Below are 72,089 nucleotides of genomic sequence, written 5' to 3' on the forward strand. Positions count from 1 at the left end.
TCTTAAACTCAATAAAACCTAAATCTAATCTAATCTTAAATCTAACCTAAACCTGAATGTAATTTAACTTAAATGTAAATCTAATCTAATCTAAAATCTTGTCTTGCTCTTAAATCTATATCTAATCCAATCTTAAACTCGATCAACATAAACCTAAATATAATCCAATCTTAAATCCTAAACCTAAATGTAATCTAACTTAAATCTAACCTAGCTAATCTTAAATCTTGCCCTAATTTTAAATCTAATGTAAATCTAATCTAACCTAATTTTAAACTCAACATAAGCGTAAATCTAACCTAAACCTAAATGTAATCTAACCTAATCTTAAATCTAATTTATATCTTAACCTAATCTTAAGTTTAACCTAATTTTAAATTTAGCATAAATTTTAAATATAAGTTAAATGTAATCTAACTTAATTTTAGGTCTTAATCTAACTTAGTTTTAAATGTAATTTTAAATCTAACCTAATCCTAAATCTTAATATTACATTTCATTTCATATTTTCTCTACTTTGTTAAAATCTATTTCTCTCTCTCTCTCTCTCTCTCTCTCTCTCTCTCTCTCTCTCTCTCTCTCTCTCTCTCTCTCTCTCTCTGTTTTCTCCCCTTACCTCTCTCTTTTCGTCTTCTCTCTCTCTCTCTCTCTCTCTCTCTCTCTCTCTCTCTCTCTCTCTCTCTCTCTCTCTCTCTCTCTCTCTCTCTCTCTCTCTCTCTCTCTCTGAGTCCATGACCAATTGTGAATCTTATCCTAGTAATCAAAAAAGAAATAAGATTGCCCTCAAAGTTAGATAACTGATTGATTGAGTTTAATTCCCTCCTAAAGAGGGTTAAGGCTTTTTTATCCAAAACTAGAGTAGGGGGCTTTTTAGAAACAAAACTCCAAACAAAAGATTCAATCCCCAAATGAGTTTCCAGTGTATGTGGATCTTCCCTCCTAGATTTACAAAGAGAATACAGTTTTCCTTAATTGCACAAGCACATTAGCAAAGTTACCACACAATTTTATAGGTGTAGCTGAGAACAACTCATCCCAGGCTGGCATGTTCCCAACATCATAAAAATACACTACTGATTTTTTAATGAGAATCCACATGATTTTGTCCTAGCAAGCTTCAACAATAAACATATATTTAAACAGAGTTGTCCTTCTTGCAAGCATATGCATGTTTGGAGTGATGATCCCCAACCCTCCACATTTAAGAGGCATAGCTACATTGTCCCATGCAATCCAAGTAGCCGCAAACGACCCCAAGAAGAATTTCATCAATCTAGATTTAAATTTATTCAAAGCACTATCAAGCCAGTCCAGTACAATAGAAAATACATTAAATATGGTATCATAATAGCCTGCACTACTCTCAGTCTAACATGTATAGCCCACTCTGTGCAATGCCATGATGCCATTTTTCATTGGATTATCTCTTCCACCCATTCGGTGTGTTGTTTAGTAGTTGCATCAACTTGTATTGGGTATCCTAAGTGCCTAAATACATTACCCCTTGGGACCCTTTTGCCTTGCTATATAAGCTATGAAACTATTCAGCAGAGACATCATTGTCACATCAATTAATTGTTATTTAACCAGATTCAAATGTACTCCCAAGATATGACATGCATTTTCCTATATTGTCATTTTGTGCCTACAAAAATGTTATTGTGTCATCAGCAAAGCCCAAATCCAATACATGTTCAGACCCCATCTTCAATCCTTTAAGGTTTCCATTTTCAGCTTGAGCATACAGAAAGAAAAATAGAGGATGAGTAGCAACAGCAAGCAGAAGAGGGCTGAGAGGGAAGCCTTTCCTCATAAATCTTCCCACTTTAATGTAAGGTGAGAGCCTCCCATTTACTATGACCCTAGAAGTAGCCCCTAGTCCCAACAACTGAATACAATTAGAGACTCTATGGCCAAATCTCATTTTCCTCATAACTGTGATAGTGAAGTCCCAAATTACTGAGCCATAATCCTTGGCAACGTCTAATTGGAGCAACACTTCCTTTTGATTGCATTTAGAAGTAGTTGCTGTCCCCAACATAATTGTAAGAATGTTATCCAATATATATCTTTCCCCTATGAATCCTGACTGAGCCTTATGGAGGTGTTTGTGTAAGAAAGAGGCAATTCTGATTGTAATGGCTTTAGCTAGCAGTTTGTAGAGAATTCCCATCATGGTTATAGGTCTCCATTCAAAGAGAGAAGATGAAAAATTATTTTTAGGTAGCGGTTTGATGATAGCTTCTTTTAGTAGTGGGTACATGTGTTGAGTTAGCCAGATATGATTTATTATTGCTGTATTCAAATCCTTTAGAATATCCCAATATTCCACCAAGGATTCCTTAGTTAAACCACATTTTCTAGGAGTTTTATCATTAGAAAATTTCTTTAGACGAAAATGAAGATCTTCCTAATCATATTTCTGTTCCATTGTTTTGGCATTGCTATTGTCAACACATGGGTCAACTATTGACAATAGGATATCAATAGCCTGCTGCCTTTCCTCTGATTGATCCACTTTCCTATTCAAAATTCCCTCAAATTATTCCTTACATTCATATAAGATTTGAACAAGCTCTATGATTACAGTATCATCATCCTTCACTACCTTAGCAATACACTCTCTTGAGTGTTTTGCTCTAAGTCTGCTAAAGAAAAATTTGGATGAATAGTGTACATCTTTCAACTTAGATTGTCTACATAGAAACCTTGCCCTGATGGCCATGTCTGGCTCAAATTCACTTAGGGTTTTCCTTGCATCAGCTACATTTCCCATTTTTTCTTCTCTGATGATAGTTCAACCTTTGAGACAATATGTTTCATGAACTCTGAAGCATCTATAATTTTCTGTGTTTCCACATGTTTTCCCAAATTTCTAATGCATTGTTGCATTTGGTGAGTCAAAATAATCCATGCATGAATAGGGTTAGTATTATCCCATCTGTATTTAATTTTCTGCATAAATTTACTCATAAATAGCTTGAAGATAAGATGATTCAACAAGGAATTATTGACCATAAGAGGATGTTACAAACCAACATTCTTAAAATTATATTGAAGCACATCAAATAATGACAATAAAAGAGGAAAGTGGCCTGACATTGAACATTGATAATCTACAAGCAAGTCAGCATCAACATGCAACAAGTGAGTAGAGTAGAAGTATATTATATCTAGCTTGGACCAATATGAAACATGAGAAAGTGAATGAAAATTAGATCCTTGGTTTTGGTGTGTGGCTGTTTGACAAGCATCGTGTAAGTTTCCTGAAGTCACCATTCTCTCCCAAGAGTTACTCTCTAACAAAGCTAGTTGAAGTAATGTATTTCCCTACAGAAACCATGTTGAAGTCCCCAACTAGGATTCCATGGGACAATTGAAAACCAACTATCCATACCATCCTCAACCTTTAATCTAGGGTTGTTCTGAGAATAGACATTCACTACCATCAATTTGTCCCATTGAGTGGATATTTGGAAAACTGAACATCAGCCATTTGGGTGATTCGAAAACCAAATGGGATCAAGAGTTTCCTTAATGCAAGTAAGCACTCTTGAATATCCCCCTTTCTTCCCTCCATAAAAGCATTGCATGCCTCTATAATACATAAGTTGCCCACCCTATAATGCTTTTTATGCTCTTGCACTAAACACACATCTAGTTGACTAGAGAGCATCCACTTGTTAAAAGTGTACAACCATGATGGATTATTCAGCACTTTAACATTAAAGGTTGCAATCTTCATGCTGGATTACTTTGAACCACTTGAGTTTCCTCTTCACTATCGGTTCTTACATGTGTACTTCAAAATGAATGCCTGGTGGATGGGTTTCATCATTGGATATATTGGCCTTCTTGGTTGATTCATGGGTTTCCATGATGTTATATATGGTTGCCAAGGTTTCAGAAGATGGCATGTCCTCCATTAGGGCTTCATAATAGTTGTGTGAACTATACTAAAGCGGTGCACTTGACCTTTGGCACTACTAGCCTCTACTTAGGACTACTAGTATGTATATGTATCTATGTGTTTTTGTGCTAATATACTTGTGTACGTATTTATAGATGAGTGAGTAGAATGGAAAGCTTAATCTTATATTTCTCTTTGTAATGTAGATGTCAGACAAGAGACCAATTGGTGGGGAGTAGCTAGCTGGCTCTTCTTTTGGTTGGTTCACATCCGAAGTGGGCTCCTACCCGGGTGGACATCGCCTCTAGTGGACCCAAGTCTTGAGTCGGTGAGAACAAGCAAAGAAATAAAGAATGTTTTTGGCTAGTTAACCCTAAACCATGAGTGTCATAGGTTTATTTTTGTTATTTGCAGACATGGCCATCCTACACATACCCTTCTCAAGTTCCTCCACCGGGCGTAGATCCAGACCTGCAGCGGGCTCTCTCTTTACGAGATCAGTACCTCCGAGAGACAAAGAATTTGTTTGGTCGCTACACTCCACAACAGATTGCGAGCTACGGTATTTCTCCGCAGACTACACCATGGGGGAGTCAGGGAGGGACTCCTTACCTACAGAGCCTCACACCGATGGCACCTCACTCTACAGCCCCTTCCTATTGTCCTACTCCCATTCCATTGCAGGGTCCTACTCCCCTTGCATCGCAAAGTCCCACTCCCATGTCATCACAGGGTCCTATGCCACTCCATTCCACTCCTGCTTCACCAGAACACCGTCGACGGACTTTCTCTGGTAGCATGCGTTGACACTCGTCTCAGGGCAGCGAGCGCCGTGAGAGATGAAGCGGTGGTGGATCTTGTGGTTTTGCATGTTTTGGTAGTGGCGGCGGAACAGAGTCCCCACTTTCATAGCATGCCACCCCTGATGCAGAGGACAAGGATAATGAAGCACCTGTGCCAAACACTCATGGGTGCTACTATAGGGTTAAATATGGCAGAGAGGTGGACTTTGGCACAGCACAAGGCAGGGTTTTTGACGTCATCTACAAATTCTTACACGTTCAACGTATAAGAACTGTTGTATAAAGTTTAGAGACCAACTGTCTGATCATGCACGTTACATTGAGGACGCTCTGTTAGCTAGATTTCCAAACATCCCCGATCAACGTTTTTCACAACAATGGTTGGAGGGCTACATAAAGACATTTCTAAAAAACAAGCAGTCTAGTGTACGGCGTGTAGCAGCCAACCAGGTAAGAGATCCAGACAGGAGTTACCGTGGTGGCAACATGGCAGACGCGGAGTGGGAGTGGGCAATTCAAGAAAAGAGCGATCAAGCTGCGATGGGCTCATCATACAGACAACATTGCGAGGCTTGCACAAGATAAACTCCCACGCACTATGGCTCAGGAGGCAAGGGTGCTTGGATGGATAAATATGTAAGATTAATTGAATTATAATGTCGATAGGTGATTATAAAGATTGTAGTTGATGATTTGGTATCAAGTTATTGCTAACTTAGAAAAATATCACTCTCTCTCGACCAACCAAAGAGATGGTCAAGTATCGAGAGCGACATACAGAATTTGATACTTGGTGATGGTTGTTCAAGAACAACCACATCTCTTCCGAGTAATTCAACGCGGCGGTTGGATCACTACAAGGCGTAAGTTTAAACAAGTAATTTTGTATCAATTGTTTTCAGCTGTTGATGATTGTCTAATGTGGTTTGGCTTTATGTAGAGTCAAAGTGATCAAATATAGTGCCTCTGGACGACGGGGAGATAGAGGAGGATTAGATAGAAAAATATTTTGTCCAAACTTTCGTAAAGTCCCAATGTGGCACAATGTATATATAGCTATTTACTTTTTGTTGTAACTTTTGCATATTAAATTGTCAAGGTAAAGTAAATTCAATTTCAATTCTCTGGTATTTTTTATAATCTTCCAAAAAAAAATTGATGTTTCATTTTTTTCTGCAGATAAAAAATAAAGGTGCTCATTTGGGTCACCCAAAATTGGGTGGCCCAAATGAGCACCTTTATTTTTGCATTGGCGTGTAGCGGCAATGAGCGTGGTAATAAATGCGGCAACTGGCGTGGTAATAGCAATGGGTATATTGCCGCGACTACTATAGTGTTTATTGCTTAAAAACCACTACTGCATCCATAGCCGCGGTTATTGCCGCTCCCGCAAATTTTTCTCTCTCCTTTTTCCTTTGTTTTTCTGCGGCAATGTTAGCGGTTATAGACAACTCCTCTTATAGTATTAGCTATACTCAAGTGTAATCCCAGATAGATAACTCTTGTTCCATGTTTTTATATATATTTTTTATTGTTTGAAAATTTCATATAATTTTCTTTAATTTTTATTAGGGGGGTTGAAAACATCAAAATTTGAGAAGGAGGGAATGTTTAAGCCAAAATTTGAAAGTTAAGGCACTAAATTGGGATTCAAGAATAAACACACTAATTTTTGCGGCAATAATAGAGGTAACTATGGCAATAATAAGCACGGAGAAAATGCCATAACATTTGAGATGAAAAGAGCCCCCTTTGCCCTCCTCTCTCTTCCCTCTCCAGCTGATTTTGGACCTTCTCTCTACAAAACGCGGTAAAAGGCCACGATAAACGATTAGAGATTCTCATAGTGATGTATGCTTTAAATTCTATGAATCAGATATTGATGATACCTTGGATATAAGAAGGACATAGTATTATGTAAGCATGAGTAGTTCCTTAAGCCAATGTCATTTGGGATAAATCAATCTGCGATAGTGTAATAAACTGGTAGGTTCTGATCTCTCATGACTTTCATACAATTTTAGATAGTGGTGATGGGGTTTTATTGCTCCTATCCTTGGTGACTTAATACCAAAATCATGATTTGGAGGACATTGAAGATGCTGCCATCCAATGATGAAGTTCTTGAGAGATTTTCATTATGGGTACTTGTGATGCAAGCTTTCGAGTTATGGAAGAATTGTTTTTTCTTCCTCACGTTTGATATCAATATGGAATTGAAGCCACTACAATATTGGACAGAAGCATACAATGATAGCTCAAGTAGTTGTATCCTTGGACATGGCTATCCTATGTCAAACACAACTCATGGGTAAGGACTCTTATATGGTTGTAGGCATTGTAGAGAGAGTTATCTTAGCACTATAGTACAATTATACCCCATGTACGAGATCTATTAGAAGGGCCTTCTGAGGTGTGTTATGCAACATAAGAGATTAAGTATCACTCCATCAACTTATGGCACCAAATATGAACATTTAATGAAGTATATGCCTCTACCCTTATCAATGATGAGAGAAAATGTAAAACCTATTCAAGAAAAAGAAACCAGAATCAAGCTTGAATAAGGTAGTGGGTGCACCATGCATTGTGATCTATTTCTTTTTGGGATAAGTGTGCCTCGTTTAGATTTTTGGTCTTACATGCAACTATGAAAAGCTTTTGGTATCTATAGTACCCCCCCGGTAAACAATAAAAGAAGAGAAAATAAGTACTTGCAACAAGAAACATTCGCTACATCCTACATACATATTCCGATGAGAGGCGCTGCAAAACCCTAATTACCTATTTGCTTGCAAGAAGCTATATACTTGTGGATATCATAGATGAAGTAAACATGTCTGATGAAGTTCTCTTCGATGCGTCTCCGTGCAAGTTTCGGAGCTACATATCTACTGCATAAAGAATGTTGTATAGTTGGAGGTAGAGCATGTACGTTCCAGGCTGGCCACAAAACACAGAATATATTATACGGTATACCTAAGTCACGGATGTCAAGAAGACCCTCGAAAATGGTATAATTGGGAAAACAAGGAGGAGCAAGAGGAAAAGGCTGAGCATGAGCAGGGGTTGAAGGTTGGAGAGTTGGTGGAAGGTTAGTGGGGGATGAAGATGTGGGAGGGACAATCCCATGCCTAGCAGCAGAAAAGCCAACAGCTACGTTGAGTGTCCTTTTAATTTGAGGAGAGCGCCTACAACCTTTAGGACGGAGTTGCCATGCGAGACGGAGCTTGGTATCCTCCACTCTGGGAACGCTTGGCATTGCTTGCTGAGAAAAGGAGCCAAGGGGGGGGGGGGGGGGAGAAAGCCATTGTAAGGGGAATTGTTATGTGGAAAAGACTATGCACGACTATCTTGGACTCGGAGAGATTTTTGGTATCTCCCTTTCCCTTCTCTCTCTATTTCTCTCCCTTTAGTTTAAAGCTTCTCTCTAATGATATGATATGTATGCAGGGTTGTTCACATTGGGCCACAATCCATGTGCTACTTGCGGGCCATTATTGGTGATAGAGAGGCCAGATGCCTTGTGCAAGGTAATCTATCCAAACAACCATCATTTCTTATTGCAAGGTCATAAAGCACAAGAATGCTCCAGCAAATGGGAAGATGCCTCTAAAGCTCGTGATGAAAAATTGGGCAACTATTTGGGAAGAGCACTACAAAAACAATCCGAGTCCGAGTAATCCACCAAAAGGTATGTCAAGGTATTCCATATTTTTAAGGTTTTCATATTGGAAGGACATAAAAATACAACACCTCTTAGATCCCATGCACATATTCAATAATGTAGCCCACACCCTGTGGGACCACATTATTGGCAAGAAGGACTCATGAGGGGCAAGGGAGGATTTGAGGGTCTTGAAATGTCTCCTTGCCTTTGCTACTCCACGCTGTGTCCCCAACGTGAATATTGTGCTTCCTAAAGTGCCACGGATGCTAGCCAAAGAAGAGTTGGACCAAATGAAGGGTATCATTGTGTCAATTCCCACACCAACAGGATACATGAGGTCTTTAAAGGGAGATTTCACAAAAGCGAAGAAAGGTGGAAGCGTGAATTGTATGGGTTGAAGTACCATGAGTGGCACAAGATAGTTCAACTAATGTCCATATCTGTATTCTCTCTATTGTTGGTTTTTTAGAAAACATATAATTTTCCCTTCCTCTAATTTACATTGTAGTTCATTCTATCGATGAGTATGTGTGTATGCCGAGACAAGAAAGTCATGGATGCTATTTTTAAACTTGAAGAGCTAGTAAGGTGCACCACAAGACTCCACTCAACTACATTTTTTTATATACACAATAACCTCAACTAGCACTTAGTGTATTCTTGTGTGTTTTCTTGCAGATTTGTGAGCTCCAAGGAAATTGAAATAGATGCTATCCCAGCTGCTCAAACACTTGCAGCAGAAAACTGTGTATGCCATTGAGGATGCATTTCCTTGATCGATTCTTCTTAGGCAAATCCACCTCTTGGTTCACTGGTTGAGGAGATCTCTATATGTGGAGTAGTTCACGCATGATGTATGTTTTTTTTAGAGAGGTTTTTAAAGACCCTCAAAGATTTTGGTGTGGCTATGATCTCAACGAGAGGCATGCATAGCCAAAGGGTGGATCGTGCAAGAGGCATTTGCAGTTTACATCTTAGCACAAGATGATCCTTCAATGCCTTGCATGTGGTCAAATGAGGAGGATACAAGGATGACTTCACACTTTCCAAATGGAAAGGGATTTTTTTTTGATATGGATATGATCATGAATCTATCACGAGTGGTCAATAATTTTTTATTCTTAATGCAAAAGCTATGACCTAGTAGGTGGACTTGTGAACAATGGCAAAGGCAAGGTGTTTGCAAGAGAGAGAAACATGGAAACAAGTTCATGGAGGAAGGAGGGTACCCCTAGTGCCTAGACACCTTGCATGTTTCCCAATTCTTATTAGTGCGCACTGGATTCATGAGAGAATGACCGAAGCAAAAGCGTGTGGAGAAGACATCACTGACAAAGAATGGAAGTATGCAGGTGGCTACGTACCAAAGGTAGAGTACTCATATACCTAAACCTTATTGTATCGTTTTTTCTTGATTTTATTTTTGTAATTGATAAAAAGATACTTTCCTATTTTCTAGTGCCTTTCCTTTAACTCGATGTGGTCAAAGAGTCTTCACTTTCACACATGCCACATTGACGAGCATAGAACCACCATGGACTGTGGAATCATGGGCAACTTGACACAGATGGTGGTGAAGTCAGGTATTGTGGAACTATTGAAAGGATACTTAATTTTATAACCTTTTATAACCTCATCCTAGAGTGCATGTGGTTTGCAAATGTGTCTAGATGGCATGAGAATGGCCTCTACATGGTGGACTTTAGTGTGCATCACACAGGGAGGTATGACAATTTAGTTTTGCCATGCAACTGTGAGCAAGTGAGTAACTACCTTTTTTATTCTTATTTGCTTGTAACATTAACTATACCAATGTTACTCACTTTGAGCTTCTCTTCAATAGATCATCTATATCCCAACAATCCACCAACCAACACTTTGGTTTGTAATTCCCATAACACCTCGAGGGAGAACCATTTTTTCCACTAATGAATTGGAGACCATCTTCGACCCTCTTTTACCTCCTACTTTGGATAAGGGGGAGACAGAGGAGAGGGAGATCGATGATTCAAGTCCGGCAGTCACAAGTCTTAGAGAGTATGATTATGATGATGATGATATGGATGAGATAGAGGATGAAAAATTCACAGATGATGAAGCAAATGCATCCACAAAGGACAATTCTATTTCTCTCTTATTGATTAAAGAGCCATGGGCTTAGAATTGGATGACGCTTCTTCTAGGGATCTTTTGGAAAATGAATCATAAACATTTTGTATACTTTTAAGTTATGAAATTTTTTGGGTGTGTCATCCGTTCATCTCTCTCCTTCCCCTCCTCCTCTCTCTAATTTTGTGAAGCATGCTAAATTATGTTAATCAAGTGATACTGATTAGTTTAGTTGTAATAAAGTGTAATCCCACATAGCTAACTATTGTTCCATTTTTTCAAATCTTTTTTCCCTAATTTGAATGTTTAGGTGCTAAATTGAGCTTCGAAAAGAAACACGATAATTTTGTGCCAATAACGTACGGGTAATTGTAGCAATAATTATTGCGGAAATAAACACGATAATATTTGAAATGAAAAAAAGCCCACTCCGCCCTCCTCTCTCTTCCCTCTCCAGTTGATTTTGGAGCTTCTCTCTACAAAAAGCGGCAATAGGCCGCAATAAACAATTAGAGATTTTCATAGTGATGTATGCTTTAGATTCAATGAATCACATATTGATGATACCTTGGATATGAGAACGATATAGTATACACTATGAAAGCATGAGTAGTTCCTCAAGCCAATGTCGTTTGGCATAAATCAATCTGCGATAGTGTAATAAACATAAACATTCAATCAAGTATGCGCCTCTATCATTATCAATGATGAGAGAAAATGTAAATCCTATTCAAGAAAAGAAACTAAAATCAAGCTTGAATAAGGTAGTGGTCACACCATGTACAATTACACCCCATGTACGAGATGCATTAGAAGGCCTTCTGAGGTGTGTTATGCAACATAAGAGATCAAGTATCACTCCATCAAATTATGGTGCCAAACATAAACATTCAATCAAGTATGCTCCTCTACCATTATCAATGATGAGAAAAAATATAAAAAGTCTATTAAAGAAAAGAAACCAGAATGAAGTTTGAATAAGGTAGTGGTCATAGCCTGCATTGTGATTAATGACTTTTTGGGATAATTGTGTCTCGTCCATATATTTGTATTACATGCAACTATGGTTCCCCTGGGGTAAACAATAAGAGAACACGAAATAAGTACTCGCAACAAGCAACATTCGCTACAGCCTACATATTCTGACAATAGGCGTGGAAAAACCCTAACTATTCGCCTTCAAGAAGTTATATACATGTGGATACATGGACGTAGTATATATGTATGATGAAGATCTCTTCAATGTGTCCCCCGTTGAAATAATATTTGAAATCATAAAAAGCGCCCTCCGCCCTCCTCTCTCTTCCCCCTCTACCTGATTCTGGACCTCTTTTCTACAAAACGCTATAAAAGGCGGCGATAACCAATTAGAGATTTTCATAGTGATGTATGCTTTAGATTCTATGAATCACATATTGATGATATCTTGGATATGAGAAGGAAATAGTACTATGTAAACATGAGTAGTTCCTCAAGCCAATGTCGTTTCACATAAATTAATCTGCGATAGGTTCTGATCTCTCATGACTTTCAGCTTTTGATGCAATTTTAGATAGCTCAAGTAGTTGTGTCCTTGGACATGGCTATCCTATGTCAAACACAACTCATGGGTAAGGACTCTTAAATGGTTGTAGGCATTGTAGAGAGAGTTCTCTTAGCAATATAGTACAATTAGACCCCGTGTACAAGATGCATTAGAAGGCCCGAGGTGTGTTATGCAATATAAGAGATCAAGTATCACTCCATCAACTTATGGCGCCAAACATAAACATTTAATCAAGTATACACCTCTATCCTTATCAATGATGAGAGAAAATGTAAATCCTATTCAAGAAAAGAAACCATTATCAAGCGTGAATAAGGTAGTGGTCACACCATGCATTGTGATCAATTTCTTTTTGGGATAACTGTGCCTCGTCCAAATATTTGTCTTACATGAAACTATGGAAAGATTTTGGTATCTATGGTTCCCCCCTTGGCTGAACAATAAGAGAAAAGGAAATAAGTAGTGTTGCAACAAGCAACATTCTCTACTGCCTGCCTACATATTCCAACAAGAGGCGCGATAAAACCCTAATTAACTATTCTCCTGGAAGAGGTTATACACATGTGGATATCATGGACAAAGTATATATGTCTGATGAAGCTCTCTTCGATGCGTCCCCATGCCCATTTTGGAGCTACATATCTGCTGCATAAAGAATGTCGTATAGTTAGAGGTAGGGCATGTACATTCCAGGCTGGCCGCAAAACACATAATATATTATACCTAAGTCAAGGACATCGGGAAGACCCTCGAAAATGGTATAGGCGGGAACATGAGGAGGAGCAAGAGGAAAAGGTTGGGCAGGAGCAGGGGGTGAATGTTGGAGAGTTGGCAGAAGATTAGTGGGGATGAAGACTTGGGAGGGACAACCCGCACCTAGCAGTAGAAAAGCTAGCGGTTACATTGAGCGTCGTTTCAATTTGAGGACAGCGAGTGCAAGAAAATTAGTTGAGCATCATCCAAAATTTTGAAGAAAACCAAAGTAGTAGAAAACTTAGGAAACTTAACAGCCCATCAAGCACACTATGAATGTCTAGACCAACTCCACCAATTCCACCACTCCACGAGTGTCTCCAATCGGTTACAGAGAAAAAATTTGCCATTGTCAAACCATTTTTGAGCTTCTAATACATCAATGGGGAGTGCCCCAACAAAGATTCTCCACAAAAAGACTTTCATTTTAAAAGGTACATGCATTATCAAATTGTTTTGCAATACAATGAGTCATCTCTCTCTCTCTCTCTCTCTCTCTCTCTCTCTCTCTCTCTCTCTCCAATGTGGTTCATTCTTTTAGGGGATCAATGTTGGGGTATAAAGCCCAATGTGGTCGCCCAGGTAAGTGGGCAAGCCGCCAGGTATGTACACATATTCTTTTGTTAAAACCTAATAAGAACTCACTATGCTGTACACATTACAAGAGAGCGAGTTCACCATATCGTCGTGCTCTTCTTCTCGCACTCTCTCTTGCATCGCACTTCTGCTCGTACTCCTTCAACTGGTATCAGAGCTCAGATCGAGGCTCGGGGCAGCACTGCAGGTGGCTAGGGTCACCAACTCAGATTGGAGTGAAATTCGACAGGCGAAGACACGGCCCCAAATCTCGTGGGCGAACCCAAAGGGATCGGTGTTGTCAGAATTTCATTCTGAGGTCATCTTGGCCACCGTTCCACTTCGACAAAGGTCTGCGTAGGCCATTTTCGACTACGTGGTCTCGACGGGTACAGATCCGACTCTGCAAATTTGGGGTTTTCGGCCTACCACTGCAGGTGCTGAGGATATCGACACTCCGAGAGTGTTGATTTGTGGCTGTCTACACATCGAAGGACGGCTCACAGTTCTTGGAGGCGTGTCACATACGACACGAGCGCATCTACACACAGACTGTAGGCGACATCCCCTAGTTCATCAGGTAGCTTGTGTTTGCTGCTTGATATTCCAGATTTCATCCTGACATTGCAGGTACTTCCACATGGGATGTATTGTCAGAGATGATGTATGTCTGTTGAGGGTTTGCTGGCTATGGGTCACGCAGCAAAAAACCGCCGCAGCGGTTACAACATACAGTGGGAAATTTGTGGATGTATGACTTTGTGGGAAGTCTATGTACTGTCAGATTTACTGCAGCCTTTGTTGAGGGTTGAGTGAGGTTTTATTGAGCTGGGGGATTCTCGAATGTTGAGATCCTTTGGGTGATACAGGTCTTGGAGCGATCCCTCGAGCACCCTTAGATAGGCAGCTAGGATGTATTGACTGTGAGTTAGACAGTTGGGATTGCATCTTTGCTTTACTGCCGTTGAGGCATTGTCGCAGTCTATGCTTATAGGACAGTGACAGGACAGTGAGAGACAATACAGGTGCAGGACAGGTTTACCCACAGCTTACAGTGTCAGAGAGACGGTGTTTTTTGAGTTGTTTTTTGGTCTGTTTTTTAGTACACCAGAGCCATTTTACAAAGGAGACTCTGCCAAAATTATGCAGAATCTGAAGCTTTCTTGGTTCATTTGACAGGTTGATATTGGTTCAGAGGTCAGTTTACAGGGGAAACTCTGCCGAATTTTTCCCAGGAAAGTAAACCACTGTGAAGCGTAGCTATGGCTGGATCACAGGACACTGCTCTTTACAATATCAAGAAGCTGGATGGAACCAATTTCCCATTGTGGAAGAAGCAGATTTGGCACGTGTTGGTACAAAAGAAGCAGATAAAACCTATAAAGCTCAAGGGGATAAAACCAGAAGATATGGACGAAGATGAATGGAGCGAAATGGATGAATTGGCACTTTCTACCATTATGCTGACTTTGGCAGAAAGCATTTAATTCAATGTAGCAGATGAGATGTCGGCTTATCAAGCATGGTTAAAGCTGAGTGATCTTTATGAGAAGCAGAGTGCAGCTTCATAGGTATACTGGCTTAAGAAGCTTGTTGACTTGAAGATGAAAGAAGGGACACCTATGTCCAATCATCTGAATGAATTCAACACAATCTATAGTCAGTTGTCAGCTCAAGGTGTCAAGTTTGATGAACCTGTTAGAGCTATGTTCCTGTTGATCACATTGCCGGAAAGTTGGGACACTTTTCGCATAGCTTTGAGTAATTCTGCACCTCCAGATGGTTTGAACATAGCAGGTGTAGAAGGAAGTCTGCTTACTGAAGAAACCAATAGAAAGACAATGGACAAAGGCAAAGGAACAACCTTAGTTGTCAGGGGAAGGACCAAAGAAAAGTACAAAGGTGGAAAGAGGAATCAGTCTCGTAGCAAGTCCCTCAGTGCTAAAGGCAAGAGTGACATAGAATGCTACCATTGTGGAAAGAAGGGTCACATGAAAAGAGACTGCAGAGAATGGAAAGCAGAAAAAGGCAAAGAGAAAGCTGAAGACCATGGTGAGAAGAACAAGTCCTCAGTGAAGATTCAAGAAATAAACGTGACAAACACTGTTGCAGAGGATGACAGTCTAGTGTCAGGAGACATCTACTTCTTGAAGAATACAATGGACTAGCTCAGCTCTTCTTACAGCATATGATGGAAATGCACTGAGTGACTGGATTATAGACTCAGGGCATCATCACTTCATGTGTCTCCAAACAAGGAGTGGTTTACCTCTTATGTGCCCACTGAAGATCATGTTCGGCTAGGCAATGGGCAGACATGTGAGATCTTAGGTGTTGGAGATGTACAATTGAAGTTTGAGAATGGCTCTTCTTTCACGCTGAAGAATGTGAGACATGTTCCCGCAATTACAAAGAGCTTGATCAGCACAGGTTTACTTGATGATGCTGGCTACGTCACCACTTTTGGACAGAACATGTGGAAGATATCCAAGGGTTCTATGACAACAGCACATGGAGTAAAGTCTGGAGGACTTACATGATTTATGTATCAAATGTCTCTAAAAATGTTATCAATGTAACCGAGCAACCGAACGTTTCTTTGTGTGCATTGCCGGTTAGGACATATGTCCAAGAAGGGAATGGAAATCTTGTCTCGTTCTGGTTATTTTCCTGGCTTTTCATTTAATGATTTTGAATTCTGTGAACATTGTCTGTATGGTAAGCAAACACAGAATCCACATAAGCATAGAAGCAGTAGAAGAGATACACAATTGGCACTTGTTCATAGTGATTTGTGTGGACCTATGCCTAACCTATCTCTAGGGGGAGCTTCTTACTTTATGACATTTATAGATGATTACTCGAGGAAAGTATGGGTTTACTTTCTCAAGCACAAGGATGAAGCGTTTAGTGTTTTCAAAATGTTTGTGACACTTGTGGAGAATCAGAGTGGCAAGAAGCTTAAATGCTTACGCACTGACAATGGTGGAGAGTATGTTTCAAAGGCCTTTCAGGACTTTTGTGAGTCAAAAGGTATAAAACGTGAACTTGCTGCTCCTTACAATCCTCCTCAAAATGGTGTTGCTGAGAGGATGAATAGGACCATACAAGAGAAGGTTAGAAGTATGTTGTCTAATGCACAGCTGCCAAATGGGTTTTGGGCTGAAGCTGTATCAACAGCTGTTCATCTTGTAAATAGATCTCCTAGCAAGGTTTTGCAGAAGGATTCAGTGCCAGAGATGGTATGGTCAGGCAAAATGCCCTCATACAAGCATCTCAGAGTCTTTGGCTGTGAGGCATATACTCACGTTCCAAAGGAATTTAGGAACAAACTTGAGCCAAAGAGTAGAAAGTGCATCTTTCTAGGCTATGGTAATTCTGGTGAGATGGGTACAGACTTTGGGATCCCGAATCCAAAAGGTTGTCCGCAGCAATGATGTTCACTTTAATGAATCCAAATATCATTCTAAAACAGAGAGGGTTGAGGAGATTAGAAGAGTTGTCTTCCAAGAAGATGGACCTCCACGTGCAAGACAAAATGTCAGAGCTCAAAGAGCAAGGACAGGATAGAGTGGAACCACAGGTGTGGCTGAGCCTGATCCTGAGCCACCTATTGTCACTACAAGAGGTTTTGTGCTCTTGTGACGCTGTTAGCGACGGAAATACACTGGGTTTTTATAACCCCCGGCGTTGCTAAAACCGTCGCTACGAGCGTCGCTACGAGAGCATCGCTATGAGCGTCGCTATAAGTCGCTATATGCGTCACTATGAGCGTCTCTATATAGAGACGCTCATAGCAACGCTCATAGCGACGGTTATAGCGACGTTTACACTGAAGACTATAGCGACGCTCATAGCGACGCTACAGAGCCATAAATAGCGACGCTTATAGCGACGCCCGAGAGAATTTTTTTTTGGTGGCAGGGCATTGAATGCCTTGCCACCCATCAACCATATTGTACTTGATTCACTTTTTAAAAAAAGTGCAAGGGTAGATAATAGACCCAAAATAGTCACCCACAAGACGCATTGTTTGCAAAATTGACAATTGTACACATCATAGGCAAAATGAATTGATTGGCAAATGTAATAATGACAATTGTACAACATCATAGGCATAAAGAATTGATTGGCAAAAGGAACTGCGGTGACAAATGTAATAATATACATGGTTCAAAAAGACGTATAAAATCCGTCTCATGATACATAAGCTATGAGAAACCCTAAACTAATGCTATCTAGCTACGGCTAAACTGACGTCGTCTAGTCAGACGTCTCATCGCGTCCAAGCGGCGTATCTGTCGGATTCTGCAAAAAAAGACAATAAGACAGCTTTCAGTAAGTATAAACATATAACGACATTTATAAAACAATACAAAAAATAAAAAAGAGTAAACCCTAATACTAACCATGCCGCCGCGAGAACTGAGAATGTCCATCAGGGCGTTTAAGCCCTTCCTGCCTGCGTACTCGCGCTCGTACGGTGTGGGATCACGTCCTGTCATCGACCACTGTCAAAACATACAAAGATTTCATTATGTTAGAATTAAAAAACTCATAAACCCTAAACTATCGAACATAAAGAGCAATGCGAAAACACTTACAAAATCGGCCTCAAATGATGCCCATCCACCGCTCCCCAAGTGGTGCGAGCTCCCTGCCTCTACTCGCGCTCTGGCTTGCATCCTTTTGTTGCTTCCACTTGTCGGGATTCTCGCGCGCTGCTTTCTTCGCATTCTTCCAATCTTCTTTGGCCAGCCAATCTGGCCTGTTCCACCCATTCTTGATTGCTTTTTGCACTTCGAAACGCTTGTGTTTGCAGTATTCGCGCATTCGAATCTTCATCAGGTCTTCATTGAAGCGCTGATCCCGTGTTGGAACGGAAACTCATCATGAAGTATGCTGATGACTCTGTTTTTTAAATCACTTGGTACTTCACTCCATTTGTTTAGTATGTAGTGTCTAAACAGCTGAGAGCAAAGACCACGCATGCGCGAGATCACCTTCTTCCCGTCATCATCCATGATGATGCCGCCGCTGAAGTCGATGGAGTAAGACAAGCCCTCTGGCCGGTGACGCGTGAACCTGGGTGTCCCGGCAGGGGTCTCTAGCGGCGTGTCGATGGGGGTACGGACGTCAGGTGTCTCCACCGGCGTCTGGGCCCCGAAGCGAGGAGTGTCGAGTGGGGTGGCTCCTGGCGGAGTAGGTAGAGGTGTGTAGCTTCTAGGAACAGTCAGCCGTGCAAAACCTGGCGTAGATGGCGATGTTGTGGCTGGTGTGTGGGGCGGGCAAAGAAGGGGAGGGTAAAGAGCCTCGTCGAACACGAGGCGGTGTGGAGGCATCGGTGGCGGAATCCCCACACAACAACCGCCACCGCCACCACTAGAGCGCCGGTGTCTAGACGAGTGTGAAGCTCGTCTCGTCGACGCCGAAGCTTCGGAGCGCGCCGAATGCTCCGAAAGAGAGGGAGATGCGGATGGAGTAGGAACGCGCGATGATGCGCCAGAGCGATGACGCTCCACGTACCACTGTCTCTGCTGCGGTGACAAAGAAGAAAGAAACTCCTCATCATCCATACCTGCATTAAACACACGAATATTTAAACTTAATATTGAATGAATAGAGTAGACAATGACGCAAAGACCATTAAATACAATGACGTAATGACGCATATAAATACAATGACGCAATGAATTGAGTGATAGAAGAGGCAAGTCGAAAACTCAGAATTTTCAATCAAAAGATGTGAGCGCGAGTAGAAAAGAGCGTTATACACCATGGAAGGTACTTAGAGAGCCAGAGCTTTTACAACACGGAGCAAAATTTTTCAAATACAATATTTGTGGCTTTAAGAGATCTCTCTCTCATCCTCGCATAACTCAGCATAACTTCCTATATCTATATAGAGCTCTCCGTTTAAACACATATCCTCTGTTTCATTTTGTAGCTCCTCTGCATGCACCCCATATAGAGTAGTAGCATCTTGATGCTCGTCTGGCACCACCGCAGCGGCTTCTGATTGAGCATCTTCTCTGATCTCCTCCATTGATGCCGTTGTGATTGGCACATGGTAGCCTTCATACGTCCTTGCACTACGAGGGGCTACCTCTATGACGTACCACCAGTTTGATGTAGACTTTGTAGGATGAAATATTACCTGCCAGAGCCACATAACTTACATGAGAGCTTTCAAGCACATAACTTGTAAAAGGGGATGTTAACTATTTACATACTTACTTGTTCACAATGCTCGGGTAGTACGAAAGTGTCTCTTAGGTCAGTCCATTTCTTAGTAGAATCCACCTCAAGAAAACCAGACTCTCCTCTACGCACAGTAGCGTTGCGACCCTCCATGATTATCTTGAACCATTGCACGTCGAACAAGTCGACAAAAAATCCTCTGTAATCGATCCTCAAAATCTCTTGCAGCGTGCCGAAGTAAGTGAGTTCCGCCACCACAGGATCTGCATCAGAGGAACGTCGTCGACTAGACTGTTCAAATTTTGCCATGATTCCACAATCTTGAGTAAAACGCTTTTTGTTGATTCGTTCCACCCTAAAATGTCGACCTTTACACCATGCTGCTGTGTATGACTTATACTACAACGAACAAAGATTATGAGTGGCCGTTCAAACGTTTATAAATAAAGTCACTTGCTAGTCGTACATTGCAAACTTACCTTGGTCGCGCAACCCCGAGAGTACTCCCACTCTTCCTCAGTCACTTCGTCACCGCATTGTTGTGCGCTTTTCAATTGGTTGTGCAACCATCTTAAGCTCATGAAGGTTGGTAGGCTCTCCAGAACCGCTGGATAGTGCATCGGTGGTCGTCTTCCCCGTCTCCACTCGATTCGTGCCCTTTGTCGCTCTTGCTTTGCATCCTCATATTGTGAAATCCACTTTTGCATCACTGGATTGTGAAGCATGCAAAATCGGTTGATTTTAGCCTCTAGATCTTCCGTCATCTTCTTCTCAACACCGAGATTGCACATGACAATCCCAGATATGCGCTCATCATCTATGGTTCGCCATAGCGTGTCCCGGGCTTTATCAAATCCGTCTAGCCACTCTCCAATGTACACTAGGGACTCTGATACCAACCAACCTTCTGCCATGCTACCCTCCGGACGTGCCTTTTGACGCACATATCCCTTAAGCGTTTTCATGAAACGTTCTAAGAAGAACATCCATCTGGAATGAACTGTGCCAGCTATTTCCACCTCATCAACTATGTGAACAAGAAGATGCACCTGAATGGTTAGCATTGTAGTAGGAAAATGTTTCTCAAACATGCACACAAGCTCCGCAGCATTTAGTTTGGCGAATGGTATGGAGTCTACGTTGATCTCCTTTTGTGAGATCCATTGCACCAGCTTTGCAAGTTTGTAGATTGTGTTACGGATGTCGAGAGACAAACATCCCTCAATGGCAACCGGTAAAATAAACTGTAAAGTATGTGCAGCAATGATATTAAAGTCCACATTTTATGCAATGATATTAAAGTCCACTATGAACGTACCTGACACATTTTATGCCAATCGTGTGACTTCAAACCGGTAAGCTTTCCTTCTTTAGTAAAACACGTTCGGAGCGAGTGCATTACGCCAGTGGGGGTCCGCAAAGATCGAATGGTCTCTTTTACTTTGCGTTCTTGGGCTCCTGTGAAAATCCATGGTGCTTTAGGGAGTTTTATCGATCCATCAGACGCTGTTTGCGGCCAATATTGCTCCATACGATCCACATTTCTAAGGTCAACTCTGGCTCCCAAAGTATCTTTCTTGCCGGTCAGATGGTCCCATAGTAGATTACCCACATTCTTGAATATGTGCATTGGATCGAGCAAGTGATTGATCATGAGTCGGGGCCAGTATGGTAACTCGTACCATAGAGATAGTCTCTTCATCCCTGGAGGCAATCCGTCATCGCACATCTCCTTCTGCTCTAACCATGCTTGTGCAGACATCCTTGGTGGCTCTCTTCCCAAAAAGCCGTCGCGTAACACATGATTCTCTGGAAGATACGCTTGATGACCTTCGTAGATTTGCTTCTTCAGTGAGGGTGCCCTACGTGCATTCAGTCTAGGTCCACATGTGACACATGCTCTGTATCCGCTTGTTTGAAGCCCTGCATGTATACACATGATAATAGATCAACTATGGGAAAAAACAAGATTTACAGTGTCTGAGTGAGGAGTGTCAATAGATCACCTGAGCATTCTGTTAGCCCGGGATAGTCATGCATGGTCCACATTAGAATGCCTCTGATCAAAGCATTCCGTCGTCCTGTGTGTCGGCTCATATCCACCACCTCTATGCCAATCCACAATTGTTGTAGCTCTTCCAATAGTGGACGAAGATACACATCCATATTCCCCACTTTATATCGCCCTGGCACAATCAAGCTTAGCCATAGGTGCCCCTTCTTCGTAGTCAACCACGGGGAATGTTGTAGTTGACGATGACAACGGGCCATACACTGTAAGATGTTGATCTTTGACCAAATGGATTTACGCCATCCATAGCCAGGCCTAAGCGCAAATTTCGAGCTTCCCTGGCAAAATCCGACCATGTTCCATCTATATGTTTCCAGGCTACGCAATCTGCAGGAATTCGTAGCACACCATCCGAAGATTTATTCTCCTCATGCCATGATGCTAGGGCGGCCATGGACTTACATTCGAAGAAATGCTTGATGCGAGGAAGCAGAGGAAATGTCGCAAAACCTTTTGTGGAATTTTTGTCCCGTGGAGATCTACTCGATATCTTTCGGAATCACATTTCGGACACTTCTCCATGTCTATGTATTCCCCTCTGAAAAGAATGCAGTCATTAGGACAAGCGTGGATAGAATTGTAATCCATCCCCAAGTTTCGCAAAATCTTTCTTGCTTCATCTCGGGAATCTGGCATCACATTGTCAGCTGGTAGTATGTGCTCTTTCAGCAATCTACACAACATAAAAATATGATACAGTCGTGTAAAAATCTATCAGATCATTATACATTTAGAGTTTTATTAAAGTAAACTAATTGTAATAGATCACCTGAAAAGCGCTGTGACGCTAGTGTCACTCCATCCAAACTTTGCCTGCATGTTGAGAAGAACCAGGAGTGCTTTCAATCTAGACATACGTGCTCCATTATACAATGGCGTATCGGCTTCACTTTTCATATCATCATAGATAAGCCTTTCTGAATCCATGATCGTCTCGATCATTTCATCAATCTCGGGCTCAAACATTGCCTCGTTGGGAATGTGCTCTGCATGATCATCCCCCGAGCTGTCAGAGGCTACATCTTGTGGCCTCACATATGCTGCTTGACCAAAGCGCCTGCGAACACGTCTATTGGGTTGCAAGATTGCTGCTTGTTGGCCAGCGTCAGAGTCCGACGAGTTATAATTGGCAACAACTCGATCTATAATAGATGGATCGAACTCGCCAAATTCACGAACGTGCTGCAAAGAAACACGTCTTGTCCGTCGCACAGCATGCTTGCATTGATTACAAGGACATAAGACCCTCGTTGAGAGATAGGTGTTTCGGTTGGACGGTCCCACATCCTCGTCACTACTCATAATGAGGATAAAAAACTTATAACCTGGACAACAAATTTAATATTCTATTGCATTCTTCGTCTTATCTCTCTCTCTCTCTCTCTCTCTCTCTCTCTCTCTCTCTCTCTCTCTCTCTCTCTCTCTCTCTCTCTCTCTCTCTCTCTCTCTCTCTCTCTCTCTCTCTCTACCTCACATTCTCTAGTCATGTCCAATCCCCGCACACCTCGGTCTAGAGGTGCACGGAGATCAAAACCACCGGTTATAATCTCGTCTTTATTGGTCAATACCTATATTTGTGGGTACAAGAAATCTACACACCCACGTCTACATGATACTGCATGTAGTGGACAAAACCCCTTTGCCTCTTCTCTAGCTGTAGCACTTCACAGCATCTTAACATCTTTTCACAGTAGATCTTTTCACTGTTCGTCTAACTCTAAACCCTAAACCGTAAGTAATTCTTGCGTGGACTCGATCTAACGTAAATAAGCGTAAATCTAAATAAACGTAAATCTAACTAAAAATAAACCTAAATCTAATTTAACGTAAGTCTACATCTAACCTAATCTTTAACGTCTTTGGGATAGTTTCCTACGACGTTAAAACTCTCTTCTTCTTGTGTGTGTGTGTGTGTGTGTGTGTGTGGATAAACCTAAATAAACCTAAGTCTAATCTAATATAACATAAATCTAAATCTAATGTAAATTATGTTATATTAAAAACAAAGAACTAAACTAACAGGGATTATAAGAACCTTAAAACTGATTTAACACATAATTTTTCACATAACTCGGCAAGAGTTGGCATTCTCATCACTAAAGATGTGAGAGTTAACTTCCGGCGGTGACGCTGCCTCATCTCTATCTACATCTGACGACAGCAATTGGCCCTTTAGACCGTTCTTGCTCTTGTTACTAACTTTGAAGTTGCTGTTGAATGACTAGAGGTTGTCTAGATGGTCATTGTGTCGGGGATGTAGTGACTCTTGCCGCCGCTGAAGATCCACCTTCTTCCCTATCTTCTGAAGACATTTCACCAGTACTTTTGGATCGACGGAGCCCACCATGAGTGAAGGCAGCAATACCCTATATTCCATTGAGGGCTTTCTTCACCCGCTTCATGCAGGCATCGCAGTCTAAGGAGACCTAAACCTAATCTAATATAACGTAAATCTAAATCTAGCGTAAATAAACGTAAATCTAGTTAAAAATAAACCTAAATCTAATTTAATGTAAGTCTACATATAACCTAATCTTTAACGTCTTTTAAGATAGTTTCCTACGACATTATAACTCTCTTCTTCTTGTGTGTGTGCGCGTGTGTGGATGTGTGTGCCAATAAAAAGAGATAAATGGTATAACCTTTCTATCACCCATGCCAAGTATGATAGATTGATTATGCCATTTCCCTATTGAATAATAGGTCTTGAGTTCAACTCCTCGTCGGCTAGATCTTTAGGTCTTTTAATTTTAATTAGTTTCCTACGACGTTAAATTAGTTTCTCTCTCTTTCTCTCTCAATGTGTGTGCGTTTTTTTGGATCGTATGCATGTTTTCTCTCTCTTTTCCTCTCTCAATGTGTGCGTTTTTTGTTTATGCATATTCTCTCTCTCTTTTTCCTCTCTCAATGCGTGCGTTTTTTGTTTATGCATGCTCTCTCTCTCTTTTCCTCTCTCAATGTGTGTGTGCATTCTTTGTTTATGTATGTGTGTGTGCGTTTTTGTTTTGTTTGTACTCTCTCTCTCTCTCTCTCTCTCTCTCAAAAAACACTATGTGTGTGTGTGTATGTGTGTGTCTGTGAGAGAGAGAGAGGGAGAGAGAAAGAGGGGAAGGGAACATGAGAATGAGGAGAGGGAAGGAGCATACCTGGCTCTCCTTCCTCTCCTCGTGTGTGTGTGTGTGTGTGTGTGTGAGAAGAAAGAGAGAGAGAGAGAGAGAGAGAGAGAGAGAGAGAGAGAGAGAGAGAGGGAGAGCGTTACCTGCTCCTTGCTTGAGGGCGCCGAAAAACTCAAATCTGAGATCTGAGTTTTTGGGCACGCTCGGTTATTTTTTTGCCCAGCCTGCGTCGCTATGAGCGTCGCAAATTTCTTTGTAAATTTGCGACGGTCATAGCGACGCCGGGATTTTTTTTTTTGAGCGTCGTTGTGTGAGCGTCGCTAATATGAATAGCCTCTTGTAGTGTGTGCGTAGATCTGGACTGTCACGCGACCTCTTGATAGGTTTGTTCCATCTATGAATTATGTCATGTTGACTGATTGCAATGACCTTCATGTTACAAGAAGCAGTGCAAATGAAGGAATCCGGGAATTGGCAATTGTCCATGCAGTCAGAGATGACAGCTCTGCATAAAAACAAGACATGGAATCTAGTTAAATTACCACAGGGCAAAAAGGCTCTACCTTGTAAATGGGTTTACAGGTATAAGATCACCGCTCATGATAGTCAGCCAAAGTACAAAGCAAGGCTTGTTGCCAAGGGCTTTAAGCAAGAACAAGGCATTGACTTTGATGAAGTCTTCTCCCCGTGTCAAGATGACTACATTGAGATGCTTCTCTTGCATTGGTTGCCATATTAGATTTGGTGTTGCACCAAATGGATGTCAAGACAGCGTTCTTGCATGGTGATTTAGATGTGGAAATTTACATGCAGCAGCCAGAAGGGTTTGTTGAGAAAGGCAAGGAAGATTGGGTATGCCAGTTGTTAAAGAGTCTTTATGGCTTAAAACAATCACCGAGGGCATGGTACCATAAATTCCACAAGTTTATGCTTTCTCAAGGCTACAAACGTAGTGAGTTCGATCACTGTCTATATACAAAGAAGGCTAAGGATGGTAGTTGGCTGATCCTTATTTTGTATGTGGATGACATGTTGATTGCTGGCAAGTACTTGGAAGAAATTTCAGCTTTGAAGTCAAAGATGGCAAAATCGTTTGACATGGGTGAGGCAAGTCATATACTTGGTATGCTCATTGAGAGAGACAGATCAAAGAAGTTGATTTGGTTATCTCAAACAGAGTATATTGACAAGGTTTTGCAACGTTCAATTTGGAGAAGGGAAAGGCACTGAGTGTTCCATTGCCACCATATGTGAAACTTAGCAAACAAGATTGTCCTGTGTCTGAGGAAGAACAGACTGAAATGGATAAGATTCCATATGCGTTTGCAGTGGGTAGTTTGATGTATGCAATGATTGCTACTCGCCCCAGACATTGCATTTGCAGTGGGAGTAGTAAGTCGATACATGTCAAACCCAGGCAAGAAACATTGGGAGGCAGTGAAAGGAATATTGAGATACCTGAAAGCTACAAAGAGTATGCGTATATGCTATGGAGTCAGGAGCTAAGTGTAAAGGGTTTTACAGACTCAGATTATGCAGGTGACTTAGAGAACCGAAGGTCTACGTCAGGGTATGTCTTTACATTGGCTGGTGGAGCAGTATCATGGCATTCTAGATTACAAGATTGTGTTACTCAGTCTACTACAGAGGCTGAATATGTTGCAGCATCAGAGGCATGCAAAGAATCAATTTGGCTTAATCGACTAGTAATAGATTTGGGAATCAAAGAAGAGATGCCTGTGTTATATTGTGATAGTCAAAGTGCTATACAATTGGCTCGCAATCCATTTTTTCACTCAAAGACAAAGCATGTGGATGTGAAGTATCATTTCATCAGGGAAATGCTCGAGGATAAGCAACTTCATCTTGTCAAAGTTTACACCACAAAAAATCCTGCTGATCTACTTACAAAAGGACTTCCCTCAAAGAGCTTTGCGCATTTTCGCAAGCAGTTAGGTGTAGGGTAGTACATCACTTCTCTACATCTCTTGTATATTAGCTTGTATAGTAGCTTCTCTCACACTTAAAGTACCACATTGGACTTTAAGTGGGAGGTTGTTGGGGTATAAATCCCAATGTGGTCGCCCAGGTAAGTGGGCGGGCCGCCAGGTATGTACACATATTCTTTTGTTAAAACCTAATAAGAACTCACTATGCTCTACACATTACAAGAGAGCGAGTTCACCATATCGTCGTGCTCTTCTTCTCACACTCTCTCTCGCGTCGCACTTCCGCTCGTACTCCTTTAATCAAGACGGGATGTATAGTGCCAAAGAAAACAAATACTTTTTTTTGAACAAATTAATTGGAGACAGAAAGTCATATTGAATCACCAAGGCTCTTTTGAAGTTAATGCTTGCAACAAGTGATAATGGTTGTACCCTACATATTGATCTGATAAGGGGCGCGATAAAACCTTAACAATTCTCCTGCAAGTTATATACATGTAGTCATCATGGAAGAAGCATGTCTGACCAAGCTCCCTTGGATGCGTGCCAAGTTTCAGACCTCGTATGGTTGATGGAAGAGCGGACCTCCTCCAACCAAAGACACCTGCTCTTTTGTACTCACATCTTTTGAGAGTCATCAAAATTCTTATGGAAGAAGTGGTGCGTTCCAATAATCAATATAGAATGTCAGGAGAAGTTTATGAGCCGTATATTGTAGCATGGTGATGGAACTCGAGCTATAGGTAATATATACACTACAAGAGGTCGCTTCAGGATCGATGCTTCGATTATCAAAGTCAAGAAATTATCAATGTCAAGTCACACTGTGAGCATGTTTTGGTGACTAAATGCCAAAATCATGATTTGGAGGACATTGAAGATGCTTTGATCCAATGATCGAGAACGTGTGATGCAAGCTTTTGCGTTATGCCCTTATATGTTTGTAGGAATTGTAGAGAGAGTTCTCTTAGCACTATAGTACAATTAGACCCCATGTACGAGATACATTAGAAGGGTCTTTCGAGGTGTGTTTTATATGCAACATAACAGATCAAGTATCATCACTCCATGAACTTATGGCGCCCAACATAAACATTCAATCAAGTATGCGCTTCTATCCTTATCAATGATGAGAAAAAATGTAAATTCTATTCAAGAAAAGAAACCAAAATCAACCTTGAAGAAGGTAGTGGTCACACCATGCATTGTGATCAATTTCCTTTTGGGATAAGTGTGCCTTGTCCAGATATTTTCTTACATGCAACTATGAAAAGCCTTTGGTATCTATGGTAGCAACAAGCAACATTCGCTACAGCTTACATACATATTCCGACGAGAGGCGTTGCAAAACCCTAATAACTATTCGCCTGCAAGAAGTTATACACATGTGGATATCATGGACGAAGTATATACATATATATATATATGTCTGATGAAGCTCTCTTCGATGTCCCCATGCCAGTTTCGGAGCTACATATCTGCTGCATAAAGAATGTCGTATAGTTAGAGGTAGGGCATGTACATTCCAGGCTGGCCACAAAACACAGAATATATTATACGGCATACCTAAGTCAAGGATGTCGGGCAGACCCTCGAAAATGGTATAATCGGGAACACGAGGAGGAGCAGGAGGAAAAGGTTGGCAGGAGCAGGGGGTGAAGGTTGGAGAGTTGGCGGAAGATCAGTGGGGGATGAAGACGTGGGAGGGACAATCCCACACCTAGCAGCCAAAAAACCAGCGTCTACGTTGAGCGTCCTTTTGACTCGACGAGAGCGCCTGCACCCTTTGGGACCGAGTTGCCATGCGAGGCGGAGCTTGGCATCCTCCACTCTGGGCCACGCTTGGCATTGCTTGCTGAGAAAAGGAGCCAAGCCCCCCCTGCGCAGTGTGAACTCTGCAAACATCCTTTTGTTTCTCATCCACACAGTGCAGGTCGTGGGAGAGCTGCATCTGTAGCGAGGCTGCAAGCCCCGCCCCTTTGCACGGTTGTTGAAATACCTGAACCTCACGTACTTGCTGTCCCCGCAGCGTGCACACGCGGGCCCGTTACCGGCTTCGGCCTCCTGTCTTGCGACATTGATGAAGTCGGTTCTGAGAACCTCTGGCATGTCGTTGAACGACTCAAAACCTCTTGCGAGCTCTCTGGCTCTCAAGAGCTTCTTTACACCGAGGGTTCTATCTATTAGATGCGCCATTGGAGCCGACTCTACAAAGCCGTGCTGATTTCGCTGCGTGCTACTGCATTCATTCACAAAAGTCCCTCATTCTCTCTCTCTCTCTCTCTCTCTCTCTCTCTCTCTACTAAAGACTGCGCAGGATTTCTGCTAGTTATTATATAAGGCGTGAAATCTCTCTCTCTCTCTCTCTCTCTCTCTCTCTCTCTCTCTCTCTATTTGTCTCAGACGGTCTCAACATGAGACTGCGTGCACGCGCTAGGGCTAAATTTTTCACCTATCTTGAGGATCCGCATTTTAATGCGCCGCCACTGAACTGCATAGCTTTCTGGCCCCCGGATCCACTAGACTCACGTACTGTATTCCCGCACCAATTCCTGAAATTTTGATCTTATTCTTCATAATTGACCTAATTTTCCTCAAAAACCAGGCCGGTTCGTTCTTCCTTTTTTAAAAGAAAACACAAGTGTTGAGAATACAGGAGAAAAATACAACTCAGGCTCAAGGGTAGGGAAAGAGGCAGTCCCCGAGGAGAGGTCGCAATCTCCGACTTTCAGCTTGCATAAAAGCATAGATTTAGCTCGTTGAGTGTGAGAGAAAAAGGGTGAGTAGATCTCCAGCATGCAGCCTGTAGGCTTTGTAGGAAAACGTCTGTTTGAGGGACACCCATAAAACATGTGTTGTATGTCTTCTAACTGGTGACAACTATGCCAAAGCTCTATACTGATTTTAGCCTTCTTAGCTCTATTGCCACTCCACACTCCTTTGTGTAAAATGAGCCAGTTAAGAAAGTTGTGCTTGAGTGGGATGGGGAAAGCCCAAACCCACTTGAGTCTATAAACCCATTGCTTGGCACTCCATTGAAGAGACTTTATCACAGAACTCCACCGAACGTAGGTGTAAGATTGAAATTCTGGTAAGCTTACACATCAAATCCTTGAGTAGAGCTAAGCTTTCGAATTGTGTAAAATTGAGTTCCTCTCAACTTCTTCATGATCTCCGATCTTCACACAATTTTATCAAGACCAATAAAGGATGCATATGTTATGTATGTTACAACTTGATCTAAGGACATACATTGGCCCTCCTTAAAAAAAATTATTATGGTAAAGTTAAAAGGGATGTTTAGGGTGGGTGACAACAATCAAACTCTGCCTGAGAGCCTTATGAGATGTATTGACATTATAGTTGTACTTGTTGGAGATCCCAATGATAGCACCACCCTTACCTAAAAAGTAGCAGTGGTGTTGGCTCTTTTCAAATTGTACTTGTTGGATATCCCAGTGATAGCACCACCCTTAGCTACAAAGTAATATGTATAGAACTATTGGTGATTTGTGGTGCTCTCTCTTTTCAAGCTATATTCTAGTGGGTCCCGACAGATTATGACTTGTAATGAATAGATAAAACTAGGTTGAAGACTGCAATGAAGCCATTAATGATTAATGATACTTTTCCTAGCTTGATCTATCAAACCATTACAATTCCCTACAAATTAGGACACTTCAATTTTTTTACTACTTTTTTGTGGTTTAGCTATAGACATGGAAGCCCTACTAGGATCATTTGACTTTCCTTTCCTCCATTTCACCTAGGTAAAAGAAGGTTGAGCAAGGATTTCATCTTTAGCCTACATCACTAGAATGTCCAATAAGGCTTTAGGAGAGGTAGCAATATGAGTTCTGGCTACTACATCACTAGATTTCACTTCTCTTATGAAATATACATTATGGTACAGAGGGTCTCTTAGGAATGGAGTACTTTTTTATTGTTTCCTCATCGCCATCTAAGGAATCAAAATTTGACATTAGACCCCTAAATGTATGATTGGTACTTGAAGGAGGTTGAGAGCGAGTAGGAGGGGGAGATCTATCTTCCAATTGTTGGTTATTGTAAATGAAAAACTAGCTCTTTGGACACCCACAATAGAGTTGGAAGGAGGCTTTTTCTTTGTATCTCTCTCCCTCTCTACACACACACTCCCCGAATCTCTCTCTCTCTCTCTCTGTCTCTCTCTCTCTCTCTCTCTCTCTCTCTCTCTCTCTCTCTCTCTCTCTCTCTCGCGTGCGCGCGCGCGGGGGCAAAAAGTAATGTACATTATCTACATGGTAAAGGTTCTCACAAGAGTTCTATGAACTCCTGTATCCACTTCTGCTGATCTTTGGTCATGGTTAAGAAGTCCTCTAATAGCCTAGTCTTAATGAGTTGCCAAGGCAATGTGTTGGACACGAAGGAGCTTTGATCAAACATCATAGAGTTCATTGCACTCCATACCAATGTCAACATCTATGTCCTTGCCCCATCTAAACATTGCTGGAGACCAGCATTCTCCACTTTCTCCACTTTGACAAGACAAAAGAGAAGTTTAAATTTTGTGATTTTAACTTGCCAATGTAACATGCATATATCTTGCAGACAACTCCATTAGGATGACACCATCGGACAGTTCAAAAAGATATGCTTCATAGTCTCAATGCATTGCCATCTATGGAATAACCCATCACATACCTTTTCCTTCCAAATCAACTCCCCGATGGGCAAGGTAAGAGAAGGTTGAGCAAGGGTTTCTTCTTTAACCTACATCACAAGAATGTCCAATAAGGCTTTAGGAGAGGTAGCAATGTGAGGTTTGGCTATTACATCACTAGATTGCACTTTATTTTATAAAATATACATAATGGTACAGAGGGTGTCTCAGGAATGGAGTACTTTTTTACTGTTTCAAAACATGACTCAATGTCGAATGAGTTACCTATAGATATGGCCCTACCTTCTCATATCAATAAAGGAGAAACATTTTTCCAAGACTGGACAAGCATGTTAGCATAGAACAATAGAAACCACACATTTTAACAAGAGAATCTTTAATCCAATGCAAACATATTCCAAATCCCATGAAAGTACAACGAAACCTTATCCATCAGTGACCACAACATTCTGGCCTAGCATGTATAAAAGGGAAGGATATGTTTTAGGAGAGTAGCTCTCTTGGCTAACATATGCATTTTGAAACTACATTTAGATTATCATAATGCTCAAACAAAAGGAGCCCATACCAAGCCTAGGGACATTATCAACTCGCTCCAAGAGCACGAGAATAAGATTTAAGACACAAAGACTTCATGAGGATATGTTTTTGCTACACCATCATGGAACCCAACAAAGAAGATGTGCAAACACTACAACCAAACATTCAAAAAATGTTACAAAGTCAACCCTTGTGTGCACTGTGGTAAAAAAAACTATGAGTCTAATTGGTTTCTATACAAAGATAAAGGCAAATTCAACATCGACAAAACTTTCCATGGAAGATTGTTCTTAAAGTGCATATCGTTTTCAAAGACTGTAATATTTCTCATAGATCATGTGAAGAAGAGAAAGCATACTTTGATTGAGACAAAAAAAATAACACATGCATATAGAGAAGGGGGGGGCGCGCGGGGGGAAGGGGGGGGGGGGGGGGGGAGAATGTTATCTAATCGGGTGTGGCTATGCCAACATTTATTTTTATCACATGGATATGTTGTTGGTGCAAGTATGCCAAAGCCTACAAAGGGGACCCTCACACAGAGGGAGGGGGATAGCAATTTTGAGTCACCCCCTCCCCTCTTCCTTTTTATGTGTATCTATAGGGGTATCTTCCCAAAACATCTAATCTCTTTTTCTTTTACCATTACACCCTTTGGTGTGGGGGACACCATGATAGATGCCAAGAGATTTTTTTAGTTTCATAAAAGACAAATATTGGGTGCATGTGTGACAAATAGCTTAGAAATAAATTGATAACGATGAATGATGTGACCACTATCTTGTCCAAGCTTGATTTTGGTTTCTTTTTTAAACATGAACTACATTTTTGCATCATTGATAAGGATAAAGATGCATACTTGATAAAATCTTTATGTTTGGCATTATAAGTAGATGGAGTGATAATTGATCCCTTATCTTGAATTTTATACAAGAATGGGCACCTCAAAAAACCATTTTGATGAATCTCATATACACGGTCTAATTTTGTAGAGCTAAGAGAGACCTCTCTACAATGTCTACACACATATAGCGTGCTATGAGAGTCCTTACACATGAGTTGTGTTTGAGATAGCATAGGCATGTCCATGGGTACAACCAATTTAGCTATCATTGAATGCTTTTTCTTAATAGTTGTAGTAGCTTCAATGGAATGATATCTTACATGAGGAAGAGAAAAGAATTCTTTCATAACATTCTCAACAAAAGATTGCATCACACATAGCCATAATGAAAATATCTCAAGAATTCTATAGTTGGATCGAAGCATCTTTGATGTCCTCCAATTCATAGTTCTGGCATTATTTTAGCAAGGATTTGGGCATTACAATTCCATCATTGCTATCTATCATTTCTTAGATTCTATTCTTCTAGAATAGCATCAAAAAAATTAAGACAAATCCTAAACCTACCTAACACAATGATGCAGCCGTTGTGTGTGTTGTGTGTGTGATTGTAATAGAGAGAGAGAGAGAGAGAGAGAGGAGAGAGAGAGGAGAGAGTGAGAGAGAGAGAGAGAGAGAGAGAGAGAGAGAGAGAGAGGAGAGAGAGAGAGAGAGAGGAGGAGGAGGAGATATGACATGCCCTGCTCGAGAGGTGTCCTCCCTGGGCTACGGAGAAATGGCTTCTCCTTCTCCCTGCGTCCAAGCTCCTGCTGCTCGTGATACACCCCGCGCCTACACGCAGCCTGCTGTTAAGATTGGGCTCACATCGTCTACATCTCAAGTCCCTTCTTGAACAATAGAGCATGTGTCCGCCAAAGTAATTTAAGCTTAACCCTAATGCTGAAGCCACATCGTCTGTTTTGGGGGGTGAAGATGTATTATTTGATTCTGCGTCTATGTCTGATGATTTAAGGGACTCCATGATAGTGGACCCTACTGTCCAAGGGCAACATAAGGTTGTCTTGAAATCTGCTACTGTATGGAATCATGTTAATGTGTTTCAGAGGAGAGTTCTCGTGATGTACCTTACAGGGAAATTGCCCAGCATTAGAGATGTTGTTGGGTTCATTGACCATGGGTTTCGTCATATTGTGGTGGACAAACTATTTTTTTTCTGGTTCTCGTTTATTTGAGGTATTGTTCTTCAAGGAAGATGATCAAAAATCTTTTTTGACATCGTCTAATGTTATTCTGTGTGGACAATTAGTCGTTCATGTCCTTCAATGGTGACCAGTGAGAAAAATCAAAGAAGAGGTCATGAGAAAATGCCCGGTTTGGGTAGAGTTAGTGGACCTTCCTTCTTATTGGCCTCTGGGAAATAGTCACCTCCCCAGGTAAAGTTCTCTTTAGCCCCACCATTGATTGTTCTAATAGAAAAATGCCTCTATGCTTTGGGAAACTGATAAAGTGTTCCCTTAAACATTGGAAATTGAAATGGAGGATGTAGGCAAAGTGGTTTTGTATATGAAATGGGGAAAACTTGGTTGGCTCCTACTTTCGCTGTGGGAATCTAGGTCACTTCTCTAAGAATTGTTCTACACTAAAGGATGGCTCAGCTGAACTCATACCATCTTACACACGTAGCTCATATGGCTAAAGTCTCTACACTGTGTCAAAGGAAACTTGTATAATTGCAAGAAGCAAGGAAATCATTTAGACAAATTGACCTGCAAACAGTTAAAAGATGTAGATTTTTATGTAGAATCCATGCATTGAAGGACTCCAATGATGTGTCAAAGGGGTTCTTCAATAAATTGAAATCCAAGAGGAAAAGAGAAGTCATGCACTGTCTGCAAAAGGAAGATGGTAATGTGTTGGATAATCAGATAGAGATGATGCACTTTTGCGAGAAATTTTACACTCAACTGCTAAATGGAAAGGCTAATGACACTTTTGGAAGGTAATCTACTGTTGAGGACATGCTTCAAACTGTGGATGCATGTACTGAGTAGTCTGATGGAAGGAGGTTGGGATTACCTTTTGAGATCTCTGAGATCGGATATGCATTGTCAAAGTTGGGTAATGAAAAAAAACACCTGGACTTTGTGGTATTTCCAAGGAAATTGTGGTTGCCTTCTGCGATGAGGTCAAGGACATCATCATGTGTCTTAGAAACTTCTCTTGGTCTGCTCGGACATGGATCCCTGTTTGAAACAGGGCCTTATTAAGCTGATTCCCCGAAAAACTTTCCCAAATCAATTGGGGCACTGGAGACCCATAACAATGATGGGCATTGTCTATAAATTGCTAGCTAAGGCATTAGCTATCAGATTGAACCCTCTCCTTAGAAAATTCATCCATAGGGCTCAAACTAGCTGCATTAGTGGCAGGTCTATTTTTCATAATATTCTCTTAGTTCAGATAGGCATTGAGCATGCTCAAAGATCAAAGTAAGACATGGTACTATTGCAAGTGGACTATGAGAAATTCTTTCACACAGTGCAATGGGACTTCATTGCCAAAATTCTTGAGAAGATGGGGTTTGGCCCAAGAATCATAAACTGTATCTTCATGCTGGGTAGAGATGCATGGTCTGGGCTGTTGATAAATGGGAGAATGTCTAGGAAAGTCCCAATCAGTCATTTTTCTAGAAAAGGTTGTCCACTTAGTCCCTTGTTCTTTGCAGTGGCCACTCATCCCTTTTTCTGCTACCTTGACTCCTTGGCTCAGCAGTAGGTACTGTAGGGTCTATCTACAGGTTATGGTCAAATGTTGGGGCAAGGGTTTGCTGATGACACCTTTGTTTTTTTAAAGGCCACTAATGTGAATGTATCAAGATGTATGGATGCCTTGAATAAAGTCTCTATTGCTTCTGGTCTAAAAATCAATATGCACAAATCAACTTTGATAGATGTTACTGTGGAGAATTTTCATGCACTAATATGGGGGGGGGGGGGGGGGGGGGGAAGGTTACCAAAAGGGCATATCTTTAGACATCTGGGATATCCCATTGGTGTGAATGTATCTCAGGCTGACCTACAGCAGTGGGTCCTTACAAAGGTATACTATTAAATTGTTTCATGGCACTATGAGGAATGGCCTCTCCATGTGAGATTGAGAATTATTCAGTCTATATTGTTGCCTTATCTACTATTTTTTCTGCCTTGTATTCCATGGTCTAAGAGAAATTTAAATCATTTAACTCTGCTATGAATAAATTCCTGTGGAATTGCAAGAAATCATCCTCTATTTGGGTGGCTTGGGATGTGCTAGCTTTGCCTAAGAACATGGGAGGTTGTGGCATTCTTAATCTGGGCTTGCAAGCTATTGTTAGGAGGGCTACCTTCATAAAGTATATGATGCAGTCTGATCAAGATTGGGCAAAATGTATGTGGGCCATGGTGAGAGCTTCTCATGTTTGCTATTTTCATGGATGTTGGAATTTGTCTAATTGGGATAAACTTTTTACTCCTGCACCTATTAAAATAGGGCATGACATTTCAAATGTGCTAGTTGTGTCTTGGAAGCAAGTGTTTGCTGTGATGATCTGGCATGGTAGAATGAGATATACGGGTTGTTCTTTATTTATTGAAAATGTCTTTTGGAGCTATGTATTCAGAAAGTTACCTGCTAAAGCCATAGGGAAAAAGTCCCTTTCTCTTTTCAAGAAGGGCATTTGCTCTATTGGTAAAGTTGTGGACTCTAAGGCTTGTTTTAAAACTTTTTTGACAGCTAGAAGACAATTCGGACTGCAATATGGCTTCAGAATACCTTGGCATATACTATGTGCCTCTGTCAATCATCTGCAAGTTCCCATCAACAGTGAAGATCAAGACAAATTCAGAGATTGGGCCTTTCCTGCTTCTCAAAAGAACTGGTGGACTACCCAAACTAAGGACTTCTACAGAGCTTTGCTTCCTCCAGGGACAGTACATGACAGATGTAATAAAGTATGGCATGTGAACAATGACAAGGATTGGTGGTCTCAATTGTTTATCAGAATTTGGAATTGTAAAATGATTTTCAAACTTAAAGTATTTTGGTGGAGATGTATATTGGGGGGTCTCCCCACTGCTGATGTAATGCTTTAAAAAAAAATTGGAGATGGTAAATGTCCAAGATGTAAGAAAATTGAAACTATTACACATGTGTTTTGGTCCTGTGCTGTCACGTAGCTGAATGGTGGCAGTGGGTAGAATTTGGGTGGCAATCAACTTGGGGAGTCAGAACCTCTAAGTTTATGTGTACCTTTGCTTTGCTGTCCTCTGATGATGATGCCATGTCTTTCTGTTTATGGTCTTTTAATGTATGATTTCTGTGGATTATCTGGGATTTGAGGAACAAGGCCATGTATGAAAAAAATTTCCAGTTTGCTAGATCCTTTCCTCTAGAACTCATCAAAATGAGGATGATGGAAGATTCATTGTCCAATCAACCAAGATGATATGAGGAGGAGATGTACTTGGCTTATATAGAAGATGTAAATATGTAACAAAAAATATTCATTAAAAGAGAGAGAGAGAGAGAGAGAGAGAGAGAGAGAGAGAGAGAGAGAGAGAGAGAGAGAGAGAGAGAGAGAGAGAGAGAGAGAGAGAGAGAGAGAGAGAGAGAGAGAGAGAGAGAGAGAGAGATTTGGGTGTGTTTGTAGCGAGAGATATACAGAGAAAAAGTCTCCTTCCAACTATGTTATGGGTGTCCAAAGAGCTAGTTTTTCCCTTACAATATCCAGCAAGTGGAAGATACCTCCCCCCCTTCTACTCGCACTCAAGCTCCTTCAAATACAATGATACATCTAGGGGTTTAATGTCTCATCTTGATTCCTTAGATGGTGATGAGGAAACAATAAAAAAATACTCCATTCTTGAGAGACCCTTTGTAGCGTAATGTATATATCATCAGAAAAGTGGAGTTTAGTGATGTAATAACCATACATCATATTGCTACCTCTCCTCACGTTGTAGCTAAAGAAGAAACCCTTGTTCAACCTTCTTTTACCTAGGTGAAAATGCGGAAATAAAAGTCAAATGATCCTAACAGAGCTTCCATATCTCTAGCTGTACCAAGAAAATTAGTAATACTTGAAGTGTCCTAATTTTTAGGAAATTGTAATGGTTTGCTAGATCAAACTAGGAAAAGTATCATTAATCATTAAAGGACTCATTGCAATCTTCAACCTAGTTTTATCTATTCATTAGAAGTCATAATCGATGGGATCCAATAGAGTACATCTTGAAAAGAGACAACACCACCAATCACCAATAGTTCTATACAAATTACTACGTAGCTAAGGGTGGTTATAACACTGGGATATCCAACAAGTACAATTTGGAAAGAGCCAACACCACAATCCCCAATAGTCTATATAGGCTACTTTTTAATTGGTAAGGGTGTTTCTATCATTGTGAAATCCAACAAGTACAACTTTAATGACAATATAGTTCATAAGGCTAACATGCGGAGTTTGATTGTTGTCACTCTAAATATCTACTTTTGACTTCACCATAATAAAACACACCTATATACAATGTTGACAAAAAAAAAAAAATATGATGGGTCTGAACGATTTCAAATTGTATAATCATTATGGTGTCACGTACAATGGCATCATGGAACTCTCCATGGTATCAATGGCAAACGTAATGTACCACGTCTTAAGAAATCATTATGGCATCAAGGAATGTAGAAATGCATCTTAAAAGCATGCCATGAAGCATAAGCAAATAAGAAATCCTGATGTCAATATTAGTCAAACAACCTATCTCATACCTTTATACACTTCTCATGAGACAAGAATATTATTGTCATGGAATCAACACGAACGTGATGTACGATGTCTTGAGAAATCAATATGGCATTGAGGAACATATCCATCTATCATAAAACTTTCCATAAAGCATTAGTAAATAAGAAACCTTGATATCAATATTAGTCAACATGGCATCAACAAGATACATAACATTTGAAAGATCTACAAGATCTCTTTGAGCCCTTTTCTAAGGACACATATCTGTAGAATATTTTGGTTACACATACTAATTAGTAGATCATGACAATTATTTCCCTTTTGTATTCATTATTATAAAAATAAAACCAACATAATATCTCTCAAAACTTTACTTTAAGTTTTGATATAGCAAATAGCAAAAAGGGATGCTTCAGACTGGTAGTTTCATGAGGACTAGAACATGCATAGAACTTGAAGAATCGATGACTATACATGCTCATAGGAGTCTTATGAGGATCGACGACTATATGTGCTCGTAGGAGTCTCTTGCATGGGATCGACAACTATACATCTCATGAGGACTACAATGTGCATAGAACTTGAAGGATCAACGACTTTATGTGCTTGTAGGAAAATTCAATATGCATATCCATTTCATATCACTTATAACTTATGAGAAAAGATATAGATAAGGAGAACATTCTAGTGCTGCTCTGGTTGAAGTCAAAAGCAATATATAGCAAAGTCTATATACGGGTCCAAAAACTTTATAGCTGAGCACAAAAGAATTTCAGTGCCAAATCGAGCTAGGAAAAGCATATGAATAAGAAAAAGCTACAAATAGCATGAGAAGATCGAAAGTTTTGCGGAAGCTAGAGCTCTACTTTTCTAAAAATCTATGTTGACCGCTCAGATACCATAGCCTGGCTTGATTATTTCCAACTTGTGCTTCATCTACGCTCAGACCTTGGTAGTGTTGCAATTGGCCATGCTTTTAGACTCTACAAATGGTGTAGGCCACCTCAACATAAGATTTACCAAATACAAATTGGTCTTTTGGGTGGTACAAAGGGCGCAAGCCCGACTTAGAAAAAGAATAAGAAAATTATGCAAGGAAATGTTATAATTGCTTCACAAAACATCAACGAGGAAATAGTTGTCACCACAATGTACTATTGTTGTTGCTTCAAGTGCCTATGAGCTAGCAGTATACATAGCTTGCCCTTGCAATAGACCTAATATTCGCCTACGCTACATCAAGCTACACCCTGGCAGCCTAGAAGAGAATATCAGCATGTGCTAGCATGCCTCTTGCATCCTCATGCCCACAACACTTGCAACCATCTTGCAATCTTATGCCACAACAAACATAGAACCTTATGGATGCGACAACAACACAACCATAAAGAAAAAGAGCATTAGGAAGAGAATGGGGTCTAGGAGGGCCTCTTTATTTGGCAGTTTAAGGAAGTCAAACCTTTAGTATTAAGAAAGTAATCAAAGGAAAGCTTTTGAATTCAAACATGCAAAATGGCTAGTTTATTTGAATTCAAAGTTTCCCCCCAAAATGGAATTTAAAAATCTAGCCGGTAAAACCATACCATGTAGCATATCTATGGAAAGAGCTCGACGCGTAGATTGCAGATCTATGATCTCCACTCAAATTTTAGAACATATGTGGGAGTAATGGAAGGCCAAAAAACATAAATTTTTCAACCTTCTTTTTTTTTTTTGGGGGGGGGGGGGGGGGGGGGGGGGGGAGCGCATCCTTTGGCCACTCTTGCACATCTCTTACACACCCACCATTCTTGCATGCATGGGGTACACCTACTTGTCAAAATGTTAATCATCTCCATAAGCTCATGAAAAATAAAGAGGCCCTCCTACACCGCATCCTCTACCTAATGGCTTAAGTTGATAGATAATTTGACTTATCTTTGGCTCTGTTTTGTGTGATAATTCTTGTGTTGTAGTGGCTTTCTCCACACCTTGTTTGAAAGGTCCAGTTCATGAGATTGATTGTGATGAACTTTTGATGGTTGTGTCGTGAAGCTTCGTGAGCAGCAACAAGCCCTGTGTTGGATGGCCTACGCACAAACCCTACCTTGTAAGGTCCAATCTGATACCATGTGGACGAGAGAGAGAGAGAGAGGAGAGAGAGAGAGAGAGAGAATGGCAAGTTAGGTCTTGCAAACGTGGACGAATTTGAGTGAAGATCTACTCGAGTCGTGCTCTTGCACCTTGCAAATAAATGGAAATGCAACGTCAAGCTACTCTTGACTACCATGTAACCTCCCTAACTGTTTTGGATCTACCCTCTTTCTTTAAACTAGACCCTAAAGCAATTGTTGCTCATGAAGTTTTTCCAATGTGCTGCATAAGTCGACCCTGCCACCATGTCTAACTTCCTTTAAGATGTCCTTACCCTTGACATTGAAGTCATGGGAGGGCACAAAGTATCCTAAAGTTGTCCGTTGTTTGTTCTCAATTGCTTGTGTTTAAAGATAAAGTTGTGGTGATGTATTTTGATGGGAATCTCCCACCAATCTCGGAGATTTCTGGCCAAATCGATAGGGCCTTTCAGTGCCCTACGGTCAATAAGATATTCTACTCATTGTTGGGACTCTTTGAAGTTTTATTCTTCAAACCTTTAGGTCAAGAGTCCACTGTCGTGATGTGTGGGCAAATAGTACATATTATTCCCTGGAAACCCATTAAGCTCATTAAAGATGAGCTCCTGAGCAAATTCCCTGTGTGGTTTGATCTTGTAGGACTCTCCACATTTCTCTAGACATGCATTGGAGAGATGGAAAATTCATTGTGAAAGGTGTTTTCTACACCTACTATTCGCTGCCCCAATCAAAATAAGGCATGCATCATGTGGCAAATAGATCAAAAGTTCCCAAGTACTCTAGAGATAGAATTGGAAAATGTTGGATGACTTGTGATATACTTGAAATAGGGTGATCTCGCTCGGTCATGTTACCAATGTGGTAATCTAGGGCACTTTTTGAAAAAATTTCGTACAAGTTTTGCTGCATCTCAACTCATACCCTATTATCCTCGGAGTAGAAATATGGTTCCACAAGAATAGATTTTTGGGAAAAATGTGTCCAAAGTTCATAAAGAAAGGGTGTCTACTGTCACCCCCAGCTTATGCAAGGACACCTGGGGGTACGCAACCACCCAACCCTAGACCTTTGTTTAGGCCCAGTGTGGGGAGCAACATCCCATCATTCTCAAACAATCCAAAACCTGAGAAAGACAAAAGAGTGGTAGACTACTGCACAAAAGACGCTCTAATCAAGGGGTTTCTCCATATCACCACACTCTCAACCGTGGTAAAACCAAAGGTACATCATTGCAGTAATCCATGCATGAGTGGATCAATGACCACAACACTACGATTAAAAAAGGACTATACCCAAGAGGAAGCGTCTAACCTTCGGGTGCTATGCTCCCGTACTTAGTGCTTATATACATGCATAAACAAGTATATATATATACACATAAATATATATACATATATGTAATGTAGCCATCGTTTTGAGTAGAGATAAAGAGTTATGGTTGTATATGTAAATGTAGCCATCCTTTTGTGTTGTGCGCAGTGCGAGAGTGCTCTTGCTTCTATAGAGTGCTATGAAGAAGAGCTTCTTTATAGTGCTTCTTGCACAACATCGCTTCACAGTAGCTCCGTGTTCAAGGGATTACTTTGCCTCAATTTTGAGGTACGATATCGTTAAAAGCTATCCAACCTAATGCCTATTTGGTGGAGAGAAAGAGATGGGAAGAGAGATAGAGAGAAAGATAGAGAAGTTAAGGAGAAGAGAGTAGAAAGTAATTTCCAAGGGTCTGTCGACATTACGTAAAGAAGGTCTTTTTCATAGCACCCTACAGAAACATGAGCATACCCGCACTACGCACATCACAAAATGGTTGCTTTGCCTACAACCATTGCTCTTTATTTCCCTATTTCTTTATCTTCCTCTCTCTCTATCTCTTTATGCCAACAGATATCTCTATTTCTCTCTCTCCCTCTCCCTCCCTCTTTCCCTATCTGTTTATATCTCCCTCTTTCTCTGTCCCTCTCTCCTCTCTTCTCTATCCCTATCTCTCTCTCTCTCTCTCTCTCTCTCTCTCTCTCTCTCTCTCTCTCTCTCTCTCTCTCTCTCTCTCTCTCCCTCTCCCTCCCTCTTTCCCCTCTTTCTCTCTCTCTCCCTCTTTCCTCTCTCTCTCTCTCTCACTTCTCCATCCCTATCTCTTTTCTATTCTCTCTCTTCCTCTTTCCTCTCTTCTCTATCCCTATCTCTCTTTCTCTCTCTCTCCCTCTTTCCTCTCTTCCTCTCTCCCTCTTTCTCTTTCTCCCTCTCTATCTTTCTCTATTTCTATCTCTTTCTTTCTCTTTCTCTTCTCCCTTTCTCTCTCTCTCTCTCTCTCTCTCTCTCTCTCTCTCTCTCTCTCTCTCTCTCTCTCTCTCTCTCTCTCTCTCTCTCTCTCTCTCTCTCTCTCTCTCTCTCTCTCTCTCTCTTTTTCAAGGGGATACATCATGCTGGTATGCGCAATTGTCCTCGTGGTTTCAGAGACACGGGTTTAGTATAGAAAGATTACCCCCCTTCCAATACTCTCTTGCGGCTCTATCACTGGCAATTACACGAACGGAGATTAATAAAATTATCCGTCAGGATCTTATATAGTTGGATACTAAGAGGACATGGGTAGACCCTACACAAGAATTGGGCACGAAGATGGACGACTACAAAGCAAACTTCCTACAGCTATCTGAAGATGGATTTGTGATTCGCCCGAGCTATATGGATACCCACCTATATCATGGTTTGAGATGTGCTATTGGTCAGATTCGTACATCCTCACACCAGCTGGAAATTGAATTTGGAAAATTTAGGGGAATCCCACCTGAGAGCAGAATTTGCAGGTTATGCGGAATGGAGCCAGAGACCGAATTACACTACATATGCCATTGCATCGTATACTATGAGATACGTGGGCGTTTCCATTGCCTATTTAAAGAAGCCTTTGGACCTCTAGATAGAGTCACACAATACCAAGATCAAAGATGCTTAGGCTTCTACCTACTGGAACTACATCGGCACAGGGATAAGCTAATGAGAAGACAAAGAGCACTACCGCCTCAGAGGCAAATCACAGATTTCTTCGGATCGAGAGTAGTAGAAGTGGAAGGAGAAGCAAGAGGCCAGCAACCAGCACAAAGGAGTACCCACATTCATACCAAAGGCACCCTCATTGGCAGGATGATTGAGCTTAGGAAATCGAGACGACCACGACCGAGATGCAGAAGCACACTTCACCAAAGGAGACTACAACAAAGGATTAGAAGCATTCTAGACAGACACCCAGAATGCTCCTAAGAAGTTTATTTAATACTTTGGATTTAGTTTCACATTTATTTTCACACTTTCACACTTTTCACACTTAGTACTTTGGTACTAAGGTACCCAGACAATGTAACAGATTCACCATTTTTGTATCACTTTGGTCTCATAGGTCATTCTGGCCTTTTGAAGACGTTAATATAACATTTCATTTCTTTCTTCTCTTTCCCTATCTCTCTCTCTTTCCCTCTTTCCCTATCTCTCTCTATTCCTCTCTTTCCCTCTCTCTATTTACTCTCTCTCTCTCTCTCTCTCTCTCTCTCTCCCACTCTCTCTCCCTCTTTACCTCTTTCCCTATCTCTCTCTCTTTCCCTCTTTCACTATCTCTCTCTATTTCTCTCTCTCTCTCTCTCTCTCTCTCTCTCTCTCTCTCTCTCTCTCTCTCTCTCTCTCCCTCTGTGCCGTTTTTTGACCTAGTAGATAGAAGTTCACTCTTTTGATCATAACTTCTTTATTTAAACTCCGATTTACGTGATCTATAGCAGCAATCAAAGAGCACAAAGCCCTATACGCATTGATGTAAATATAGAATTTTTTTGAGCAATGAAAAGCTTTGCTGTAATAGCATCTTAAAACTAAAAAAACTGTCAAAACTTTGCGTTTTTGCTGCCGACTTGAAGGCAATGTTGGACAAAACTGGCAACGGTGGAAAATCCACACTCGCCATGGAGAATGATGCAAAATATCCAAGAAATTTGGATGCTAATCCAACCACATCTTCTACAACAACAGAAGCAATGATCATGGCTTACTTGATCTCATTACAAGAAACAGTCAACAAGCAAGGTGAAGAGTTGCGTGCACTTGCAATGGAGAATGGCACTTTAAGAGTTCTTGTTATGGAGAATGAGCACCTCAAGAAGGTTCTTGAAATGCAAACAACACGCTTGGTGCATCTTGAGAATGAAGTTCAAGAATGTAAGCGCTCTCTTGTGGACATGAATGTATGTAAAGAGCGCTTGAGCAAAGTTGAGAGTGATCATGTATTGAAAGAGGAAACGATAGATACAATACAACATGATGTATGTGAGATGAGAAATACATCCAAATCATGGACTGATATATGTAGGGATAATGTGGTTTCTACATCTCCTATCATACAAGCCGTTGTTCAAGCAAAGAATGTAGAGAATGTGGACACTCAAGAATTGCAAGAATGGCAAAAACACTCAAAGAACGTCGTCATTCATGGAATCAAGGAGGAAAGCATGGAAACACCCCAATCTCTTGCGGTTGCTATTGAAGAGGTTTTTGCTACACACTTTGGCATGCCTAGAATCATGTCTTATGGTGCACATCGAGTTGGAAAACAAGGAGTCCCTTGCTTCGGAGAAAGACCTATTGTATGTACCATGGCTGATGAGGTAAAGAGAAAGATCATCCTTGACAATAATTGGATCGACCTCAAAGGAACGGGGTTGTAATGTATATGAGGATCGCACACTTATGCAAAAAAATGTATGTCGCAAAGCATATGCGGAAAGAACCAAGAAGGTTAAGGTGTCATCTCAAGAAGAAAAGTCACTTGAGGAGGATGCAAGCCCACCCAACAAATAGGGACACATGATCTATGAGACCAACTCACGCTTGCGAATAAGCTTTTGGAGTTGTAACGGCTATCCATGGAATGCGCGAATTGGCATTGATGAGCTTACCAATGACTCCGATGTGATACTTCTTGTCAAAACATGGGAGCATGATGCGCAACGAATTCTCGGATTTGACAAATATGATGTGCCTTCTTTGATGTGGACCGAAAATGCAAAGCAACGTAGAGGCCAAGGAGGCATATCATGTATGATCAAAAAGGGTTTGACGGATGTTTCCATTGTCAAAGAAGATAAGTATAAATGCTACTTATGGCTGAAAATCAATCCACCCAATGGTCAAGTCATGTTTGCGGTTGGTTGCTACATTCCTCACTATGACTCCAAGTTTTATGCTCCCTTGGATATGGATAGAGATCAGCCCTTTGTTGAACTAGAGGAAGACATTGCTCATTACAAGGACCAAGGTGGAGTCATTGTCTTTGGAGACATGAATGCTTGCACAAATAGGTTACAACACGACACACAACAAGTTGACATGCCACATGTCTCAAGAAGAAGGGATGACTCATACATGTATAATCGAAGTTCTAATGATGCAAAATAATTGGATCAGTATGGAAAGTCACTTCTACATATGTGCAATAGTACTAGAATGCTCATTGCAAATGGTGTATCTTTATGGCAAACCACCAATGACTTTACATGTAGAAAGCACAATGGTGATAGTGTGATCGACTATATGTTGTTTTCGGAAGCCACTCTAGAATGCATACAAAGCTTTACACTTGGTGAATGGAATCCGGAATCGGATCATAGGATGCTATGTATTGACCTCAAGTGTGGTAAAAGACCCAAGCATGTAGCCTCCAATCATGACGTGAATCATTTGTACCTACGTCTAGACCTCAAACAAGCACTTATATATGCTGATATGGTGGACCAAATTTTAAGCATGACAGAGCATCAAGAGATCCCAACATTAGAATGCAAGTGGAAAGTTTTCAAAGAAGTAATTTGCTCTTGTGCGAGGGAATGCTTTTCGGTGAAACATATGTCTTGCAAAAGATCTAAGAAAGGTAGCACCAAGAAGAAATGGTTTGACATGGAATGTAGTCAAGCCCGAAAACACTTGCTAAGGTTGGATGCAAGAAAAGACAAGGAAGGTTACATGGAACATTCACACACATACAAAGCACTTGTTCAAAAAAAGAGGAGAAGGTGGGAAGTAAAAAAAAAACTTCTTTTAGCGCAAGAGAAAGCACATGCATGTGGCAAGTTTTGGCAAAATCTAAAACGCAAGCATGTTAAGAGCTTTGGTGACTTGACTCTTGAGGATATGTAAAAGCATTACAAGAATCTCTATGAGCAACCAAATGTTGATAAGATGGAGTGTTGTAGCTCCCTTCCATTTATGACTCCCTTCTTTACTATTGAAGATGTATGTTGCGCGCTTGAGAAACTTGCTACCCACAAGGCAGGGGACCTTCAAGGTGTCAAGGCTGAAATGATTCAATGGACAAGCAAGAAAACACGATATTGGATATGTGATATGTTTAACCTTGCACATCAGCATGGCATGCCTCATGATTGGAGTGAAAATTGGATCAAACCTTTGCACAAAGGAGATATGTAAACAATGTGAACAACTATCGCACTATAATGGTTGGTTCTTTGATGGAAAAGTTATTTGGATGTATCATGGAGATGAAGATAAGTGAACGGGCTGAAAAGAATGACAAAGGTGCACTAGGCCAAGCAGGTTTTCGAAAGCATCATAGCACTATTGATCACCTTGTCACTCTTCGAGTTCTTATGGAAGTGTCTTGATTGAAAGGAGAAAAGTTGTATTGTCGCTTTGTGGATTTTAAGAAAGCTTTTGACATGGTACCACGAGGAAATCTTTGGAGATGTATGCAAAGCCTTCAAGTTCCGAGAGAATTTATGCATGCAGTCTTTTGCATCTACCAAAAAGTGATTTGTCGACTACGTTGTCGGGCTGTGACACGTACATAGTGAGACACATGCTACAAGAGTTATCTTGTAACTTTTTAGATACATAATTATATTTCATATAATGTATATATGCATATCTAAGTATAATAATAAGCTTTCTATCTCATCCTATTATCTCAACGGTAACATATTCTTACTTTATCGTCAAAAAGTAATATTGAAAAGCATTAATAGCTCCGACTCTTTATCTTGGGGCAAAAAGAATTGATTCTTTTTTTCTACTATCTCATTATTATCTCACACCCTAGCTAGATCCTATATCTAGGGTAATTTCCAATATATATATATATATATATATATATATATATATATTCTATGTATTTTTCTTATATTTCTTTTTAAATAGCTACTAGGAGGGAATCAAATCCTAGTGGGACATTAGGTGGCATGATTTCAAAGATACACTTAATTTAATGTATTATTGCAAGTATGATTACAAACCTTTTTCAAGGAGAAATTTCATGCTTTCATATTGCATGAGGTGTCCATTGAAATCAAATGAAAGTCTAGGCTAAGGGGACCACAAGAAGACTTTTGCTGCCAAAACTGTATCCTATTTTGATGATTTTTTAACACAAGGTTCCAATCCGAATTGGAAAATACATATAAAATGGAAGTCGTAGGTAATGAACTGAATTTGCTGTCCATATTTTTACTTTTTTATTTGGAGCCACGTTTGAGGAGATATGATCAAAATATTGGACCGCAGTCTGCCCACATCATGCAGGGACAACTCATTTCAAATTTTTCCAGTTTCTGTTCTCACTGGCTTTTCTCTTCTCGTGTAAACCCTTGGGGGTTCCCTTCACCTATAAAAGGGGACCTCTTCTTCCTTGAAATCCATTCAAGCCATTGATGAGAGGAATTCATGAGGGAGTGAGTAGTAATGCCTAATTGTACTTAGCCATTAACATAAGCCTAAGCCTACACTTTCTCCTAGAGAAAAACTAGCCATTCTTGTAAACTATCCTTGGAAGATCAACTCTAATCGAAGAAGGTCTTGGACTTGGTGTATCAATCAAAGTTGAATTCTTTCCGCTTCTTGTTTCTCCATAAAAAATTGTGCCGAAGGGTTTGACAAGTAAGATGTGTTTTACATTGATATTTTGTTGATTTCTTGTTGTTTTCTTTTTCATCTCTAATCCAACATATATATATCTAATCTCATCTCCTTAACAAAACCTATCTCTCTCACTCTTATAAATTCATTCTTTCTACAAATTCTAGGTTCTCCTTGCTACAAGTACATCTCTCCCTGCAATATCCTTATTGCCTACGAGCAAGAATAGGGCTTGGAAGGGAAACTTCTCATCTCTTCACTTCTCTATCTATGTTTCTCACATACTGTCCTAGATGAATAATCCACATGATGAGAATTTCTATCGCTTCCACTCTGTGCGATCTATTAGAATTAACGTATGGATTATCCGTAAAATACACTTTCAACAAGGTATAATGTTTTTCGTTGGCCCAGAAAGGCTCAATGAAATACTTCTTTCACCGGATCCCATCATACTACCTCTTATAGACTACAACTTTTCTTTTGATATAAGTGTGGTTATCTTGCTATGAACCAAGAGGATTTGTACACACAACTAATCCCAATCACTAGACAAAACATATATATTATGGTTAGCACAAAACTACAATTCCAAAGAACAATTCGTAGCCTGTTTGGTCGGCAAAGATTGAACGCCATTAACTCATCTATTAAACCTTTCATATTACCCATGATACGATATGACCATAGCCTTAATGTTTTCATCTTTGTGTTGTTTTGATATTCTCATTTGTGTTCTTTCTTTGTGTGTGTGAGTGCAAGAAAGAAAGAGTGGGGCTTCTTTGATTACACTTCCTTCCAAACCCTAGTCTTCATGGCATCTATGGTTTAACTCCTTCATATAGTTTTTTTTTGGAGTTCTCTCACAAATTCTCACAGCGAAAAGCCCGGTGCTTTCCTGGCAAGACCGCAATTTTCTTGATATATTTTTGGTGAACCCAACGCAAATCTACCAGGGTGCGAGTTTTTGGGTAACCATGGGTGATCATGTTGAGAAAAAAGGTATGCATTTTGACCCAGGAACAATGCAAATTTTTCAAGCATTTGTAATGTTCATGCAACAACAACATGCCACTAGAAGAAGGGAGATTTCAACAACTAAGGCCATACAAGCGGTCATCAACAGGATGGATCTGTTCAATGGAAAAGATGTAACCAAGCACTTACACGAGTATGTGAAGGAGATGGAGCTACATTGTGTGTGAGAAGGGGAGATGATTCAAAGTTTTGAGCTAGTTGTTGCTCCAAAAATTAGGGAACATGTTAGGGAAATTAAAGATGGGCATGGGAGAAATTGGAAAGAACTCAAAGTAGCTTTAAAGGAGGAATATTTCATGGAGGACTCTGAGAGAGTGACCAAAAGGAAATTCTGAGAATGGGTAGTCGATCCAAAGAAAGGACTATCAATAACAAATCTACTTAGGGAATTTGAGCGGCGCTATGCACAACTCACCAAGATAGAAAGGGCCACACTAGATGCAGAGAAGACAGATCTTTTCTTACAAGCTGCATGTAAAGAGTTTCAAGAAAATTTGGAGCTTCTTCTTGAAGATAGAGATGCTGAGCAAGGACTAAATACCGACTGGAATGAGGTTGAAGGTGCTGTCTCATTGCTTTCCAAACGACAAAGAATATGGTACAAGATGGTAGTAAACGCTACAAGTCCTTCAACCTCAACTTCTGACAAAATGGTCAAGCCTACTTTTATATCTCCTAAGTTTGATGAGTCTATGCTAGATGATCTTGTGAAGGGAATGTGTGACTTGAAGGTGAAGCTTGCAAAGCTTGAAAAAAAAGACCAACCATCAGGGCCACTATCTAGGAAAATACAACAGCGGAAAGAAGGGTTTGTTGAAAGATGTATTTGGTGTAATGGTACAGAACATGTAAAAAGAGATTGTGATGATTTTAGTGATGCTTTGTCTAAAGATGTTGTCTTTTTCAAGGATGGTAAAATCCACTTAAGAGAGACAGGTATACCCTTGAGAACTAACTTTGGGAAGGGGGGAATGCAAGCCTTAGTTGAAGATATGGCGACTACCCATGCCAGCTCTTCAGTTGAGGCAACTACTTATGGAGTAAAAATTGAGCATCTTAGTGATGAAGAGGTGAATGACCATCATGGTCAAATTTGGCCAAATGTCATGCAATTAGCTAAAAAGGAAAAGCTTACAAAAGAGGCTCTACATGAAGTAGGTGATTGCATACTTCTAGAAACAAGATAGAATGATCCAGTGGACTCATTGTCAATGCATGCCTACATTACAAAATGCCAACAAAATGAGGCTATTGTAGAAGACAAGCGCAGGTGTGAGAATGCTGATGAAGGACCATCAAAAAGAGCTTCTAGAAGTGGGGGAAGAAGTGACTCAATGCCTTCCCAAACACCCCCGACACAAGAAGCATCTCCACCAGAAGTACTCATGGAGGAGTCTACAACATGAAAGAAGAAAGAGCCAACAAAAGGTAAGACAAAAGGCCCAACTTATAAACTACAATCTAATATTGAGGTTGCTACAGATTTAAAGAAAGTCTTGGAGGAAAGGATCTTGAATAGAAAGATTGAGTTTACTCTAGGAGAGGTTCTTGGCATTGCAAAGCGTGAATTTCATGAGGAGATCATTGACATCATCAAGAGGAAGAGGAAAACTCTTGCTGAAGTTTCTCGTCCACAGGTTGAAGGGGAAACCTTGAAGACACAAGGGATGCAACTACAAAATAAGGAAGATGATGGAGCTGTGGTAGGATGATACCAATCCAGTGGGAGAGTGAAGCAAGTGCATTTCTCATATGATGATGAAGAAGTTGAAGCTATTCCTAGGAGCTACTATTCACGAAGTCACTGGGCAAGAGCTACTACAGAAAATTTGGTCAAGGTAGGTGACCTTGAAGAGCCATTTGTTGCCTTGATTGACCATGGTTCAAAAACAAACATAATGTCAAAGAGTCTCTACAACAAGTGAAAATGGCCGATGGACACAGATCATGGCTGGATGGTAAAAGTGGCAAACAATTCATCCTGTGAATTGTATGCAGCATGTCCAGGTGTGAAGGTGACAATAGGTGATGTAAAGATTGACCAAAACTTCTTTGTACAGGAAACATCTTTATATCATCTCATCCTTGGACAACCCTACATTGTGGGAGTTCGAATGGAAACAAAGGTAATGGATGATGGTTCAACATATGCTATGATACGTAGCAAAGATGGTAAACGAACTGTCCAATTTCTCACAGCTTGTGTAAACCATGAAAGAAATCGTGACAACCTCAGAGAACATCCTCTACCAAAGGTGAGCAAAGAGTTTCATGATCATAGAGAAATGATGGGCTTCGGCCAAGCACCATTGTAAAGCGGGATTGTAGTGGTACAAAAAGGAAAAGGGTCTCGCCTGATATAAAAATAGGTGAACTTTTCAACGAACTCCTTGGTAACAAGGAATGGATCAGTATGTTTTACAAAACTTGAAGATTTGAAGAGATGTGAGAGGCAATATGTCCATAATGTACAAATAGGCATGAAAAAGAGTGGGTTTGTGCGAACAAGTTTCTTTTGTAGATACTATGGGTGAGCTTGATGCTATAATGGGGTCTAGTTTGCATCTTGAAAATGAAGTTGTTGAATTTTTCTCTATGGAGATGTATCAGGTAATAGAAGCCTTTAAAGAAAACCAAACAGTTGGCCCAGAAGTCCATGTTGAAACTAAATACAAGAGTGTAGCAAAGAAGGTGAAACCAGTAGCTTCACCCTTACTACCCAACAATAGGGAAACGATTGAGCAGGCTTCTTTACAACCAAGTTTGAGGAATCCTAAAAAGATTGGGCATACCTTCACAAAGGAGTCTTTCCAAGAGTTGCAGATTGGTCGTGAGGAGTTTCTAACACAGGAGGAGACAAAGTGCTTCAAAGAAATTCTTTCAAAGCATGGTAAGGATTTTGTATTTGAGCCACATGAGATAGGAGGCGTTGATACTTCTATTGTAGCTCCTATGGTAATCTTCACAATACCTCATGTGCCTTGGAATCTGCAACCTATTCCGGTTTCAAAGGCTCATTTGCCAAAGTTAGTAGAGCTACTGAATGAGAAAATCAAAATGGGAATCTTGGAGCCTTCTTGTGCTCCATACTCAAACAGGTGGTTCACAGTTCCAAAGAAGAAAATTGCTTGGGGCTAGCTATGTGCTCATATATTCCAAACCTCACTGTGCCATGCAATCAAGATGCAAACTTCAGCTCAAATATTGGGTACTTCTAGACACCTCAGCCAATTGGTGGTCATCACCTACAAAAGTGATCTATATGCATTTAACCCCTAAAACTTAAATACAGGACAGATGTAACAAAATATAGCAAGTACATTACAACCAAAGTTGGTGGACTCAAAAGTTATTAGATATCTGGATTAGTGTTTTGAGTGGTGTTTGTTGATATTATATTTGATTGCATTAACTTATTAGTTTGTGTTTTGACACCCTTGACTTTAGATCAAATTTTGAGCATATTTTGTTGTAAATCTTAGTAGAGTGTCAATATAATCATATTTATGGGTGTCAGTATCTAGCTGCTATCAACATCAATATATATGCTTTAAAAACAAATTGACATCAATGAATCTCTTCAACTCACCCTTCATCGAACATACCGACGATGTGAGTCAAAGTTGGTACCTAATGAAAACATCAATCTTGGAACAACCTCGTGTTTTGTATATATTGTGTGCACATCCACTATATATATATATACCTATTGTGAGTATTCAACACACTTTGTGTTGAACTATATATACAATTGTTCTATATATAGCCCTTATGTACCTTCTATAAATATGCATGCTCTTTTTTATTTTATCTCACATGTTTGTATTAGAATTTTAAACAATATAAAAGACCTTCCTTTTAAAAGGAGTAGATCGATTTTCTCCAAGGTTCTCTTTTAATAGGTTTCTCTTAGAAATTTGGACGTGCATAATCAGGACGGATCTATACATACATTATTCATAAAAAAACCTTGCCAGTCTTTAGCATCCCATTTCATTGAACAAGTAAATTGTTGAGCCAACATGGGCTCACCCCACAACAACAACAATTTCAACCTAGATGTCATCTCATGGCACAACAATACAAGAAGTTTGTGGTATTCTATTGGGCCAAGTTGGACATCACATCATAACAACAATGGTGCACTCTGGTTGTCATCTCACGCCACAATAATTTCCACTTGATATCAATGCTAGTAGGTAGAGAGTCTCAAAAAGAACATACCAAAAGTTTTGTCAAACACTCTTTGCTAGTCAATCAGTCTGTTCCAAGAATTTCTTTCTTATTTTATAACCAAATTCCGTGTTTCTAGGGGTAAATCCTATGCTTCAATCAATGCTTTTCTTCTTTTGACTCTCTAGAGTCATGTAAACAATGTATGCATACCTTAAATGATATTTCTAACATGTGCAACATCCATAGTTGGTATCTCCTTTTCTTGCTCCATTGGTTCCACCAAGTTGTTAGGACCAACTTCATGATCATTCATCACATTATCTCAAACTCTTTTGCAAGGTTCCATAGGTACTAGAGTTATACTACTTCATTAGTGTCTTTAATTTTCTAAGGGTAGCCAATAATGCACTAACGGTATTAGATGCACTCTATAAGCCTCAGGTAGTTTTCTTTATTTAGCTCCTTAGTTTTATAACTAGCTTTAGCATAAATACCTAGCTTATATAATTGTATAAGCTAAATAGGAGCTCTAATATAAACCATAAGTAGGTCTAGCTAGGAGCTTGCTACCATAACTATCTCATAATCAATCAAAATAAAATTCTAATTTTTTCATCCAATTTATGTATGAAAAATATATTTTTGCTTAGAATAATTCAAAAAATTATGATTCTAGGGCTATCCTAGTTATCTCTAGTTTTTAAAATAGAGAATTAGTACACCTAAGTTCTTGGTATTTCTCCTAGCTAGTTTTTTTTCCTACTCTTACTTTTAGTATTGTTTTTCTTCCAACAAATGGGAAAATGCCTCTAAAGCTCGTGATGACAAATTGGGCAACTATTTGGGAAGATCACTACAACAACAATCCGGCTCCGAGTACTCCACCAAAAGGTTAGTCAAGGTATTCCATATTTTTAAGGTTTTCATATTGGAAGGACATAAAAATACAGCACCTCTTGGATCCCATGCACATATTCAAGAATGTAGACCACACCTCGTGGGACCACATTATTGGCAAGAAGGACTCATGAGGGGGGCCCTGCCTTTGCTAGTCCACGCCATGTCCCCAATGGGAATATTGTGCTTCCTAAAGTGCCACGGATGCTAGCCAAAGAAGAGTTGGACCAAATGAAGGGTATCATTGCGTTAATTCGCACACCAACAGGATACATGAGGTGTTTAAAGGGAGCTTTCACAAAAGCGAAGAAAGGTGGAAGCGTCAATTGTATGGGTTTAAGTTCCATGATTGGCACAAGATGCTTCAACTAATGTCCATTTCTCTATTCTCTCTATTGTTTGTTTTTTTAGGAAACATATAATTTGTGTGTATGGTTTTCTCTCACTTTCCCTTCCTCTAGTATACAGTGTAGTTCATTATGTCGATGCGTATATGCGTATGCCGAGACAAGAAAGTCATGGATGCTATTTTTAAACTTGGAGAGCTAGTAAGGTACACCACAAGACTTCACTCAACTACATTTTTTTATGTACACAATAACCTCAACTAGCACTTAGTGTATTCTTGTGTGTTTTCTTGCAACTTTGTGAGCTCCAAGGAAATTGAAATAGATGCTATCCCAGCTGCTTAAACACTTGCATCAAAAACTGTGTATGCCATTGAGGATGCATTTCCTTGATCGGTTATTCTTAGGAAAATACACCTCTTGGTTCACGTGGTTGAGGAGATTGCTATATGTGGAGTAGTTCACGCATGATGTATGTTTTTTCTAGAGAGGTTTTTAAAGACCCTCAAAGATTTTTGTGTGTCTACGATCTCAACAAGAGGCATGTATAGCCAAAGGGTGGATCGTGCAAGAGGCATTTGTTTACATCTTAGCACAAGCTGATCCTTCAATGCCTTGCATGTGGTCAGATGAGGAGGATGCAAGGATGACTTCACACTTGCCAAGTGGAAAGGGAAAATTAATTAACATGGATATGATCATGAATCTATCCCGAGTGTTCAATAATTTTTTTATTCTTAATGCAAAAGTTATGACCAAGTGGATGGACTTGTGAACAATGGCAAAGGCAAGGTGTTTGCAAGAGAGAGAAACATGGAAACAAGTTCATGGAAGAAGGAGGGCACCCCTAGTGCCTAGACACCTTGCATGTTTCCCAGCTCTCATTAGTGCACACTGGATTCATGAGAGAATGACCGAAGAAAAATCGTGCGGAGAAGACATCACCAACAAGGAATGGAAGTATGCAGGAGGCTATGTACCAAAGGTAGAGTACTCATATACCTAAACCTTATTGTATCGTTTTTTTCTTGATTTTATAATTGTGATTGCTAAAAGATATTTTCCTATTTTGTAGTGCCTTTCCATTAACTCGATGTGGTCAAAGGATCGTCACTTTCGTACATGCCACATTGACGAGCATAGAACCACTATGGACTGTGCCATCATGGGCAACTTTGACACAGATGGTGATGAAGCCAGGGATTGTGGAATTATTGAAAGAATACTAAAGGTTAGTTTTAGAACCTTTTATACCCTCATCTTTGAGTGCAAGTGGTTTGCAAATGTGTCTAGATGGCATGAGAATGGCCTCTACATGGTGGACTTTAGTGTGCATCACACAAGGAGGTATGGCAGTTTAGTTTTGCCACGCAACTGTGAGCAAGTGAGTAACTATCTTTTTTATTCTTATTTGCTTGTAACATAAATTATACCAATGTTACTCACTTTGAGCTTCTCTTCAATAGATCATCTATATACCAACAATCCACCAACCAACACTTTGGTTTGTAATTCCCATAACACCTTGAGGGAGAACCATTTTTGCCACTAATGAAGTGGAGACCATCTTCGACCCTCTTTTACCTCCTACTTTGGATAAGGGGGAGACAGAGGAGAGGGAGATCGATGATTCAAGATCCGGAAGTCGCAAGTCTTAGAGGGTATGACTATGATGATGATGCCGAACTCGCACATGATGAAGCCATTGCATCCAAAAGGACAATTTTATTTCTCTCTTATTGATTAAAGAGACAGCTTAGAATTGGATGAAGCTTCTTCTAGGGATCTTTTGGAAGATGAATCATAAACATTCTGTATACTTTTAAGTTATGAAATTTTTTGGTCGTGTCATCCGTTCATCTCTCTCCCTCCCCTCCTCCTCTCTCTAATTTTGTGAAGCATGCTAAATTATGTTAATCAAGTGATAGTGATTAGTTTAGATGTAATCAAGTATAATCTCACATAGCTAACTATTGTTCCATTTTTCATATCTTTTTTTTCTAATTTGAATTTTTAGGCACTAAATTGAGCTTCAAAAATAAATAACGATAATTTTTGTGGCAATAACAGGTAACTGTAGCAATAATTAGCGCAAAAGTAAATGCAATAATATTTGAAATGAGAAAAGGCCCCCTTCACCCTCCTCTCGCTTTCCTCTCTAGTTGATTTTGGACCTTCTCTCTACAAAAAGCGGCAAAAGGCCGCAATAAACAATTAGAGATTTTCATAGTGATGTATGTTTTAGATTCTATGAATCACATATTGATGATACCTTGGATATGAGAACCATATAGTATATACTATGAAAGCATGAGGAGTTCCTTTAAGCCAATGTCATTTGGCATAAATCAATTTGCGACAGTGTAATAAACATAAACATTCAATCAATTATGCGCCTCTATCATTATCAATGATGAGAGAAAATGTAAATCCTATTCAAGAAAAGAAACTAAAATCAAGCTTGAATAAGGAGTGGTCACACCATTTACAATTACACCCCATGTACGAGATGCATTAGAAGGGCCTTTTGAGGTGTGTTATGCAACATAAGAGATCAAGTATCACTCCATCAAATTATGGTGCCAAACATAAACATTCAATCAATTATGCCCCTCTATCATTATAACTGATGAGAAAAAAAGATAAAAAGTTTATTAAAGAAAAGAAACCAGAATCAAGCTTCAATAAGGTAGTGGTCGTAGCTTGCATTGTGATCAATGACTTTTTGGGATAATTGTGTCTCGTCCAGATATTTGTATTATATGAAACTATGGAAAGATTTTGGTATCTATGGTGCCGGTGGGGTAAACAATAAGAGAATAGAAAATAAGTACTTGTAACAAGCAACATTCGCTACAGCCTACATATTCTAACAATAGGCGTGGAAAAACCCTAACTATTTGCGTTCAAGAAGTTATATACACGTGGATACATGGACGAAGTTTATATGTATGATGAAGATCTCTTCAATGTGTCCCCGTTGCAATAATATTTGAAATGAAAACATCCCCCTCCGCCCTCCTTTCTCTTCCCTCTCCAGCTGATTTTGGACCTTCTCCCTACAAAACGCGATAAAAGGCCGCTATAACCAATTAGAGATTTTCAGAGTGATGTATGCTTTAGATTCTATGAATCCCATATTGATGATACCTTGGATATGAGAAGGAAATAATACTATGTAAACATGAGTAGTTCCTCAAGCCAATGTCGTTTCGCATAAATTAATCTGTGATAGGTTCTGATCTCTCATGACTTTCAGCTTTCGATGCAATTTTGATAGCGATGATGGGGTTTTATTGCTTCGATCCTTGGTGACTTAATGCCAAAATCATGAGTTGGAGGACATTGAATATGTTTCTATCCAATGATTTATGGCTGCGTGTGATGCAAGATTCCGCATTATGGAATAATTATTTTTTCTTGCTCACGTTGGATATCAATATGGCATGGAAGCCACTACAATATTGCATGAGTTGTGTTTGACTCTTAAATGGTTGTAGGCATTTTAGAGAGAGTTCTCTTAGCAATATAGTAAAATTTGACCCCATGTACAACCTCTATCCTTATCAATGATGAGAGAAAATGTAAATCCTATTCAAGAGTAGAAACCATTATCAAGCTTGAATAAGGAAGTGGTCGCACCATGCATTGTGATCAATTTCGTTTTGGGATAACTGTGCCTCGTCCAAATATTTTGTCTTACATGAAACTATGGAAAGATTTGGTATCTATGGTCCCTCCCTTGGCTAAACAATAAGAGAAAAGGAAATAATTAATGTTACAACACGCAATATTCTCTACAGCCTACATTTTCGACAAGAGGCACGATAAAACCCTAATTAACTATTCTCCTACAAGAGGTTATATATGTCTGATGAAGCTCTCTTCAATGCGTCTCCATGCCCATTTCGGAGCTACATATCTGCTAAACAAATAATGTCTCATAGTTAGAGGTAGGGCATGTACATTCCAAGCTAGCCACAAAACACAAAATATATTATACCTAAGTCAAGAATATCGAGAAGACCGTCAAAAATGGTATAGTGCAGAACACGAGGAGGAGCAGGAGGGAAAGGTTGGGCAGGAGCAGGGGGTGAACGTCGGAGAGTTGGTGGAAGATTAGTGGGAGATGAAGACGCAATAGAAAAGCTAGTGGCTACATTGAGCGTTGTTTTTATTTGAGGAGAGCGAGTGCAAGAAAAATAGTTGAGCATCATCCAAATTTTTGAAAACAACCAAAGTAGTAGAAAACTTAGGAAAATTCACAGCCTATCAAGCACTCTATGAATGTCTAAACCAAATCCACCAATTCCACCACTCCACGAGTGTCTCCAATCGGTTACAGAAAAAACATTTGCCATTGCCAAACCATTTTTGAGCTTGTAATACATCAATGGGGAGTGCCCCAACATAGATTCTCCACAAAAAGACTTTCATTTTAAAAGGTACATGCATTATCAAAATGTTTTGTAATACAGTGATTCATCTCTCTCTCTCTCTCTCTCTCTCTCTCTCTCTCTCTCTCTCTCTCTCTCTCTCTCTCTCTCCCCCCAATGTGCTTCATTCTTTTAGGGGATCAAGACGGGACGTATAGTGTCAAAGAAAACAAATACTTTTTTTGAACAAATTAATTGGAGACAGAAAGTCATATTGAATCACCAAGGATTTTTTGAAGTTAATGCTTGCAACAAGTGATAATGGTTGTACCCTACATATTGATCTGATAAGGGGTGCGATAAAACCTTAACAATTCTCCTGCAAGTCATATACATGTAGTCATCATGGAAGAAGTATGTTTGACTAAGCTCTCTTGGATGCGTCCCAATTTTCAAACCTCGTATGGTTGATGGAAGAGCACACCTCCTCCAACCAAAGACACCTGCTTTTTTGTACTCACATCTTGTGAGATCCATCAAAATTCTTATGGAATAAGTGGTGAGCTCCAATAATCAATATAGAATGTCAGGAGAAGTTTATGAGCCAATCAGTCATTCTACTAGAAAATGTTGTCCACTCAGTCCCTTGTTGTTTGCAAGTGGTCACTCATCCTTTTTTCTGCTATCTTGACTCCTTAGCTTAGCAGCATGTACTACAGGGTCTATCTATAGGTTCTCGTCAAATGCTAGGGCAAGGTTTTGTTGATGACACCTTTGTTTTTTTAAAGGCCAATAATGTGAATGTATCAAGATGTATGGTTGCCTTGAATAAAGTCTCTATTGCTCGTGGTCTAAAAATCAATATGCACAAATCAACTTTGATAGATGTCACTACGGAGAATTTTCATGCACTAATATGGGGGGTAAAAGGTTACCAAAAGGGCATATCTTTAGATATCTGGGATATCCCATTGGTGTGAATGTATCTCAGGATGACCTGCCACAATGTTTCCTTAAGAAGGTATATTGTAAGATTGTTGCATGGCACTGTGAGGAATGGCCTCTCCATGTGAGATTGAGAATTATTCAGTCTATATTGTTGCCTTGTCTACTGTTTTTTCTGCCTTGTATTCCATGGTCTAAGAGAAATTTGAAATCATTTAACTTTGCCATGAATAAATTTTTGTGGAATTTCAAGAAATCATCCTATGTTTGGGTTGGGATGTGCTAGCTTTGCCTAAGAACATGGGAGGTTGTGGCATTCTTAATCTGGGCTTGCAAGCTATTGCTAGGCAACCTTCATAAAGTATATGATAGAGTCTGATCAAGATTGGGCAAAATGTATGTGGGCCATGGTGAGAGCTTCTGTTTTATATTTTCATGGATGTTGGAATTTGTTTGATTGGGATAAACTCTTTAGTGCTGCACCTATTAAAATAGGATATGACATTTCAAATATGCTGGTTGTGTCTTGGAAGCAGGTGTTTGCTGTGATGATCTGGCAGGGTAGAATGAGATATACGGGTTGTTCTTTATCTGTTGAAAATGTCTTTTGGAGATATGTATTTAGAAAGTTACCTGCTAAAGACATAGGGAAAAAGTACCTTTCTCTTTTCAAGAAGGGCATCTGCTCTATTGGTCAAGTTGTGAACTCAAAGGCCTATTCTAAAAAAAATTTGACAGCTAGAAGACAATTCGGACTGCAATATGGCATCAGGATACCTTGGCATATGCTATGTGTCTCTGTCAATCATCTGCAAGTTCCCATAAACAGTGAAGATCAAGACAGATTCAGAGATTGGGCCTTTCCTACTTCTCAAAAGAATTGGTGGACTGCCCAAACTAAGGACTTCTACAGAGCTTTGCTTCCTCTAGGGACAATACAGGACATATGTAATAAAATATGGCATGTGAACAATGACAAGGATTGGTGGTCTCAATTGTTTGTCAAAATTTGGAATTGTAAAATGATTTTCAAACTTAAAGTATTCTAGTGGAGATGCATGTTGGGGGGGGCTCCCCACCGCTGATGTAATGCTTAAATTTTTTTTTGGAGATGGTAAATGTCCAAGATGTAGGAAAATTGAAACTGTTACACATGTATTTTGGTGTTGTCACGTAGCCGATAGGTGGTAGTGCTACAACCGGATGCATGGCCGCCCTGCCAAATACCGGAAATGACAAAATAAACAGCATAAAACCGACTAATCGGCATACCTGGTGAGTAGCGGTAAATGGTAACCTTGCATTTGAACTACATTTCTACTCAAATGTATATATTTTTTATCAAAGTTTTAACCTAGTGTTCATTGTCTCTTTCCGTAATAGCCTTTTTCCATACAAACACCTTACCCTTCTTAGATCTTTATGCATTTACATCATATTTCTCTCTTCATGCTAAATGTAAATAGTAAACTTAATTCTACTCTCCTAGTTTTTTTACTGCATATTCTTTTAACTAATTACCTTTACTAATTTAAATAGCTATATACATCCCATAATTTGTAAATAAATAATTTATGGGCACTTATCTTACCCATCTTCTCTCAAGGGTAGGGTTAACCTTGTAGGCCTTCCCTTCCCCACCACTATGTGACCCAACTCTTGGATCATTTACTTGTGTTGGTCAACAAATCTTAAATATAATGTATATCCCCAATAAATCAAACTTTGTTGGAGCCTACCTCATTTGTTTAAGGTGGATTCTCTTTTGAAAAAGCATGCTACACCTTGGATGCATGCTAAAGGGCCCCCTACAAGGAGACTTGGTTCAAAAGGTGTTTTGGATGCATCTTGAACGCCTTATCTCGTGGGTATACTTGAGTAACACTCCAAAATCAGCTTAAACACTTTGAGAAAGTCAACTTTTCCTTTTACAGCACCCAATTCTGAGTTACAGGCTGAAAGTTATGGTGAAAACAAGGTGCTGCGGACACTGTTACTGCAGGTCAAAGTTACAATCAGGTAAACCACAAAGGTGAAAAGTTTTCTTGACTTCTCCAAAATTCTAAAATACCAATGGGGAGTTAAAAACCACTTGCATGTGGAGGGGTCGGCTCAAGATGCTTCCAGAGACACAACAAACAGGATGGGGACACTCTGCAGGAGCCACTGGAGGGACATCATGGTGGGGCCCACATACATTATCAACCCTTATGGAGCCTCCACGACTTAAAAGGATATTTTTAATGAAAAAATAATTCCCTTATTTGCATAATTGAAGGAATGGTCAAAAGGGAACCTAACTATGGTTAATTACCTACCCTAGTCAAGTTTAACCTAACCCAAGGTCTTGTACAGCTATAAAAAGGCCCATTGGCAAGCACAAAAATACACACACCTACTCCATTGCTGCAAATAAGCTCCTCTAAGGTTAGGGAAGCCCTAATCTCTCTCACCTCTTGTCTCCCTATCCATTTCCTAAGCTCGCTATCATAAGAGGCACCATAGAGAGAGCATCAATATGCTATTGCTACCATTCTCTTGCAAACATTTCTCTTACCATACTCATCCCTAAATAAGGATTGTAGATTCTATATGAGAGCAAGGATATCAAGTTCAATGATCTATCTCATGGTTTGATCAACAAATTGTTGCAATAGGGGTGTCGTCGTCACACTTTTGCTCTAAACGCATGTAAAATTGGTAAGCATATCTTGGCAGCTTCTCATATTTTGTGCTCATTGGGTTGCTTGTTTGTTGAGAATTTTTTTGTGCACCATGGCGTCTATTTGCTTGGCTTCTCTCCTTATGTTGTGTGTAAGTAAGTCTTGGGGCTGCATAGATGGAGAAGAGCTCTCTATGCATGCCGCCTTATGTGTGTAAGTAGTCTCTTGTTTTGGGAAAGGAAAGGAGTTGTCAAGTATTTGTGCATTATGGTGTTTTGAGTTTTGAGGTTTGTGCTTGCTTTTCTTAGAAGTATATGAGCACTAATATGGTGAAGGTCAATCTTTGCATGTGAGTTTGTGCTGCTTAAGGAGTGTGTGTTGAATGGTTGAAGGGCATTTTGTGTTGAAGCACATAAGGAAGGTGTGAGTGTGTGTGTGTGTGTGTGTGTGCGTGTGTTGTATATGGTTTGTTTTGGTTTCCTTATTTCTCCATAAAAGAGGGTGGTGTCACATGAACCAAGTTGGAGCTGCTTCTCCTTTTACACCCATAGCTCGTCAATCTGTGCACATCATAATTGCTACAAAATTTAGATTTCAAGCAACCATTAGGAGAATTTTTGGACCCACTCGCCTTAATGAAATTAATGCCTCAATCAACCCTTTTACTTTGCCTATGATAAATTATGAACTAACACTTGATGTATATATTTTCATTTTGATGTGATCACTCATCGTAGTAAAAACTTTGTGGTACACAAGCCTCCTTATATTGTAAAAATGTCAAGCACTTTTCCTACCTTTCATTCTAAAAATGGTGAGGATGCACAAGAATTTCTGGATAATTTGGAGATGGCACACCTCATCTCTGGGAGAGATCAAGAAGAGGTAAAGCTGCGTGCTTTTCCCCTCGTTCTCAAAGGGGAGGCTAAGGCATGGTACGAGGCCTTGCAACCTCAAAACAAAACCAATTGGGAGAGGCTACGTGCAATTTTTCTTGCCAAATTTGGGCAAGGAGATACTCCAGAGGGTCCTTGGAAGTGTCTACTTCACATAACAGGTATATGTTGAAGACTACCCATCTTATGAGGCCGTTTTCCTTAACCTATATATAGATGGGAGGCTACCTTACAAAACCAAGGTGGTGCACCAAACTTTCTAAAGAAAGATAGGTTCATGGCTGGCTTGTATCCAATTTTGAAGACCAAGGTAGAGTTAAAATTCCCATCAACATTTGAGGAAGCACGTGAGGTGGCCATGGTCAAATTCAAGAAGTTAAATTTTCAAGCACATAGAACAAGGGACCTAAATGAAGTCATTGAGAGGGATTCTTCACCAAGCATGGGAGCACAAGTTAGGGGCTCTCTTGCCCAAACTTCACATATAGGGGAAGGATCACAACAAGAGATCTTGTAAAGATTAACTCAACAACTAGAGAGTCTCACCTTGAATCTAGTGCAGGGCCTACCCCAACAACGACAACCAAGAGAAGGGAATCGCAATCAACCACGTCAAGCACAAGAGTTGAGATGCTGGAATTGCAACGAAGTTGGTCATGGCATGTATAATTGCCCTCATCCTCGAAGGCTTCCAGGGGACATATACCCTCCTAGACCCCCTCCGCTCATGGTGCAGCAAGAGCATGCTCAAGCCCCGCAAATTCTTCGTCGACCACCACCACCTCCAGTGGCAAACATCCCTCCTGTCCCACCAGTGGAGGAAGAGAGGGGAGTAAATGTCATAAAGCTGGAAGAGGAGATAGAGGTGAGCCCTATACATTTTGATGTTATGCCAGCAGAAAAGCGCACAAGAGCACACAACAAGGATGAAGACACAAGGAATGAAGAGTCAGAACCTGCAAGGAAGGAGAGGAAGAAAAAGTCAAAGAAGGAGGAAGGAGGCAAGAAGCAAAGGTCAAGGCGAAGGGAGATCGGCATCAACGATTTTCCATTAGGAAAGAATATGGAACCCTACAACATCTTAGAAGATCTGCAAACTCAAAAGCCCAATATTTATTGGCCTCAACTCCTACATCTATCACCCAAGGTGAGAAAGCACTGGTCCAAACTTGTAAGCACAAGACTCCCAAGAAAGAAATAAAAGGTGACAGTAAAGGCATTGACTTCAAAGCCACAACAAGATGTGGAACCTATTGTAAATGCTGTTGAGATGTAGAGAGAAAGAGAGAGAGACAAGACAAGAGAGACACCATATACGCTCCCAAAGACTGATTCATATTGAGGACAAGATACAAATATATAGGTGAGACCAAGTTGAGTAGAGTGAGCCATATATAGCTCCAACACCCCCACTCAAACAAAGGTCTCTAGCTTTGGATGAAAAAAACCCTTGGGGAGTTCAAGGGAAAAACCCAAGCCCCTATACAATGTGAAAATATGAACCAGCGATGATGATGTGAAAGTGAATTGTGCATCTATGTACAAATATTCAAGTGACTTAGAGATCACAATGTGCAAATGTGGAGTGTGCATAGTGCATGGTACCTAAAAGATTACAATGTCATATGTACAAAGCTATTACAATAGCAAAGAAGCTAATCTAGAAAGAGTGAGGTCGAAGCAACTCCAAGCTCCGAGCGCAAGAGGATGAAACGTGACTCGTTGAGGCCTTTGGTCAAAATGTCTGCAATCATCTGGTCACTTGGACAGTGTTCAACCATAATGGTTCCTTTGCGTACTTCATACCTGACATACTGATAATGGACAGCAATGTGCTTTGACTTATTATGTTGAACATAGTCTTTTGCAAGACTAATAGCACTTTGGTTGTCACACCGCAAGGGTGTGCTAGAAAGAGGAGAGTGACCAATATCAACCAAGATTTGTCGAAGCCAAATCAACTCACGAGCTGCAAGTGATGCCGCAACATATTCTAACTCAGTCGTAGAAACTGCAACACAACATTGTTTCTTGCTAGTCCAAGAAACAAGACAACCATTTATAAAGAAGCAATTTCCACTAGTAGATCGCATAGATAAATGTGAGCTTGCCCAGTCTGCATCTGTGTAACCCAAAAGAGAAAGAGATTGCATAGAATCCGATGTGAGTTGTCGTCGATAGACTAAACCAAAATTTGTAGTGCCTTTCAAGTATTTCAACACACGCTTTGCAGCAGACCAATGCTTAAGAGAAGGACATGCAAGATGTTGTCCAAGATAATTAGCAGCAAACAGAATATCAGGACGAGTGTTCATGCCAACAAACTGAAGACATCCAATCAAGTTAGCATAAGGTTGATTTGTGACAAGTTGACCGCCATTGTCAGAAGTGTTCTTCGTAGAGCTTGCAAGACAAGGTGTGTTGGCTGAATGTGCAGATTCCATACCAAATTTTTGAATAGTATCTGCAATAAACTTTGACTGTCGAAGGAATAAAATACCTTTTGTACGGTTCCGTTGGATTTGAATGCCAAGACAGGAGTGAATCTCTCAAAGATCCACCATATCAAATGCAGAAGACAATAACTTTTTCACTTGCTGAAGAAATCCCAAATCATTGGAAACAAGGATGGTATCATCCACATAAAGAGCAAGAATCACAAAACTGCTACCTTGGCATTTTATGTATAAGTTGGGGTCTGACGAGCAAGAGATGAATCCTTTAGAGGTGAGAAAAAGATCAAATTTTGTATACCAGGCTTGCGAAGCTTGTTTGAGACCATATAGTGCCTTATGGAGTTGAGCAACAAGGTCTTCTTTACCTGGAATAACAAACCCTTCTGGTTGTTCCATATAAATTTCCTCTTCCAAGTCACCATTAAGAAAAGCAGTTCGCACATCCATTTGATGAGCTTCTAAATCAAATTGAACAGCAAATGCCAATAAAACTCGAACACTTGTAATGTGAACAACTGGTGAAAAAGTCTCTTGATAATCAACACCAGCTACTTGGGAATAACCTTTTGCAACTAAACGCGCCTTGAACTTGTCAAAAGATCCATCTGCTTTTACTTTTGTCTTATACACCCACTTACATTTAATAGCTGTACGACCAGGAGGTAATTCCGTTAGTATCCATGTACCTTTAGAGATAAGAGAATCGTACTCTGCTTCCATAGCCTCTTGCCATTGATCCTTTTGTGGTGAAGAGATAGCTTCATCATAAGTAATGGGATCTTCGGAAGTAGAAAAAGCATTATCAGCAATATCGTCATCATAAACATGACATGAGCCATGTTCAAAATCAATAGACAGATCAACAAAAATATCAATATCATCATTGGAGACATTCGGAATGGATGGTTGTGAAGAGGAAAGTTGCTCTATAGGAAGAGTTTCATCTTCTGAAATAAATGGAAAAGCTTGAAGCAATGATTTAGTATCATCAGAATCATCCATGGACCATGAGCCTCCCATAAGCTGTTCGTTAAAAGTAGCATCACGATTCACAATTACTTTCTTGGAGGAAGGGTCATAGAATTTGTAGCCTTTGGAAGTGTCAGAATATCCAATAAAAATAACTTTAAGACCAGGAGCATCAAGCTTTGTTCGTGTTTCTTTGGGAACATGAATATAAGCAATACATCCAAAGGTTCGAAAATGAGATATAGAAGGAATGTCACCTGTCCATGCTGTGATGGGTATCTTACCAGAGGGTGCAGTAGTAGGAAGATGATTCTGAATAAATACTGCTGTCAAAGTAGATTCAGCCCAAAAAACACGAGATAAGCCAGAATGAATCAGCATACATCTTACAACATTGAGAATAGTGCGATTCTTTCGTTCAACAACACCGTTCTGTTGAGGCGAATATGGAATAGTGTGTTCATGATGAATTCCACTGTCAGCACAGTAACTCACAAACTCTCGAGAAACATATTCGCCTCCATTGTCACTACGAAGCTTCTTAAGGCGACGACCAGTTTGAAATTACGCAGCCTTGTGGAATTGTTTGAAAACAGATAAGGCTTCAGATTTTTGTCTAAGTAGAAATACAGTTGTATACCTTGAGAAATCATCAATGAAAGTAATGAAGTAGCGATATTGTGATCTCGAAGAAGGTAGAGGTCCACATATATCAGTATGAACAAGATCCAATATGTCATGAGAATGAGTTGTATTTGAAAGAGGAAAGGGTTTGCGATTGTGTTTCCCAAGAGCACAAAATTCACAAATTCCCATATGAGGATGGGCTTTAAGATCCATGCCATTAACAAGATCACGACGTTGAAGATCAAGGAGTTTTGAGAAATCAGCATGAACAAAACGGTGATGCCATACTTTGCAATCATGATCACCTCGAGCAGTGACAACATTTGCTACAGCATCGTTGAGAGAGAGTTCAAACAAATTACCATTTCGAGGAGCAGTGGCTATAGTCTGTCCATCTTTCTCAATTCGGCATTTGGTATGATCAAATCCAACAAACAGACCAAGATCAACAAGTCTAGCAACTGAAAGAAGATTACGTTGAAGATCTGGTACATGTAATACTCCTCGCAAAATTCGAGTGGAAGAAGATAAGGTACCAAGATATAAGTCTCCAATACCCTTTACTTGACAAGTAGTATCATCAGCAAGATAAACAACACGTTGAACTGGCAGTGGATGATAGTTATGGAGCCACTTAGACTGATATGTCATATTTCCTGTAGCACCAGAATTGACAATAAAAAGTGATCCATCGCATACATGAAGTATTCTGTCTGGAGCAAATGAACATAGGACGCAGCTTGTTTCTGGTACAATGTTGTTTCGATGTTCAGTAGCATATGCTCTATTCCGATCTGTGTCGAATCGACGCTTATAGCACATATGAGTGGGATGATCAGATCGTCCACGATATTCACAAGAAGAAGAAGAAGAGTCTCTAGATAAACGTGGTTGTTTTGTGGTAATATTATGTTCTTCATCATATTGACGTGCCCAACAATCATCTTCAGTATGGCCATTTCTGTTGCAGTAAGAACATTGCTTATTAGGAAATTTGAGACGAGAGAAAATATTACCGCGACGGCCACCTCTGCGGTTTCCTCGTTGAAATGGACGCCTTAGAGCATAAAAAGCCCGTTCCATCTGTTGTGACTCAGTCTCCTCGTGTGAAATCATAGCTGTATCATGACTAGCATTACGACGTTCTTGACGTTGAGAGTATTCAATTAAAGACATGCAGGCTTGGTCGAAATCAAGACCATCTTTATTAGAGAGAATAGTAACAATGTTATCATAAGAAGAGTCCTTCACCGTATCAAGGAGAAGTGTAATCAGTTGCTTTTGTGGAAAAGGATCACTGGCAGTAGCAAGTTGATTAATAATAGATTTGAAAGATTCAATATGTCCCGTCATGGCAATACCAACTTCATATTGTAACTTGTTAAGCAACCCTCTCAAATAAATTATTTCTGTGACAGATTTCTTCTGAAAGTTTGCAATAAGGTACTTCCATACGTCGTGGGAAGTAGGCAGTTCATACATATCAATCAAAAGGGAATCAGTAAGAGCAGAAAGAATATACCGACGAGCTGCTTTATCATGTCGTTGCCAATCCGTATAGGCAACATTCCAATCTTCAAATACAGGTCCTTCAGTGATAAGCACGTTATCATTATCCGTATCAACAGGTTGAGGCAGACAAACACGATTTCCAAGAACAACATCGGAGAGTTCATCGCCTTCAAGAATTAACAACATCTTTGCTTTCCAGCCTGGAAAGCCTTGACCTTGGAAAGGAGGAAAAGAACGCAAGGTCAAGGCGGACTTTCATCAAGGAGGAAAAGAACGCAAGGTCAAGGCGAACGCAAGGTCAAGGAGAGTTCATCGCCTTTAAGAATTAACAACATCTTTGCTTTCCAGCCTGGAAAGTCACTACAACCACCAACGACAACCAAGGAGCTCATGACTTTCAACCACAAAGTAAGGTACATGTCTCGTTTCATTCACCTTCTAGCGGAAGCTATTGCACCTTTGCACAAGCTAGCAAACAAACCCACATTTGTATGGATAGAGGAACACGAATTATGCTTTACTGAAGTAAAGGGTATTCTCAACTCTCTTCCAACAATAATGCCACCAAATCCAAAGGATACATATTACATCACGCCAAGTGTAGGAATGGCGGCCATCGGTGTAGTTCTCATGCAAAAAGACCCAAAAACATGCTACATGAGGCCAGTATACTTTGCAAGCAAAGTCATGACCGCTGCAGAGAAGGGCTACACCGATATGGAGAAGGTGGTATTCACAATTATGTTTGCGGTAAGAAAGTTCCGATCATATCTCTTACCTGCACCATTTGTCATTCTCACCATGGAAAACAATTTACCATATGTTGTGCAACACATGAGCCTCTCATCTAGGATAGCCAAATGGGTTCTAGAACTTCAAGAGTTCGAATACACTTTTCTTGTGGAAGATAGCACAAGGGCAGGTCTTGCAGACATTCTCACATACAAAGTGAGATAAAGGAAAGAGTCACCAAAGGCAGGAGACAAAGCTACACCACAAAATAATAAGGAGGAGATGGACAATGCACACATTTTGTGCTTTGATGGAGCTTACCGATGACAACACGATCAGGCAGCAGGGGGGGTTCTTATTCTAAGTCCACAAAGGGAAGTTCTTGTTAAGAAAGGTATCAAAGATGTTGTTAATTCTTGAAGGCAGACCTTGATGGTAGTACGGACTTAGCGATTGTTCAGAAATCCATTGACACTCTTCCAAAGAATGGTTTTTGTATTTTACCAAATATCTTCTGTACTGGTTTCCTCTGCGGGTAGTGGTCATGTCATGATCTAAAATTATTTCGGGAGTCAGAATTTCTTCATCGTCCTCAATGAAGGGGGGGTCAGCTATGGTAGGGGTGTCGGGAATAGGTCCCTTGTGTGGTCTCAACAAACTGACATGGAAGGAGTTGTGTATTTTCTAATGTGAGAGAATGCCCAAGTAGAACGCATTGTCATTTATTTTAAGAAGAATTTTGAATGGGCCATAAAATCTAGGGGGGATTTAACATTTGCGAGTTTTTCATTTCAAGTTTTTTTGACAATTTTAGCAATCTTTAGAGTTTTTTTAACCAAATATGTGTCATAGCATAAAGTATCTATTTAATGTAATTTTCAATCGTCATAAGACTCCATATATGTGTGGTTGACGGAGAGAGAAAGTATAAATTCTAGAGAGATAGTATTTATGCGAGTTACCATTGGAAGAAGAGATCATAAATCCTTGAGAGAGAGAGAGAGAGTGACTTCTCTTCTAGAGAGAGAAAGTAAAATCATAGAGTTGTATATCACTACGCAGAGAAAGAGAGAGAGAGAGACCGAGAGGGCATAACGACGGAAAAAATGTAAACAAATAAAATCACCATTTCACAACTCATGCCATTAGAGTCAAATATGCTCGCAACGCATGTGATCAGAGTCAAATAATCCACAGCATATAAACATGCGATAAAGTAAAAAATAATGCAGAATAGAGACAACACTAATTTCAGAGTTAAATATAATCCACAACATATATAAATGTGATGAAGTAAAAAATAATGCCAGATAGAGACAATACTATTTTTCCCAAGCAATTGCTTTTTGAAACAACATAAGTTTGAGGATGTAAGTACATTCGCAAAACTACCACAGGATAAGATCAAAATTAGAGTACAAAAAAGGATAGTCGCCATAAATGTAATGGTCACTTTAAAAGGCAAGTAATTTGCTCCCAAATAGCTTGCAAGATGCTTCATATCTTTTGCTTGAAATTTGAAATCCTTTGCTGCATAAACAATGTTTTTTCAAGATAAATAATCACAAGTATAATAAACCAAAATAAATACAGAAAAACACTTTCATATCATAGATCAATATTCTAGTTGAGTGAAAGAAGCATACCAAACCAGTTGTAATTAAATGGAGGGAGAAATCATCCTTGGTTGTCCAAGAATAAAAGCGATGTCCATTGGTGAGAGGGTTGGCTGATGAATAATCATGTGCTCCTTAGGTTCAAGTCCGAGAACTTTTGTGTACACATAGTACATATGTTTGCATGCCAAAAAGGATTTGTTGGTATTCTCTCGCTTCTGAAAATCCGGACACGTGCATGCTGGACTCTGTTTTATATGAATCTCATAACTATTTTCAGTGAGAAC

General features: G+C 40.1%; 1 protein-coding gene across 1 annotated transcript; it reads left to right on the top strand.

Annotated features, from left to right (window-relative positions):
- The first annotated feature begins 8,054 nt into the window (after positions 1–8,054).
- On the top strand, positions 8,055–57,176 carry LOC147450892 (uncharacterized). The gene is made up of 7 exons (XM_086520544.1): positions 8,055–8,088; positions 8,167–8,246; positions 8,892–8,971; positions 9,062–9,129; positions 9,688–9,752; positions 56,086–56,241; positions 57,081–57,176. The coding sequence occupies exons 1-7, from the start codon at positions 8,055–8,057 to the stop codon at positions 57,174–57,176; spliced, it is 579 nt and encodes a 192-aa protein (XP_086376670.1).
- The last annotated feature ends 14,913 nt before the right edge of the window (positions 57,177–72,089 follow it).

The sequence above is a fragment of the Adiantum capillus-veneris genome, chromosome 9 (genome assembly GCF_014529385.1).
Source record: "Adiantum capillus-veneris isolate H3 chromosome 9, ASM1452938v2, whole genome shotgun sequence".
Taxonomy (NCBI): Eukaryota; Viridiplantae; Streptophyta; class Polypodiopsida; order Polypodiales; family Pteridaceae; genus Adiantum; species Adiantum capillus-veneris.

Coding starts and splice junctions, on each gene's coding strand:
- LOC147450892 (XM_086520544.1), top strand. CDS start 8,055: ATGCACGACTATCTTGGACTCGGAGAGATTTTTG. Junction 8,247..8,891: donor GGCCAGATGCCTTGTGCAAG/GTAATCTATCCA, acceptor TTTACATTGTAG/TTCATTCTATCGATGAGTAT. Junction 9,130..9,687: donor AACACTTGCAGCAGAAAACT/GTGTATGCCATT, acceptor GAATGACCGAAG/CAAAAGCGTGTGGAGAAGAC.